Genomic DNA, 72,089 nt, shown 5'->3' on the forward strand with positions numbered 1-72,089 from the left:
CATGTAGGTTGGTCCTCAGAAAGCAAAGACAGAGTATTTTTGGACCACATCCATAATCCATCTACTATGATAAAAATCTGTGGGACAGTATACTGTGCTTTGGGAAAGAAGGGTGATTCTTAGATAAAATTGTGGAATGAGAACAGAACTTTGCTGAGTAAATGTTTTAAATCAGAATTTAAAGTATGCTACATTGACTTTTTGCAAATAGCCTGTCACCATTACTATATAATCTGAACAATTCATGGTCACATACTTCCATTCTATAATGCAAACATGAACCTTTTACTTTTCCTCCCCTACCTTTCCTATGCTATATGCAATTCCTGGAAAATTATGAACAGCAATCACATTTACAAGTTTAGTCGGTAGTGGGAGATGTGGTACATTCAGGTCTTTTGATTAAAATTCATAAGTGGTGCCAATATTAGAGCTCCGTATGAAGTTAGGAAGACCTAAGTTCAAATATAGCCTCAGATACTTACTAGCTGTATCCCTGGGCAAATCACTTAACCTTTGCCTCAGTTTCTTCAACTACAAAATTGGGATAAAAATAGCACCTACTTCCCAGAGTTTTTGTAAGGACCAAATGAGATAATAATTATAAAGTGCTTGTGGCAATGCTTGCCACACCGTAAGCACTTTATAAATGTTAACTATTGTTGTGATATTCATGTCATTTTCATTCCTTATTAATTGCTTTTTTTTTCTTTCTCCCTCAGATCTCCATTCAGAAACTATTTACCACGTTTTTACCATTTAGTTAGTGGATTTCCTTATAGGAATATATTTTCTTGACATAGAATACTATCTATTTACTCCTTGTAGCATTTTTTTCTTCTGCATAATCTTACTTTTTTTCTCTATCCTTAATACCAGCTTCTTGGTCAATTGTGACTCATTTATCTTTTATTTATATTTACCTAACCAAAAAAATTAAAAACATTACACATAATAGTCTGTCCTAACTCCTTTATCTCCTACAGCTTATTAATGACCTTTTGATATCCCCACGCTTGAATCCACCCCTCTATATACTATGAGCAACAGCCTCTTTTGCTATATCTCTATAATCAGTCAATAAATTATTTATCAAGTACCTATTATGTTTCAGACAGTAGGCTAAGGAAACATTATAGGTCACATTTCCCCTTCGCTCATCCAGATTGGAGTTACATCTGCAATCAGCGCTATATGGATAAATATATGTATGTATGTATGTATGCATGTATATGTATATATTTTTTTTGTTTTTCTTTCAACTAGATTTACTTTAGGTATAAGGCCTACTTTGATTTGTATCTAGATTCAGAATGGTAACATCCTTATTTTGCTGCCTAAGTCCTCAGCTTTTATCCCTCATTCTGTGATCTTTACACTTTGTCCCTTCTTTCATTGATTATATTTCCTTTTCAGTGTCATTCTTTACTTGTTTTTAAGTAAAAACAGAAAGAATTTGAAGATGGCACACCCAGACCTCCCAGTTGTTCTCATCGTCTGTTTTATTCCCACTGAGAGGCAGGAAAGTTAAACAGTGAAGCATTTCTACATTGATCAGACCTGGATGACCTCCCTTCGATGGCCAGTCACAGAGCTTGTGTTTTCACTCTGCTTTGTTCCATGGAACCATTACAAACAACCACCAAAATAAACGCAGAACGGCCTGCATCAGCATTGTTCTCCACCCTACTGGAAGAAACTAGACGTAACTTTCATCCTGGCAAAGAAAGCTCCAGAAACAGCTTACTAAGGCTGTGACTACATTCTCTAATGATGACTAGTTTCCCCACATGTGCATTTTATTTTATTTTTCTTCTGAATCTTTTATTTTCATGGTCCAATTATTTCTCTCTATACCCTCCCTAATTAGGACTTTATACTATTTCACCACCATGATGTCAAAAGCTATTCCTCATGTTTAATTTGTTTTTTTTCATTCTTTTATTTACTTTCCCTTCTTCTCTTCCTTTGGGTTTAGAGCCTGACTTGATCATGACTCTGCATTTATTTGTATCCCATGACCAAGTAACCTCTTAGTTCATCAACTTCAGGTTAACCTATTTCAGTTCTTTTAACTGTCTTCGCATCTCTTGGGTAATAATTTCATCTGAAAGCAAGAAGTGGGAACAAAAGCACAATCTAATTTTGTTCATTAAGAATTTATTTCTATAAGATATTCCCAAATTATTCTTTTAATTTCACAGGCCTCAGTATCTTAGAAAGAATTACTTCATGATCAGGTCATTAGTTCCTTTATAAAAATTGTTCTGATCTCTGTGTAACAATCAATTTTTAATCTGAGTATCATTTAAACTCTCATCTATGAATGACCCTGTGAAGTTTCAGAGGGAACTGGAATTTTATTTACTTCTTATTATTCACCTATGTGAATAAATTTTACTTTTTTTATTATTAATTTATTTGTTATGGGATTTTATTATTATATGGAATTTATTTTTTACCCAGTACCAAAATTGTCATGTTTGTTAATTGTGCAAACAGTATAAAGGATGTGGAGAGGCAGCACGGTATACAAAATAGGAAATCACCTTGAACTGGGGTTCAAGGTCTGTCTCAATATAAACCTGTGCCACCCTGAGTAATGCACTTAACCTCTCCATGACCCATTAAACTCCATAAGACTAAATGTTGAAGGCTGGTGTTAATGTGTCTTGGTAGAAGGAGTTTCCTTCTTAGGAGTTTCCCTTGTGGGATTTCATTATACCAGTGAAATCACAGATTCATTAACAAGGTAGAACAAATACCATTAGATGCAGGCAAAAAAGCAAAAAAAGGTGTGGTCTCGTCATGCACAAGAGCAAAGGATAGCCTGTGGTTATCCTCTAACATCTACCTGATGTCTTAAGACAAGAGATTGAGAAAGACCTCTAGTGCAGTAGTGAGAGTCTTGGGGGAAGGTTTTTGTGAGAAATGTACAAGAGTAACACAGAATCAGAAGGCATCCCGAAAAAGAACTATGGAGTCTGAAATAAGGTTGAAGTATACTATTTTCTCTCTTTTTCTTTTCTTTTTTTGTTGTTTTTTTTTTCTTTCTCATGGTTTTTCCCATTAGTTCTGATTCTTCTTTACAACATGACTAATGTGAAAATATGTTTAATATGAATTTATATGTATAACCTATATCAGTTTGCAGGTAGTCTTGGGAAGGGGGGAGGAAAGGAAGGGGAGAAAATTAAGAACTCAGAATTTTATGGAAATGAATGGTAAAAACTGAAATTAAATTAATTAATTAATTAATTTTTGAAAGGCACAAATGATGAATGTGTTGAAAGAAGCCATATTGGATAGAGTAATCATATTGAGATTACAGGACCATTAAATTTTTGAAATTAATAAATACAATAATACAGCAGCCTAAAATTTCATGTGAATATATATGCCTTATGCTAACACATGATAGACACTATCATATTATTAATAATAATATATCATTAATACAATACTTACTCTGTTCTAATTTAAGTATTTTACCCCATTTGTTCCCCCTAGACACCTTATGAGGTAGTCTACTATTATTATCTCCATTTTTTAGCATGGGAAACTAAGGCAGAAAGAATTTAAGAGATTTGATTAAAGTCACACAGCTAGTTAGTGTCTTAGACTGGATTTGAACTCATGTCTTTACTCCAGGTTCAGAGTTCTATCTACTGTGCCATCTAGCTGTTCAAGAAACATGTTATCAAATTATTCTGAAATCAACTTTACCCCCAAATCTGTATGGTATTGTGCTTAACCTTTACCTCATAGGAACTATATAGTAAAGTTAATAATATGATTCAACTTAATGTTTCCTGAGATCAAAAGAGATATGAGGAAGAATATATGAATTATAAAGAAATATGTCTTTCCCCATGCCCAAACAATTGTACCAGGGAATATGAATAAGTGCACACAAGCATGTATACATATATACATACACACATACAATGTCAATGACATGGAGTGATTAGATGAAAGTGTATGATTGGAGTCTGTGTTTCTGCCTCAGAAACAAGACAAAACAAATCACTATTTTTGTACTTTATAAGTAGGACCAACATCACAGTCTCATTAAATTTTGTGAACATGAATTCCTCATCTCTTGGCCTTGTTTCTATGTAGCTGACAAAAAGCTCCAGGAAACTCTCAGTTTCCATTTCCTTGTAGAACATGAAATTCCTTCTCTAATAGATGGTATGATATACAGTTAGTAATGAAGATATGTCACAGTATGAACATAGGAGGCCAATAGCCACAGTGATGGGACTCAAAGACCGACAGCTTTGAATAGGCAAGTCTGGTTTTCATAGAAACTTCCATTAACAACATTTGCATACTTATGTTTGGGCAGTGTGTTTAATGAAATAGATCAAGATGTAATTACCAAATTAAGACTCTTTCAAGATTTGTTATTGACACAGTCGATGAACCTGAGGCATATATTCATTACAAATCGATTCTACAAAGTAGATTTTAGTAAAGAGATTAGAGGACAGACTTTTGTTCCTCATGATAGTATTTTGAGGCTTCTAGGTAGCAAAGCACATAGAGTCCTGAGCCTAGGATCAGAAAGACTTGAATTCAAATCTCGTCATAGACACTCCTTGTTTGTATGATCCTGGGCAAATCACAACCTCTGTCTGACTCCTTTCCCTCAGCTGTTAAATTGGGATAATAATAACCCCTATCCTGCAAGGTAGTTGTGAATATCAGATAAAACACTTGTAAGGTTGTTGTGAATATCAGATAAAACACTTGTAAAGAACTTCGAAAAATTCCTCACTTGTGGTAGATGCTCTACAAATGTTTATCCCCCTCCCTTCAACCAACCCTTGTCATTTTCTATTGTACTATAATGAGGAAATTGGCATGTTGGTCTGGGATTCAAGGGCCTGAGAAATATGAAATATAGTTTGTTTGTTTTTAAATGAGAAAGTTTATAAGGATAAATAAGATGTCTAAACAAAAAATATGCAGTTACTATGACTTTATATGTCAGCACTATGAAAGGTAATCTTCAATACCTTGAGACAGTCTCATACTCCCCCTTAACATCTTAAAATGTTCACCAAATTTGTTCAGATTCCTTAAGACAAAGACAGTCTTCTGATCTTGTGTTAAATTTTCTTTATATTTGATTTTGCATCTAGCTTTTTTGAATTTTCCATTTTTCTTATACTATAGATCAAGATTGAACATAAATGATTATAAACCAAATGGTTTTGCCAATTGAAATAAATTATCTTTTAGCATGTTATATTAACAAAAATGATGCTTAACACTTGTTTCAAAGTTAATAATAGGTTTTTCCCATGACTCTGTAAGCAATGTAATCTGACCTTGTGATTTCCTTAATGAAGGGAATTCTCAGTTAGAAAACTTCTCCAAATGAAGAGGTGAAATCATTTTTTTCTGCTAAATCTCTATGGAATTGACAGAGACATGGGAGTTCAAATAACTTGCCCATTTTTCAATGGCTGCTACGTAGCAGACATTGCTATTCAATGCATGTTCATAATTTTGAGACCAGGTCTCTATTATAAGTGGTGTGAATATTTAATCAGTGTTTTGTAGAAAAGGAAAAGTGAGGTTGAATGATGTAAAATGACAGTCATAGAACTAGCAAGTACTAAAACTAAGACTTACCCTCAAGTGCCCTGAATGAAAATTCAGTGTTTTTTGACTATGATAATTTTTATTTCCCATACTGCATTTTTGCCTTTTTTATGTTTTTCTTGATTCCTCTGTCTATATTATAATATTTCTATTCAGCCAATTTTGTTATGTTTTGTTTTAATTCAGAATGTTTATTCCTCTCTTTCACTGTCTGCTTTTTGAACTGCTCATACAATCTTACATTCCAGTTTATCTGAGTAAGTTATTCTTGGTTGTAAGGATACATAATTTGACTCTTAGAACACTGTATTCATCCTTTCTGTTCTTTTAGTGTGGAAGCTACTAAATCTTGTGTGTCCCTAACTAGGCTTCTCAGTAACAGAACTCTTTTTGGCTGTTTAAAATATTTTCTCTTAAACTGACAAGCTCAGGATTTTGTTTATGGTTTTCATTTTGAGGTGTCTTTCAAAAGCAAACTTGGGGGTTATCTCCATTTCTATTTTGCTCTCAAATGGTCTAGGCGGTTATCTTTCATAATCTCTTGAAATATGATTTCATTCAAGAATTCATTGTAGATTTGTTATACTCTAACTCTAATAGGTGAGAGCAGTTTTATCTAATAATTTCTTGAATTATGATATCTAGGGGTTTTTTTGGTCAGATAGACCAATAATCTTTTATAATTATTTCATTATCTCTTTTCCAGGTCAGGTGTTTTTGATATGAGCTACCTTATAACCCCAAAAGCAATCTCAGAAAACTCACTCATGGTTAACTAGATATAGGCAGTGAATATTTCCACATGTTATGTAACAAAATCATATTACGTTCAAGATGTATAAAACATAGTACACTCTCCTAGGCAGTGAGTCAGATAAAAAAGTAATTTAGATGATATTCTCTGATTAATTCTATATTCCAATAGAGAAGATAGGGCACACACACACAATATAACTATTCAATAATTAATAATTATCTATAATTAAGAATAGAATCATCTTATATCTTTCTGTTTCAAATTTCTAGAAACAATGTAGAATAGATATAACTCTTTGACCTGTTTGGTGTTAACAGCTGTGTTGAAATTGCTGTGCCCCATTTTAGCCTCAGTAACTATGTGAGAACAAATTTTATTTAACTGATTTTAGGCTTTAACACAGGGGTTTAAACCCCTACTTTAGACTACATGAAAACAAGTCTTTGCAAGTCTTTTTATGATGTGAAAGGATATCAAATAGGAAGTTTATTCCAACTGAATGGAATTTTGTCACATCCTTTGGGTCCTAAATAAATGCATCAAGTTAATTAGAAATGAGGAAGTACTAGAAAGAGAAACAAGTACAATATTCTACCTAATATATCTGAGTAGACCGTGCCTGCATAGTAGAAAATACGAAGAAAAGACTTTGGGTCTCTTTTTATCTCCCTTAGGTCATAGGAGGACCTTCTGAATTTCACAATGTCTCAGGGTTTAATCTTTTCATCTTCTTGCCAGTATTTTACTCAAAGACAGAAGCTAGCAGCACTATTTGCCTTAGAAGTCACAGACAAACTAAGCACTGAGTCACCATGCTAATGGGGAACTACTTGAACATCTCTAAATGTAAGAAAAAGACCTCTAGCAACCCAGACCTATGAATTAACTCATCTGTTCTCTGTAAGCTTAAGCAAATTTTCCCCTTGATTCTGTATATACTTGTGAGGTAGTGAGTAACAGATTTGTAGGGGATATTTAATGCCACCATTTCTTACTGTAACCCCTCAGTAAATATCCCTTTGTAAAAGCTGCTTAAAGCTAGCTAAGTATATTGGTTTTCGTTGATAATCTTACAGGAAAGCATACCAATGAGGGTTCAAGCTGATAGCATTAGAGAATTAGCCCTGACTCCCCAGGGTCCTATTTCTAGAAGCCTTGTGAAAATGTAAGTTAGATTATTGGAGGTTATATGTGCTCTACAGATGTTTAATTCTCTCCACCCTTTGGCTTCCATTTGCCCTTTTTACCTCATTTCAGCTTTACCTTATTTCCATTTATAGACTATAAATTCTATCCAAATTATACCACTATTATAACTCCCTATCTCCAAATATATTTTCCCACCTTTATGCCTTTATTTTCCAATACGAGTTGGATTTAAGGTGTTTGCACCTTGACACCAATAGGGGTGTGATGATCCAATCAGAAAATAGGAAGATGCATGGTAGAGAGAATGCCATACTTTGAATCTCAAAGTCCTGGAATCAAGTCCCACCTCAGACACTTACTAGTTATATGACCCTGGGCAAGTTATTTATCCTTTCTGAGACTCAGTTTACTCAACTGTGAAAACAAGGAGGATTGACTTGATAGTCTCCAAGGTTCTTTCCACTTTTGAAACTATGATGCTCTAATCCTTTGATCCTAAGATAGTTTTCATCATATCCTTTATATAATAGTCAATCAAGGAGCTTATATCCAACACCAACACACTGACCTTTATCCCACTATTGTTTCCCATTCTATCTTTTACCATGCAAGTTTCTGACCTCTATCCTCACTTTTGAGACAGAAATCAGCTTCGTTGAAAAGTTACAATGTAACAGCTATCTGGTAAATTGCAGCAGCAAATGCACTGGTGCCTTTTGGGAAATTTACCTCCTGTCACTAATGTACTCAAACCTTGCTACTTAAATCACTTCCTGGAAGGAACAGGTGCTCCTGGAAGCATGCTGTATGTACTCTATGGCCATGATGGATATAGAAGGGCTTGGCAGCCCTAATCCTCTTTTTAACTTTGGTTAGGAGTTGAGTGAGTTGCACAATTTGAACAAGAATAGATGAGTTATAATCCCCATTTTATTTTTTTTTATTTTATTCTCTTAAAAACATTATTCTGACAAGGGGTGGATAGGATTCACCACACTGCCAAACAGTACATTCAAAAAAGGTTAAGACTCCATGATCGAAGGAGAAGTTTATATATATTCAAAGACAAAAAGTAAGTTTAAAAGATAAGGGTGAAGATCCTATTAATTAAAAAAGCGTTGTAAGTGAAAACAAAGAAAAAGACTATAGAGTTAATAAGGATAGAGGTGTAAGTCTTGTAAAGGGCAACCAGGTGGCACAGTGAATATGATGCTGGGCAGGATGTCAGGGAATCTCATCTTTCTGAGTTAAAATCTTCCCTCAGATTTTTATGATTCTGGGCAAATCACTTAACCCTTTTTGCCTCCATTTCATCATCTTTAAAATGAGTTGGAAAAGGACATGATGAACCACTCCATTGTTTCTGCCAACAAAACCACAAATAAGCTCGCAAAGAGTCATACATGACCGAAATAACCAAACAGCACTACGTCTTCTGCAGAATAAGTCAACACTGTTTGAATATACAACAAACTAAAACAAGTTAGAAGTTCAAAAATATTCTGAGGATCCTTGCTTGGGTAAGTCATAGTCATTTTTAAAATAAAATGAATAGGCTTGTTGTTTTTTTTTTATTCTAATATGATAAAAAAAATGTTATGAAAAATCGGGCATTAGTTATTATAGCTTCTCAGAGCTTATTCCCATCCTTCTTATTGGGACTTGACTATCCTGTTCCTGTAAATATAAACATGTGAATACTGACCCTCAGAAAAATCCATGATTGAAATATATTATACTGAAAATAAATTCTAGTTTTTCAAATTAAACTTGTTTACAAATCAAATTGCAATATTTTCTTCATTTATGGCTAACAGTTCTGCTGTAACCAATATTGTTCACTTAACAACTTAAACCTGATACTAAAACTTGTAAAGAATTCATTTTTTAGAAAAATAACAGAGTCAGAAAGAGGCGGAGTGAGTGATACCTAGAAATAATTATGTTGTTTAGAAGAACATCTAAATATTTCCAAGAACCAAACTATTTTGCAGAAATCAAAATCTGTTAAAAAATAGCCTTTTTTTGTTCTAATTGCAGACAAAGAGGTTTTTAAGCACGAGCCACTTTGAGCACAATTCTAACAACTGGAGGATTGATGATATATAATACCTGAGTACTAAGCTTTCCTTTCATTTTTCTTTCTTTCTGGGTGTGATTCAGTGTGTCGGTGATGACCTTTAAAGTTTTGAATGGTTTGAGACAGAATTACCTGAGTGATGGCTTCTTACTTTGTTCCCAAGCATAGCTTTTAGAGAATAGACTGTTTATGTGTTGGTGTGCCAGTCCTAGGAGACTGATCCTTCAAGACAGGCAGATGAATTTTTCAATAAGGAGTGAGACTTTTAGAAGTTTTTTTTTAAGTAACCGCAGAAGCCTCCAGGCCATATGACTTTTGTTTTATTTTTTTTTTTATTAAACTTTTAACATTTATTTTCACACAATTTTGGGTTACAAATTTTCTCCCCTTTTCCCCCCCACCCAGACCGAAGTTTTCTAATTGCCCCTGTGACCTATCTGCTCTCTCCTCTATCCTCCCTCCCTGCCCTTGTCTCCGTCTTCTCTTTTGTCCTGTAGGGCCAGATAGCTTTCTTGACCCCTTAACCTGTATTTCTTGTTACCCAGTGGTAAGAACATTCCATTTGGTCCTAACACTTTGAGTTCCAACTTCTTTAGCTCCCTCCCTCTTTACCCCTTCCCCTTGGAAGACAGGCAGTTCAATATAGGCCATATCTGTTTAGTTTTGCAAATGATTTCCATACTAGTTGTGTTGTATAAGACTAACTATATTTCCCTCCATCCTGTCCTGTCCCTCATTACTTCTATTTTCTTATGGTCCTTTCCCTCCCCATGAGTGTCAACCTCGTATTGCATTCTCCTCCCCATGCCCTCCCCTCTATCCTCTCCCCCATCCTGCTTGTGCCCCTGTCCCCCACTCTCCTGTATTATGAGATAGGTTTTCCTATCAGAATGAGTGTGCATTATATTCTTTCCTTTAGTGGAATGTGATGAGAGTAGATCTCATGTTTTTCTCTTGCCTCCCCTCTTTATCCCACCACTAATAAGTCTTTTGCTTGCCTCTTTTATGAGAGATAATTTGCCCCATATAACTTCTCCCTTTCTCCTCCCAATATTTCTCTCTCACTGCTTGATTTCATTTTTTTTTTAAGATATGATCCCATCCTCTTCAATTCACTCTATGCACTCTGTCTCTATGTATGTGTGCGTGTGTGCATGTGTGTGTGTGTGTACTCCCACCCAGTGCTCAGATACTGAAATGTTTCAAGAGTTAAAAATATTGTCTTTCCATGTAGGAATGTAAACAATTCAACTTTAGTAAGTCCCTTATGATTTCTCTTTGCTGTTCGCCTTTTCATGGTTCTCTTCATTCTTGTGTTAGAAAGTCAAATTTTCTTTCCAGCTCTGGTCTTTTCATGAGAAAAATGTGAAAGTCTTCTATTTCATTGAAAGACCATTTTTTCTCCTGAAGTATTATACTCAGTTTTGCTGGGTAGGTGATTCTTGGCTTCAGTCCTAGTTCCTTTGACTTCTGGAATATCCTATTCCATTCCCTTCTGTCCCTCAATGTAGAAGGTGCTAGATCTTGTACTATCCTGATTGTATTTCCACAATACTTGAATTGTTTCTTTCTAGCTGCTTGCAATATTTTCTCCTTCACCTGGGAATTCTGGAATTTGGCCACAATGCTCCTAGGAGTTTCTCTTTTTGGATCTCTTTCATGCAGTGTTCTGCGGATTCTTGAATATTTATTTTGCCTTCTGGTTCTAGAATCTCAGGGCAGTTTTCCTTGATAATTTCATGGAGGATGATGTCTAGGCTCTTCTTTTGATCATGGTTTTCAGGTAGACCCAGAATTTTTACATTGTCTCTCCTGATTCTATTTTCCAGGTCAGTTGTTTTTCCAATAAGATATTTCACATTATCTTCCATTTTTTGAATCTGCGCGGTATGTTCTGAGATATCTGTCTTTCTCGAAAAGTCCAAAGCTTCCATCTGTACCATTCCAGATTTGAGAGATCTATTTTCTTCAGTAAGCTTTTGAATCTCCTTTTCCATTTGGTTAATTCTGCTTTTGAAAACACTCTTCTCCTCATTGGCCCCTTGCACCTCCCTTGCCAGCTGAGTTAGGCTAGTTCTCAAGGTGCCAATTTCTTCAAGATTTTTTTGGTTCTCCTTTAGCAGGGAGCTGATCTGTTTTTCATGCTTCTCCCTTATCCCTCTCATTTCCCTTCCCAGTCTTTCCTCCATCTCTCTAACTTGATTTTCAAAATTCCTCTTGAGCTCTTCCGTGGCCCGAGCCCATTGGGTGGGCTGGGACACAGGATCCTCGATTTCTGTGTCATTGCCTGATGGCAAGCCTTGTTCCTCCCCATCAGAAAGGAAGGGAGGAAGTTTTTTTTTCTCCGATAAAGTACCCTTCAATAGTTTTATTTCTTTTCCCTTTTCTTGGCATTGTCTCCACCTAGTGGCCTGACCTCTGAATGTTCTCCTCACACCCACCATCGCCTCCTGGTCCTCCCAGCCAGTGTTTGGGGACTGAGATTCAAATGCTGCTTCCCGCCTTAGGATTTTTGGTGGGGGCAGGGCTGTTACTCAGTGTTAAATTAGGCTCAGGTGCTGAGGTCAGGGGCAAGGCTGCCTCTCTGGCTCAATTCCCTCAGGAGGTTTATGCACAGACCTTCCACAATGGATCCAGGCTTCCGTTCGTTTGGGGAGCCCCCGTCCGCAGCCGCCTCTCAGCCCCCACCTCCCGGGGGGGCCGAGTCGTGGGGGCACCTCACTCCCCTCTCAACCCGCCAAAGAGACTCTCTCACCTACCCCCGTCAGTCACCTGTTGGTGGGGGGCCCATGCAGCTGCTGAAGATTCCGCCTCCGGACCCCTCTCAGAACTGTGTCTCTCAGAGCCGCGGCCACGGTCGCCGCTGCAGGTTCGGGCTGGGCACCGTGTCTGCAGCGCGACGGACCTTTTGCGAGAGGTTTGCAGGTCCCTCTGTGGGTGGGGGGACCCGCGTGGCCGCTCCGTCCTGCAGCCCTCTCGGATCTCTTTCCCACGGTGTCGCTGCCGCGGCAGGGCTTCTCTCCTCTTCCCGCCCTGGCGCCCAGACCCCTGCGTGAAGGACCCCCCGCGAGAGGTTTGCAGGTCTCTCTGGAAGAGAAATCTCCCTCGCTCCAATATTCCGTGGTCTCTGGGTACAGAATTCGCCCTGGGTTAGTCCCCTCTGCTGTTCTGTGGTTTGTGAGTTCGGAGCTATGTGTATGTGCATCTTTCTACTTCGCCATCTTGGCTCCGCCCACCATATGACTTTTGAAGATTGCATAGTTGGTTTGATTAAATGACATGGTCAATGTGTGTGTGTATTTTTATATGTCTGTGTATCTGTATGCTTCTATATACTATTATATATTATATATACTCTATATTCTATATGCTATATACTACTTGCAATATGCACATTTTCTTCTACAGTTAAAAATCCAAATGCAGAATATATAGGTGTATTTTCAGGATGGGGAGGTATGTCATGGGGAAATTGGGATAGCGCATACTTGGTCCATTATTTTGCTGCTTTCTGCCTACAGGCCTTTTTCTCACACTCAGCTTTTAGGACAGAAAAGCTAACCATTGCCTAAATTAGCAACCACACTGCCAATCACTCCCTTACAAGCTTGTTCAAAATGGGTAAAGATGTTAGGCCAACATCTGCATTAAGAGGGATCATGAGTAAGCATTATCTTAATATTCTAAACACCTATAAATATACCTCCGGACATTTTTTTGCAGAGGAGAGAGTCCTGCTATGCTTGTGATCAACTAGGATATCTGCAGCAGGAGCTTCATTTCAATAAGAGACATATTCTTCTCCAAAAAAGGGAGGTGGAGAGACCTGATTGTGACAAAAAAAAAAACCCATAAAAACAACCAGATGTCTAGACTATCAAGAACCAAAAGAATCAGCTCATCGAATAGATTGTTTACGAGTTTTAATCATTACTACTTTAATATTTCACATATTGTATTATGGTGAGGTATAACAAAAGTTAAATTGAATTTAATTTTACTCCCTATGAATATTTTTTGTTAATATGCTGGCCTGTTATGACTTTAAAAAAAAATCAATCACTTTGTACTGTCTGAATGCATATCCCATTTCCAAATTTATTTCAATTGAATTCCATTCAACAAGCATTAGTTAAAGGTCAATTCATTCCCTGTGCTAGGTGCTAGGCAGACAAATGAAACAATTAAATAGACCCTACCTTCAAAGAGCTTATCAGAAGGATGAACTAGCTATACATAGGATATGAATGGCCTTCTCAAACAGACCATAAAAGCCAATGCACACTCCAGATGTTGTGTAACTCAAATCAATTGTCATTTAAAGCATCCTTTGAATTTATTTGAACAATTTTGCTCAGACTGTTGTTTAGTATTATGTACATAATCTCAAATTAACAATCTAGTTTTTGAATGGCATATAAACTTGTTAGGTACAGTTTTGAAGCATGAAGATATTAGATGGAAAAGTAAATTCAATCTTACTTGAGGAGGAAGAGGAGCAGTAAGGGAAGACAGGGTGATTAGAGAAAGCTTTTCAGTAGAGGTGGTCTTTAAGCTGAGCCTTCAAGAATTTTAAAGGGTAGGGAGGAGAAAGGGAGTGACTTCCAGGCATCGATGATGAGTTGTGCAAATGTACAAATTCAAGAGATGGAATGTGGACTTTAGGGAATGACTTATAGTCCTATTTGGCTGGAATATGGAGCATATAAAGGGAAAATCTCTAGATATATGACTAGAAAAAAATAAGTAGACATGAATTTGGAAAATTTTAGATGCCACGTTAATGAATTTTCATTTTCTCTTGGAAGCAATAGGAAGAAACTGATGACTTCTTGAACAGCAGAGTGACTGTATCAGATCAGGGCCTATGGAAAATGGTCTTGGAAACTATAGGGCAGACAATTTGAAGGGAGGAGTTGATGGAGGAAAGGAAGAGATTTAGGAGGTTATTACAATTGTCTCAACGAGAGCCTAAAATTGAGCAGCGGCTATAAAACTCCAAAGAAGGATTTGGTTGCCAGAGATACTATGGAGTTAATTTAATATTACCTCTGAACTCATGAACCCAAGTGAATTGGGAATAGTGGTTGAATAAAAAGAATTAGGGACATTTGGAGGAGTGAGTCTCATAGAATATCTCACTATTGTATAGTTTCAGCTTTGAAGTTGCTGAAACTGAGATGACATAGGGACATATGAAACATCAGGCAACTGCTTATTCCACCTAATATCTTCAATGTAAGACTGTATTTAAAATTCTAGGTTAAGACTAAATATATAGACATCGCCATGAACATCACTATTGAACCTATGTAAGTTAATTAGATCACCAAGAGAGAGAATATAAAGTGAAAAGAGAATATAAGACGGTCTATGATAAATCCCTGAGAAATAGCATTTAGGGATGAAGGATGGAAGATGATTTGTCTAAATGATCCATAGGTCTGAAGCAACATCAGATAGTAGGAAGAGCTGTGTCATTGATTCTAAGGCAAAAATAAGGATATAAGGAAAAAGGGAGATCAGAAAGGTCAAAAGAATGAAGATTAGAAAAGGCTATTGGTCTATCAGTTAAGTTATTATAAGTGTCCTTATAGAAAAGAAAGTTTCAAGTAAGTTTCAGAATATGAAAATGGGATGACTCACAGGTCATGTTCAACCTTTGAAGAAAGAGGAACTTGAGAGGAGAGATGCAACGATAAAAGTAAGTATATGAATGATTAAGCATCAATTTGGTAGAGGGTGAATTAACACCAATTTACATTTATATAGGATTGCAAACCTCTTTCCTCACCTCAATTTGATGGATAACAATGCAACTAGAAAATGAAAATGAGATATGACTACTGTGGTTGCATATTTGTACACCATTAGAAATTTCATCATGATTAAGTTATGGTTTTGGTTTCAGGATTTAAGTAATTTGGAAGAATGCAGAGCTATGGAAAGACTTGTGATGTTATATAAAGTAGAATGAAGAGAATGAGAATAGTATAGATATCAGCTAAAGGCTAGGGTTCTAGATCCATTGAACATTATCAAAATAATAGTTTTCAGAGAACACAGAATTCAGTTATCTAATCTGAATGAGCACTGGAGACTAATACAATCATATAGTTAAAACAAAAGCCATTAAAGAAAGATACAAAAGGGACAAAGACAAAATCCATCATTATTTTAATGGTAGATTTTTCATATTATTTTTATTTTAGACAACTTTTAATTAATTTGTATTTCAATATTTTATCAGTGGATGTTTTTCATTTTTGTCTCATGCATCTAATAATTTAGGAGGCTATTAAGTTTATGATAATAAAAAGACTAGACAAGCTCATCATTACGAGTAATGATTAATAAATGGGAATGATGCCCTGGAGGAATAAGCTTGAACTAGTTTAATAGAGAATCCCTGTGCAGCATCAAACATCAGGTGAATTCCCCAATAAGGTGAAACATTTTGGAGACATTAGTAGAAAACAGTGAGCACCTGAACCACTCTTAGTTTGCTGTACTTGTTTAATATTTTCACTATTAATTAACAAAGGATTTAATACAATTATTTTAAAGTAGAGGAAATTATTTCATTAAAATGAGGAAATGGTCATCACCAGTAAATTCTCTTAGTGGACCTGTTACAGGTTTAAAAAAGTGTGAGAATTTGTCACTGATATCTATTTGAACTGTGAATTCTTTGAAGTGCAAAGTTAATCCATGTATACCTTAAGGAGTGTAGCATAAGACAGACTTGTACTTCCTAACAAGTTTTTAAATGTGTGGACCTCCAGGGATGTGTATGCATACATGCTGGCCTAATTGTGCATGTTAGGTATGCACCCCACAAGTTAGTTAAAATTTATACAGTGTGTGCTCAGAATGGCATTTGTGAAGGGTAAGAACTGAAATTCAAAGTAATTTTAACTTGTAATATTCATCATTCTCAGCAAAAGATTACTTATGTATCACATTTGATGTTCATCTGTTCTTAATTATAGTTAAGAAACAAGAAACATTTTTAATAGTGGGAAAAGGATAATATTTTCCTTTCAATCTGTTTCTCCATCTGTATTCCAGTAGCCCCCTTCCATATGTATATACAGATTCTAGCAGAGAAATGAACGAACAACATAATTGCTTCTATCTCAGTTCACCTAAAACAAAATTGTAAGTCTAAGTCTTAGGTCTGCATTCTTTTTGAGGGTCAGTGCAGAGAGTGGGGAACAAAGGCATTTTGATGAGGCAGTAGAAAGAGTGACCTTGGGTTCAAATTCTGTCACTGTTGCTTATTACCTCTGTGATGTGAGTAAGGAATGAAAGTTCTCTGGGATTCAATTTTCTCATCGATAAAATCAAAGTGTTTTAGATTCCCTTCTAACTCTAAACCTATAATCATAGCACTTTCTTCAAAAGAGGCAAGTGATCTGGCATAAGATATCTGATTATAGGCCATAGAACTAAAACAAAATCTTTTTGTAGGTAAAACATATATTGGCATACGGGCTAGGTTTGTGTTTGCACTGATAAGAACTCCCGGATTATGGATACTTCTAACTTCCAATGGAGGTCAATGTCATCTGTGCAACTGTAAGATTTGCCTAAAGTATTGAGAAGTTAAATAACTTGCCTAGAGTCTTACAGCCACTTTGGATCAAATGTTGAATATGAACCTGATTCTTCATAGCTTTAAGGTTATTTCTCTAACCAAAACATCATAATGCCTATTTACTCCACGTTTATGTATGTACATATGCATGTACACACATGCTTCGAAAATGAGCATCTCATTATTTCATGTTCATTTTTATACATTTATTTATGTATTGTTCAAATATGTCTATACATGTGTTTGTATGTGTGTGTATCAGTAAGCACCACAACATACCTGGGTGAGGGAGTAGGGGGAGGAAGGCTGCTACCACAGTTCTTCGATCTACTTCTCTAAAAGAAAAGGCAGCCTTTGAGGGGTTAACAATCACTTTAATCAAGTACAGGTATCAGAGAAAATCAAAATCAAAATTTCAGACAAAATACAGAGAAATCAAAAGTCAACAGACATGATTCCAAAATGTCTAACCATTAACACAGATAAGTCTTTACCAATCTTTACCAGAGAGGGAGCATCTGGATTTCTCAAAGGGAGGAGTGGGGAAGCTCTTTAGAGGCTTCTTAGAGTCCTCCTCTTGCCAAACACTTCTAGTCAGTAAGCCTCAAAGTAAAACCTCACTCTGAGAGTATTTATATACTTTTCAGAGTCAGAGGGCATAACACTCTGACCTAGTGCCTCAAAAAAAAAAAAATGGTGCTTGGAACCCTCCTACAAAACAACTCCCTTAATCAATGTTCCCTCAATGGGCAGGCCAATCAGTGGGTGGGGAAGATCTTCTTTAACCACATTCAAATGGAGGCATTACACTTCTTGATTATAATAGAACAAAAGCAGTAAAAAATCCTAATTTGATTGCCATCCCAGTGTACACACACAAATGTATATATGAAAGAATTTCTTAGGAAAATATAAAGTCTTGCACTTACATAGAAAAAGATAACATTGATTTAACAAATACAAGGAGGATCATGGTAGTCAGAATGCCCAGGTCTCTATGCGCTACACAAGGCTGCTTCTCTATGCCTTCTCATCTTGTCTGATTCTGACCTAAAACTATTTATTAACCTCCCACAGAGAATCCACACATCACCCCGAAGGCTTTCTTCTGCCTCCTTTCGTGAATCTTACATACTAATATACCAATATACTACACAGACTATCAATCTGTTGTCTTTCATTCATCACTGACCCACTCTCCATTTCTTGTCCTACATGTTTTCAGTAATTTTTCTTTTTTTTTTCTTTTTTTTTAATTTATTTATTTGACATTCATTTTAACAAAATTTTGGGTTCCAAATTTTCTCCCCTTTTGTCCCCTCTCCCCCTAAACACCGAGAATTCTAATTGCCCCTCTCACCAATCTGCTCTCTCTTCTATCATCCCTCTCTGCCCTTGTCTCCATCTTCTCTTTTGTCCTGTAGGGCCAGATAAATTTCTATACTCCTTTACCTGTATTTCTTATTTCCTAGTGGCAAGAACATTACTCGACAGTTGTTCCTAAAACTTTGAGTTCCAACTTCTTTAGCTCCCTCCCTCCCCACCCCTTCCCTTTGGAAGGCAAGCAATTCAATACAGGCCAAATCTGTGTAGTTTTGCAAATGACTTCCATAATAGTTGTGTTGTATAAGACTGACTATTTTTCCCTCCATCCTATCCTGTCCCCCATTACTTCTATTCTCTTTTGATCCTGTCCCTCCCCATGAGTGTTGACCTCAAATTGCTCCCTACTCCCCATGCCCTCCCTTCCATCATCCCCCCCCACCCTGCATATCCCCTTATTCCCCACTTTCCTGTATTGTAAGATAGGTTTTCATACCAAAATGAGCATGCATTTTATTCCTTCCTTTAGTGGGATGGATGAGAGTAAGCTTCATGTTTTTCTCTCACCTCCCCTCTTTATCCCTCCACTAATAAGTCTTTTGCTTGCCTATTTTATGAGAGAGAATTTGCCCCATTCCATTTCTCCCTTTCTCCTCCCAATATATTTCTCTCTCACTACTTGATTTCATTTTTTTAAGATATGATCCCATCCTCTTCAATTCACTCTGTGCACTCTGTCTCTATGTGTGTGTGTGTGTGTGTGTGTGTGTGTGTGCGTGTGTGCGTGTGTAATCCCACCCAGTACCCAGATACTGAAAAGTTTCAAGAATTACAAATATTGTCTTTCCATGTAGGAATGTAAACAGTTCAACTTTAGTAAGTCCCTTATGACTTCTCTTTGCTGTTCACCTTTTTGTGCTTCTCTTCATTCTTGTGTTTGAAAGTCAAATTTTCTTTTCAGCTCTGGTCTTTTCATCAAGAATGCTTGAAAGTCCTCTATTTCATTGAAAGACCATTTTTTCCCCTGAAGTAGTATACTCAGTTTTGCTGGGTAGGTGATTCTTGGTTTTAGTCCTAGTTCCTTTGTCTTCTGGAATATCCTATTCCATGCCCTTCAATCCCTTAATGTAGAAGATGCTAGATCTTGTGTTATCCTGATTGTATTTCCATAATACTTGAATTGTTTCTTTCTAGCTGCTTGCAATATTTTCTCCTTGACCTGAGAACTCTGGAATTTGGCCATAATGTTCCTAGGAGTTTCTCTTTTTGGATCTCTTTCAAGCGGTCTTCTGTGGATTCCTTGAATATTTATTTTGCCCTCTGGTTCTAGAATCTCAGGGCAGTTTTCCTTGATAATTTCATGAAAGATGAAGTCTAGGCTCTTTTTTTGATCATGGCTTTCAGGTAGGCCCATAATTTTTAAATTGTCTCTCCTGGATCTATTTTCCAGGTCAATTGTTTTTCCAATGAGATATTTCACATTATCTTCCATTTTTTCATTTTTTTGGTTTTGTTTTGTGATTTCTTGGTTTCTCATAAAGTCATTAGCCTCCATCTGTTCCATTCTAATTTTGAAAGAACTATTTTCTTCAGTGAGCTTTTGAATCTCCTTTTCCATTTGGCTAATTCTGCTTTTGAAAGCATTCTTCTCCTCATTAGCGTTTTGAACCTCTTTTGCCAATTGAGTTAGCCTGTTTTTCAAGGTGTTATTTTCTTCAGCATTTTTTTAGGTCTCCTTTAGCAGGGTGCTGACCTGCTATTCATGCTTTGACTGCATGTCTCTCATTTCTCTTCCCAGCTTTTCCTCCACCTCTCTAAGTTGATTTTCAAAATCCTTTTGAGCTCTTCCATGGCCTGAGTCCACAGAATATTTAGTCTGGATGTTTGCGATACAGAGGCCTTGACTTCTATGTCTTTGCCTGATGGTAAGCATTGTTCTTCCTCATCAGAAGGGAAGGGAGGAGATGCCTGTTCACCAAGAAAGTAACCTTCTATAGCCTTATTTCTTTTCCCTTTTCTGGGCATTTTCCCAGCCAGTGACTTGACTTCTGAATATTCTCCTCACACCCACCTCGCCTCCTGATCCTCCCAACCAGAGCTTGGGGTCTGAGATTCTAATGCTGCTTCCCAGCCTCAGGGCTTCCGCAGGGGTGGGGCTGCTATTCAGTGTGAGTTCAGGTACTCAGGTCAGGGCAGGGCTGCCTCTGGGGCTCAGTTCCCTCAGGGGGTTTATGCAGAGACCTTCAACAATGGATCCAGGCTCCTTCCTGCTTGGGGAGCCCTGGTCTGCCACTGTGCCAGCTACTGCCTCCCGAGGGGGCCTGAGTTATGGGGGCACACCACTCCCCTCTTGACCTGCCAAGAAGACCCTCTCACTGCCCCCCCCATCACCTGTGGGTGGAGGGACCCGCACAGCCGCTGGAGATCCCGTCCCTGAAGCCTGCTTGGATCTGTTCCTCTCCGTGCCGCGGCCGCGGCAAGGCTGGGCTGGGCTCTGCATCTGCAGCGTGATGGACCTTTTGCGGGAGGTTTGCAGGTCCCTCTGGAACAGAAATCTCCTTTGCTCCACTGTGCTGTGGCCTCTACTACTCCAGAATTCACCGTGAGTTCCTTTTTACCGATGTTCTATGGGTTGTGGGTTCGGAGCTATGTATATATGCGTCTTTCTACCTCAGTAATTTTTCAATAGCATCCTTCATATTCAATTCATAAATGGTAAAATGATGCAGTTTACTTTCCCATCAAAGGGGGCTCTTTTCCCCCTTTGTATTGTAATCTCATTGCTTCTGAGATGATGGTGTTTCACTATTTGCCAGTTACAAAATATTACTGGGAGAATCTGGATGTCAAAGAGATAGGCTTTTACAGTAGCAGAACTTTAGGGTCATTTAAATTATAGCACAGTTTCCCAAGTGTGATCAAACCTTGACTGCCTTCCTTACTGCCCAGGCTTTGTCAACCTAATGAGGCTCTTTGATATACAAATATGGTTGGGTTATTTTGTGACGTGGAGTAGATAAATTTTCCATGTGCTTTGTTTTTTTTCCAGTGTGGACAGCTATATAGTCATTTTTTTTTCTTTTTCAAAAATATAGATTTCAGTTATTAGGCTTTGTAGTGTTCAGGGTCTCCATCCATTTAGTAGAGTGTCAAATGCAAATGGGAACATTTGGAGGAGTGATGGGATAAATCCACTCAAGCCAGGCTCTAAACCACTTTTCTTTTTTCCAACAAAGTTGTTTTGTTTTGTTTTGTTTTCCCCTATGACTATGAGGTTATGGCATTGCCAATGGATTTGGATCCAAGAGAGCTGGGTGTAGTTTCTTGCTAGCTATGTGGCCTTATACTAGTCACTTAATCTCTACTGAGTTACTGTTCCCTTTCATAAAGTGATATCAATGATGGTTGAAGTATAGAGCATCCAGGTTTGATGTGAGGAAAGTTCTTTGTAGACTTTAAGGCACTACAGCATAAGTATGTACTTGACAGATAGCGTCTCCCAAGAGTCTTATCCTAACAATATGTCATAGAGATAGAAAAAAAAATTAACCAAAAGTTAATAAATGCTCACATCATTCTAAATTGGGATTACAGCAGTAGAGGTATAAGGAACCTAATTAACTATGTGGTCCAGCCCTCATCATTTTTTTATAGATTTTAAAAGTATTGTTTAGAGAGAAAAAGTAATTTGCCCAGAGACACACAGCAAATGTCAAAAGCACGATTTGGACTCAGGTTCTCTATACCAGAGCCAGTACACTTTCCATTCTGTCACATGGTCTCCTCATATATTTGTCATTAAAGATACTACCTAAAATACAATTTTCTTTTCAGATTTCCTCTGCTTTACCTTTTACTTAGGTCAGAAAGGCTCTTAAAAATCTTAGACAATAATCGAATCCTCAGGCAGTACATTGTTATCTTGCTAATTTACACTAACGACCTATTTGGTAGTACTAGATTTTGTAAAAGAGCAATTGAGCAAATAAGCCATCCAGTTCCTCATGGATTGTCATGGGGCATCATATTAGAGTGGTTTTAATTATTTACAGTAATCAAAAAATGGTAACCTATACGCTGCATCTTTTGAAAATTCTGTTCAGGTAATAAAATGGTAATAAATATGGCTTCCCTGTACTCCATAGCTATTAAATCTTGGCCCCAGAACTGGGTGTGGGAATTATAAAGTAATAAATTAGTGAGGTTTAACCACAGTTTTCTTTGGCTTAGCTAGTTATTCCATTTTTCAAGTGTTTTGGATACATCATTTATTAACTAGTTAGATGTCTGAATACTCCCAAGATGTTTAAAATGGCCTAGACATCATGTACCATGGACAGTACTGTCAAGGAACCTAGTACCCTGGGAGAGACAGGCTAATACTATAAAATAGGATGGTGTGGAAAGTGTTGCTTCCCCAGGATAGCCACACACAATATCCCATTACCCGCCCTAATGTGTTAAACATCTATTGATTAAAATGTCACTTGGGTCTGAAAGTTGTATGCCCCATTCTTTACAATTCTTTCTTCTTACTTTTTCTGCCGCTGTAAAGAACTTCTCTTTCGCTTCTCTACTCCAGCTGTGAGTTCTGATTTATCTCTAGGTGTTAGTTCCTAAAGAATTAACCTTGGACCCTAGTTTTACAGAAAATGTATAAATCCTGAAAAATGCTAAGTATTATCCACTGTGCTGATGGTGCCTAAAACTGTGTCCAGACATCTATATCGTGTTCTTGAGTCCTCTTTAGGCTTTATATCTGAGTTTAAAAACTCATTCTTTTTTTTAATTCTTTTCAGAGAGCAGATATGAGGCACATCTTGAAATATAAGGAAAAGGACATATCCCTGGATCCTCCCACTTTGTACCAATCTCTGGTTCTAACCCTCTGCCTGGTGTATGCCTGTATCTACTCTCAATCTGGAGTAATCACTGGGTCTCTAAATATCATTTCTGGTTCCTGCACCTAATCATGTGTCAGTTTTCCTTCTCTGTCTGTATCATAGTCTATTCTTGCCTCCAATGTTATGTGGCCCATGGCTACAACTCTTCCTTTCTCTGACACACACTTTCTTCATCCTACATCCAGAGTAACAGAATAACTCCAAGTCAGTTCTCTAAGTTTTAAAAGATAACAACATATCATGAAATTCCATCCCTCTTTAATTAAGCTGTATCTTTGGGTAGGCATAAATCATTAGTTTTATAGTTTTAATTAATTAGTTTGAGTTAAAAAAAGTAGAGAGATCAATTCAAAATAATTATTCAAATTATTTTTTAAATAGTGCTTTATAAGATGTGTTTGACTGAATTGACCAGAATATTCAACATTCTTTAGGCAATTTTGTTTGTTAAATGGGAAGAGGGCTGATTATTAATAATAATAGTAATGTCAACAATAACAACAATAATTTTTAGGAAGAAGGGCCTAGCTCTAAATCTTAACTCTGAAATTTACTTTCAATGTAATGAGTAGGAATGAATCACACATTTATGCTTTATTTTGCTGAATTGGTGAGATTATAAGGATATCTAAGAGATTATAAGGATATCTAGATCATATCCTGAGGTGGGAGCAACCTCAAAGATTACCTGGTCTGACAACCTTATTTTACAGATAAGGAAACCGAGGCCCATGGAGGTGAAGTGATTTACATGATTTTACCAATAGTAAGCTCCAGAGGGAAGATTTGAATCCAGATCTCCTGATTCCAGACTTAGTGCTGTTCCTGCTATTTAACACCCCCACCCTACTTTTCATCATGGTTTCCTCATCCACAAAATTGAAGGAGACAATGTTTGTACCTTATTTCTGACATGATCACTTAGGAAAAAAATTGGGGGGTTGTTTAGGGAAAAAACTGTTCTATAAAACTTAAATAGCTATAGAAATGTGAATGATTACAAAGTAATATGATTCCTTATTTATCAACAAATAGCTTTTCTTAATGGAGTAGAAAGAGTGCTAAATTTAGAGTCAAAAGAAATGGGTTCATATCCCACTTCTGGCGTATATGGACTGCATGACCTGGGCAAGTCTCTTCCCATTCCTGAATCAGTTCCTTCATCTGTGAAATGAAAGGGGTATTTAGATAAACTCTGACATCCTTTTGAAACCTAAATTTATGACTTATCATCCTACTTATATAGCAATTGTCGTACTAATTCTTTCTCACCAAATTTCTTTTAGGATTTGATTTTAATATTTCTTTAGCAGGCTTTGAAAATATTTACACTAACTCCAAAAATTCCACAAGGCAAAAAATAAACACTTTTCATCCTACTGACAATATGTACGTGAAAATACAATAAATGAAAGTATTCGGTGTCCTTTAAATTTCACCTGTAAATTTTCTTAAGCAAAGATTTTTGTGTTTATTTTCTCCAATGATGAGATGATACATCTCTTGAATTAAAATGAACAGGGTCAGTATCAATAGCTTGTTACTTTAATAAAGAGAGATAGCAGAGGAATTTTGAGTTCTTTTGTCTGAAGCCTTTCTGAATTAACTGTCAACTAATATTTTATTCAAAAGTTGATGGTGGTTTGGTGAGCATAGCCAAGGACAATCAAGCTTATGATGGGAATAGTTATTCTCTTTATTATTCCTTATAGCCATTACTATACCCTTGATCTTTGCACAAGATGCCATTTGACATTGCTTTTTATTTGGTATGCATGGTTTGGGCATGATCCAAATTGGGGATTTTGTTTCATAATATTTAGTCTTCTGAATCTATCTCTACACAATAAAAAAGGGGCTTTGTATTCCATGGACACATATCCTAAATCCTCCTTGCCACTCTTTCAACCTCATTGCTTCTACAATATTGAGACTGCTGCTTTCCTCTACCCTTTATTCTTTATTCTTTTTCCTTCTTTGTTTCCTTACCTCATGCATGGCTTGCTCCCATGGCTTGCTCTAGATTACTTTTTTACTTCCTTTTTACTCTTATTATATGAATCTACACAATTTCAATTTTTATTACTCTGTTTACTTTTCACCCATATCTATCAAACTTTCCTTTTTGTTCTTTTTCTAGTCAGCAGTTTGTAAATGAGATGGCAAAGTCACTTTCTCCTCTTGTTTGGACCATGATTAGTCAGCGTGTAGATTTTATCTCTTGTTTTCTTTCTTTCTACTGTTTCTGAATCAGGGCAGAGTCATTTGTTCCATCTCTGCTATATTGCTTTCCCATGATGCTATCCTTCTAAATCACAAATTTATAAATCACATAAATTCAGTTTCTTTGATTCAATATGAAAATCTCTTTATATTTAACAGGTAATTTTTGATCACCTAATATGTGCTTAACATTCAGGTAAGACCTAAAAGAGATAAAGAGAAAATGACAAAATAGCCCTATTCAAAAATATTTAAAATATTTTTGTGGGAGGCAAGACTCACATGTGTCAAAGAGATCTTCTCAATATTCTTCAACCATATCTAGTGCTTTCTCACTTCTAAGTCTTTGCTCACTCCCTATGGATGGTGTACAATAATTGAAGTCAAGAGTTCTAGGTTCAATTCGCATCAGACACCCTATCCAAAGGATGTTTCTACATTTATGCAATGTAGAAGCATTTGGATTCTTTTGGCTCAGAGAAACCATGATTTCAACAAACAAACAAAAACATAACACATGACCTGCAAATAAAAGAATCCGGCAAGGACCTAAAAGTAGTACACAAGGAAGTTCCTTCCCTAATGATGTCAAAAGTTTCCTTGTCAAGCAACAGAGATCCTTTTATGTTTTGCTTCTTTTGTTCATTTGTTTGTTTGTTTTGTTTTTCTTAAGGATTGTCAATTCATTACAAGTCAATTCATTTGGTGGCAAATTAACTTAAACTGCCCCCAAGTTGGTTCCACAGTGTCCTGGGTCAAAATATATTTGATCTGTAATAGGAGGATAAGGGTTGACTCAACCTGGTCCCAATTCTCCTAGCTTCCTGCTCCACAATAGTTAGTCCCCTGACCTCTAACCACCCTTGCAAGTTTCAGCTTCTCAGCACAACTCTCATCTTCTTATGGCTAAAGAATATTTAAGAGGCCTTATCGAAAGAGCAGAAACAGATGAAGTTCTACCGTAGGACACCCTGTGTTGATTCCTACCCAGCTTTTTTCAAATCCTCTCTCTGACACTGTGTCCTTGGGCAAGTCACTATAGCATTGCAGGTAAATCAAGGAACAACTTGTATTGATAGAGGAAATTACTCACTGGTAGTTCCATATACAAATGAAATGTTTAGTACAAAAAATGGTTTTGAGTATTTTATTCTCTCCTGATGTCCTACAATTTTTGTTAAGGTACAATTGTCCTCCGTAAATGACATAGTGAGATATTTAATAAATACTGCTGAATTATATGAATAAAATAGAAAACATTGCAAATCATACTGTGTTAAGACAATGAGCATTATAGGAATCCATAAAAGGAGAGATCAATGATTGCCAAACTGTTAGATAGTTTAAACAACCAAAAAGAAAATCAAAGTAAAGAAAATAGCATATGACAAGAATATCATCAGTCTGATATATATATGCATATATGTGTATATATGCATGTATATATAAGCACATGCATATATATACACACATATATATTTATGCATGTATATATATACATATTCACACATATACATACACACATACATACACATATACATATATGTATATATATACATATTTCTTGAAAAATGAGATGGAAATAATCTTTCAAGTGTCTTTGGTTCTATAGAGTTTATTTAATTACCAATTTTCTATTTTTACATAATTTTCTCAGATTGAGTTTGTATTCCCAGAACAACTGAAACAATAAGGAAAGACAAAGGAACTCTGAAATACCTATCAGTGCCAAAGAGACAGGTGGAAGTTCTGCACGCACCTAGGGGATCTATTAATATCACAAGGGACACCAGTTGTAACATGTTTTTCCTCCTGTGCTCTCTGTGTGGGAATGTTGTCCAAAGCAGGCAATCACAATATGAGGTGGGCAAAACAACCTCAATCACTAACAGGTCAGAATCAGAGAGATCTAAATATGCATTGTTGCCAAGTATGAAAGGAAAAAGTCGATTTGGGAAAGACAGGGAAATTAATTGATCCAAAAATGTAATTAGTGCCCTTTCAAATGCAATAGGTTTATTTTCTAATTCTCTATATGAATCAGTCCTAAAATGTTAACCAATTTATTTATTCTTGTCATTTGCAAAATGGAACTGTCATCTAAGCATCCGGATCAATGGGCAAGAAAACAAAATTTTAAAATAATGTGGACAGATACCTGGTCAGTCAGAAAAGATCATATTAAACAAATAAATATCATATACCATGCTCTTATTGATAGATTTAAAAACTTATTTAGTATAGAAAGGAATTTAGCAGCTATAACTCAGACATCGAAAATTAATCTTTCTATGTATCAGTTTTTTCAGAGAATTACTTTAATCTCCAGAAAAACTATTTAGGCAAGGGAAGATTATGAATTCTTCACAAGTACCTATGTTGATACTAAGAAGCTACAGTTTCCACATCGTGGCTCTCTTATCAACTAGGAAGGAAATGATACTTGAAAGTTAGAACAATTCTCATCTTAATTAGACTACTGAGAATCTTAGAATATCAAGAATTTGTAATTTCACCATTGTAGGTACTATAGTCCACAACATTTCAGACCACGATTACTCGACATCCTGGTCTTCAAGCATTCCCATACATTAAAAATTCATCATCCTTTATACTATCTCCTGGTGAATCTTTTGAAGCTAAACACACAATACAGACATTGGGAATAATTCTGTGGCCACATTCACAGACTTTCTAGCTGAATAGGGACTTTTCAAACCTGTCTTCTGTTGGTTTGTTCTTCAACAACTCAAGGTTGCCTTCTTGCATCTCCTGTCTTAGATTAGGAATTTACACAGCAGAACATTCATCAGATACCCATGCATGTAGGCCACTTTATTCATTTCTCCAGGTAACTTTATTATAGCCATGGTTCGACTGGAATGACGGAAAGTTGCATCTGAGACCATTATGTTTTGATGTTAAATATATATGAGATTTTCTTTAATGATGTATTGAAATTCAGTCTATAATTGAAAATAGTAGACAATTAATAAATATGTGTTTGATAGAATTCAAGAAAAGAATACATGTTACTTTGACCCCCAAAGGCCATTAAAAGAAATTGGTTTTCTCAGAAAATGACTTGCAAGTCCATTTATTCATATAATCCTCAGGTAGAGTTTCAATAAGTCTACCATGAAGAGGGATGTTCATTATTCAGGAGATGAATGGAAGGTTATTAACTTTAATCGTAGGTAAATTATATATTGTAGATTACTGATGAGTTTCAGGGAAAACACTGAATTTGTGCTATCCAAATCTGTTTTTCAGATTATATTAACTACTTTCCAAATGAAAGTCCTTTTGCAGTGCCTCACTACAACTTGAAAGGAGGTAAATTCACTCAAGATTTTTGTATACCAGACTGGTGAAGGACAAACAGATATTAAAATGAACTTTGGGGAAAATGTCTTAATTGATCTAATTGATTCCACCCACTGTTATATATTATTAAGATGTTTTGGCATCCTCATACTATGAGTCAAATCCCGGGAGGTGAGGAAGCAAAAACCAAACCAAACCAAACCAAACTACTGATCTCTAATCTTGTATCCATAACTGCCTACTGTGTAGCTCAAACTTTGTGTTTTGTAAATATTCTAAACTCAACAAATTCAAAACATCTCATTATCCTCTTCCCAAAATTATTCCTATTTCCTATTTTTTTTGTACTAATCTTGAGGGTATCACCATCCTTCCAGTGTCCCGGGCTAACAATCTCCATATATTCTGTGGGACAGAGAGGCAGTACAGTGGATAGAATGCCAAGCCAGGAGTCAAGACTCATGTTTGTGAATTGAAATATGGTCTGAGAAACTTTGTAACGGTGTGACCATGGGAAAGTCACTTCGCCCTTTTTGTCTCACTTGCTCCATCTGTAACATGATCTGGAGAGAGAAAATAGCAAACCATGCCAGTATCTTCCAAAAAAAATGACCAGCTGGGGTCAGGAAGAGTCAGCCCAACTCCATCAATTAGTTTACAATTCAAATTCAAGCAGGTAAAATGGGAAAATGTTCTCTTACCAAAATATTCAGTAATAATAAGTTGTATTAACTTTACATTATCAAGTTTGTCCCTAACAAGGATACTTGAAAGGGGCACTTTCATTCTCTTGTAACCACTCTCAAAAAACCTTAACTGAAGTTTCCAAGTTCAGCCTATTGTGTTTTAGAGACTGTATTGGGAGTCCATACACTAGCAGTTTTAATGTCTTAGGCATCTAGAATGATAGGTTAAAGAATCAATAAGCATTTACTAATTTCCTACTACTCTTGAGGCATTGTTCTAGGCTTTGAAACATAACAAAATTTAACATGACAAAAATTAAACATGCCTAGTCTTCAAAAATCTTGTATGAGGGAGGTGGCATAACAAAGCATACCATATGTAGGAAGATACAAAGTATGAACAAGTTATATACAAAGTAATGGAGGGAGGGTGCATTAGCTAATTGGAAGGTCATGAAAAAATAAACAAATGATTTTATATTGAAGATTTCATGAGCAAAAATTAAAAAAATAAATCGGTGGTGATAAGATGAAGAAGTATAACAATGTTTATTCAACTATATTGATCTTTCTTTTCTTCCAAATTAGCAACCGTTGTTCTAACACTTTTTTCTCTATTCAATTTTCAGAATATACAGTCATCAGTTTCTCTTATCGAAAACTGTTTGCTGGCTAGATTTTTATTATCCAACTACTTCAATGATTATGAGGTGAGAATTTCTTCTCTTTTAGATTGTGGAATGCAAAATAATGAAACTGGAAAGAATCTCTATTAAAAAACAAGAGTTCACTTCATTTGAGGTAAATGTCCATAAGAAGACAAGGAGCATCGCTGACGCGATGAGGTACTTCATTGGCGTTAAAATCATCTACTTTTCCAAATGCTTTGTAGTTGTCTCCAATTGTTTTAATTATGACCACAAATGAAAAGATATTTTCCTTTGCTGTGGAAAATAGCTTCGTTTCACTCAAATCTTTGAAATCTTGCTTAACCAATTAATTAGAAGCTCCTCTCACTTCCATTTTGTTTCTTAACTTGTAACAAACTGCTTTAATTGCTGAAACAGACCCCCCCCCTTACCCCACCATTATACATTTACCCCTCTTTTGCCAGCTGGAGATCTCTCCATTTATCAAAGCTTTCTGCTTCTTTTTTTTTCCAGTTGCTGTGCTCTTTTCATCATCACTGCAGCAACAAAGACTTGTCAGGTCACTGTACTGCATACAAATAAGGGGCAGGCACAGCTCCTACTTAGTTTAAAGTTTAGGCTGACAATAACAACAACAAAGATTTATTTCACATCTATTGTATACAGAGCTTTCTGCTCCCTGAGGCTGAGAGACCACTTTTAGATAAGGCAAAGTCTGACTCTCAAGGATCTTGTAATTAAAGAGGAGAAGATAAGGGCTAGGATACTAGAACAGATAAAGGTAATATACAATAATGCAGGTTGAATAACGTTAAAGACTTACAAAAGGATCTGCTTTATATGAGGTCTGAGAAGTAAGCTACTTAGTAAAGGTGGGATAAGGACAAGTTTCCTGGAGTTGGTAGACAATGGAAATAGTAATTAGAGGTTAGACTATGGAACTGTTAGTAGAGCAAAGCTGGTACTAATTTTATGGCCCAAAAGTTTTTGTTTGGTTTTTGTCTGTTTATTTCAATGAATATCTGCAAAATTGTGCTAAACAATATGATTGATTTTTCTTTATTGCTATTTTTTCTTTGAAATTCAAACCCTCATCTCTTCTAATCAACCAACTAACAACCATTTATTGTTTACTTTTTATATGCTGGGCAGGACAATGAAAGTAAGTATTAATGTAGTACTGTGTAAAACAGGTTACTAACGCAGTTCTCCTAACAGGACCCCGTGTTTTCACCTTGCTTGACTTTGAGGAGGGTGGTTCTGCAGGAAAGGATAATCCACATGTATTCTAATCATGTCTCCTTAGTGATAACCCGATCTTTTCATAATAAGTATAGGGCACCAGCTGCCAAACATGCTTACTTACCCCACTGGGTAACTTAAACCTATCAAAATACTAAGGAAAGAGCTGAAGAGGCATTAATCCCCTCTGATCATGATTACATCATCTAATCAATTACCTTTGCCCATATATGGAAGCTGCTTAGTTTTTTCTATAAAAGCAGTGCTCAATCTGAATTTCAAGTAGGTCCAGTCAGCTGGTGGGCCAACACTTTTCTTCCTTATATTAACAAAATCCTCTTTAACTTTCTCTTCCTGAGTTTTACCTCGTTAATCAGGGTGAAGGCCAGAACATAGAATTTTCCTTTTAACAGTACCTACTATGTGTCAGGCACTGTTCTCAGAACCATAGAAATACTTTCTCTTTTTATTCTCACAACAATCTTTGAGTTAGATAGTCTTATTACCCTCTTTTTCGACTGAGGAAACTGAAGTAAACAGAGGTTAAGTTTACTGCCCAAGGTCATATAGCTAGTATGTATTTATCTCAGAACCAAGATGTTCCTGACTCCAAGTCCTGTCATCTACCCACAGTGGTACCTAAGTAAGCTGCCACTCCAAAGTTATGTTTGCAAGAAAACCTGAAACTATAGAATAGGTAAGGCAATTTCAGTGGGTGTCAGTGAGTCAAACATCTCTCTTGAGAATATCTATGAGCAAGAGCTCATTTTGCAATTCAAGGTCTGCCAAACGCTTTACATATGATGAACTTATTTGTTCTTCATTTGAGTGGTTAAGTCCTTTCCCGTTAATGTTTGCTATTAAGTTTTTGAAACAGGATTCAGATTCAAGTTTTCTTGACTCTTAAGTCCTGTGTTCTGCCTTTTGCCTGGATCTAGGTTGGCTATAGGTTCTGCAATTGCTCTTTTATTTATTCAGTCCCTATCACACCTCACTCCATCTCTTGTTCTGTGGTTTTTAGTCATGTGTAACGCTGTGTGACCTCATTTGAGGTTTTCTTGGCAAAGATACTGGAATGGTTTGCCATTTCCTTCTCCAGGTCATTTTACAGATGAAAAAGTAAGACAAATAGTGTTAAACGGCTTGTCCAAGATAATACAGCTACTAAGTATCTGAGGCCAGAGTTGAACTCCAAATATGAGTCTTCCTAATTCCAGGGCCAACACTTTCTCTGCTTCATCACCTCACCTCTCCATTCCATCTCTTAGTTTTCATAAGTAATACCTTGGTTCCCTTTACATACAGACATATATATGTATATGTGTGTATGTATAAACACACAAACATATATAATACGTATATATAATATATTATGTGTGTACACATATACATGATACATGTATACTGTTCATATATATAAATGCACATGGATGTGTGTATGTATATATAAAATATATTCATTCTCCTTAGCAATTTCAAAGAGTTTCATCAGAACACACGGACTACTTTATCATTCTATCTCTCAATAGAAATATTTGTCTATTTTTTAATGTTCCATTGTGTTTAATTTCAATTTCAAAGTACATAGCAAAGAGGAAATATATGTTTAAAGATTATATTTGAACAGTCCTAATATTATAAAATTAGAAAAAATATAATGTTGGGGGGATAGCATAGCATACTGGACAGTAATGAAATTGGAGTTAGGAAAATCTTGTTTTCAATCTCAGTTGTGAAATTAGCAGTGTGATTCCAAGTTGCCTGCCAGCCTTTTCAGTTCTCATCCTTTAACCCTTATCAGCTGAATTATAAATGGATGGGATCCACCTTGCACTTGATCAAGTACCTGCATAAAGAATTATATCTTCTTCACCTATTTAAGTAAGCATAAAATGTTTAATGTTTATGCTGTCTCTGAGTTCTGGAAATGTAATCCATTATTATCATATGTAGCTAGCTGATGAAACATAGCCATGTTATATTTAATCTGGAAGGTAAGTTAGAATATTCTTCACTTATGCTTTGATTTTCCTAAATAATGCTTGTATGGAAATGGAAGATTAAGAGCTAAAATAAGGTCAAATCCTGATACAGTTTTAATTAGAAATACCAATAAATTTGACTTACATATGCAGTTACAAAATAGACATTTCCAATTTTGACCTCCTATTTCCTCTTCTCACAATTTATGCATTAAGTACTTAGAAATTTTCAGACAAAGTCACTTATCTAGGGAAGTATTTTTATTATAGTTTTGTGTTTATTATTTTAAGGCATTTCCAACCATTACTAATTGACTTCATTTCAAATATAGAAGACTCACGACCTTGTATATTAGCTAATTGCCTCATATGAGAATTCTTTCCACATTAATCCAGGAATTTACAGAAAAAATCTTCACTCACCTTGTTCTCAGTATATCATTTTATTATCTTGATTGTTATTAATATTAGCACCATTAATTGACTTAGAATACAGTTTAATACCACTTATTAAAATTTTTCAACTACTTATTTGTAATTGGTTTTATCTCTGAAGATAAAAAATCCAACTGTGATTTACCATAACATTCCTTCTACCACTTTTATTATAACTATGAATTAATATTGTTTGATTGCCATGCTCATAAATGTCATTTAGATATAAGAACATGTTCCTCTCCTGTGTATGCTTTTTATTTTGTTGCTTAGACTTGGGTAGCTTATAAATTCAAATCCATAAACAATCTTGGTTAAAGGAACCTAGCTCTATGTGTTATTGTTTATTTGAAAGATAAAATCCTATGAATTTCAACATTTTCTTTCTAAAAGAAGGGTCTATCTATATGGTAAGTCCATTGGATTACCAGTGATTATTATCACTTTTATTAATATGAAAATATTGAGACTAAACTTTGCCATCATATAGTGAACAGGGAGTTCACTTCAAATGCATGAAGACCTTGATTCAAGTTTTCACTCTTGACAAATAACTGCCTGTGATGACAATATCCAGCTTCTCAGTGATCTAGGCCCATCTCTAATATTATGTTACTTAGAAGTTTCAGACCTCCTGAGTTTCCTAGATTAAGCAAGTCCAGAATACAGTCCCTATCCTCACCCCATCTGATTTAAACCACTTTCCATTATTAAACATATAATTTAACATTGAGACATATAATTCCAGTCCAGTTGGGTTGTATATATCTCTACTCCTTAAGTCACTTAAACTCTAAATTTCCATTGGAGTTTTTGAGAAGAGGTCTTTCACATTGGTATAGTTAAAATTAAAAAATAAAATCTAGAAATATGACCAGATGTTCTCATTAAACATTTAGTAAGTAAGCATGGACATTTATCATTCCTTTTTTATACATAATATGTCCTACAATTTTCCATGTATTTAAGTATGGATTTTCTTTTTTACTTAGTTCAGTCTTTAGATAGATGCACTGGCTGACATCATCTTCTTGGTAGTCTCTTTATGCTAATTTAACTTTTTTCAAAAGCAACATTTTTCAGTGAAACTGGTTCTAGAGAACATATCAGGCCTACAGTTCTAGGGAAAGAAATATATATTTTATTTTTAAAGCATGTATATCAGGAAAGCCTCATGAGATGGATTTAATGAGATGTATTTAAAGTCTCATGAAATTTATATTTAATATAACTAAAGCCAAAAAAAATGTTCCTGTCTGTGTTCACTACACTTCCCCCCCTCCTTTTTTTTTTCTTTTTAATTGCAAGAGAAGAATTTGGTCATGGCTTAACATTCAAGGAAATATTATTTAGTAGAAATAATGGAGTTGAGACCAGGGTGTAAATTCTTATCTCAAAATCTATGTAGCCTTAGTCAAGTTATTCAAACTTTCTAGGTTATAGTTTCCTTATCTTTAAAATGAAGGCATTGGGTTCCATGGCCTCTAAGGTCTTTTATGGTTCTAAATCTATGACAATTTTATGTAAAAAAAATAGACAAAATTTACTGAATGTTATCCGATTATAGCTTGATCATGTAGAATTTGGAAAATCACAGGTTAATATATCACTTATGGGTGAGTCTATTTACAGCTTACCTGTCCTGTTCATTAGGGGTCTAAGCAACAGTGCTTAATTTACATCCTTTTGCTGTTCAACCTAGAATTTGACAGTTAGGTCCAGAGCATCTATTTGACTAGTGTTTGGGGTTTCACATTTCATTTCTTCTCTTTGCAAATTAAAATATGAAAGCCTCTAAAAAGAAATATTTCCTACTATCAGATTACTAACAAGAATTGCCTAAGAGTATTTGAAATTCCTCTCCCAACTGTATAAAGAAAAACTCACTTCATTTTTCCTTGTATTTGCCCATCATTGAGATATATACTTGAATGATAAGTGATTCTTTAAAAACACAGGACAATATTTGTTATTTTTTTAGTTCCTTCATCTACATGAAATTTGGATTTTCATCTTTTTAGGGCTATTAGTCAGTTTTGAAATTCAGGCTGCAAAGGTGACAGTTTTGAATAAAAAGAAATAGTTTAATGTTTTTCTCAAGCAGTAATGACAATGTCATAGCACAGGGAATGAAACCTGCTAGAACTCCATTCAATTTCTCTTCTGTTTTGAGATTTAGCTCTCTAAAAGTCTTCTTTGTCATTACCTAAGGCGATGCTGAACCTTAACAAGCCTGTTAAGTAGTCCTGCTCATTGTATAAAAATTAAGTTTAACCTCAGATGGGAGGGTTCCAGAGTAGCCAGAAGGAGGGAAAAACATGAAATACAGAAAAGATGCCTCTGACTATGGGAATATACATACAGGATTTATAACACTTCCTCTGCTCCCAGAAGACTAGGAGAGGCTCAGGTCCTAGTTGTGTCTTGGAAGATTAGGGACCAAGAATTCAAACAAATGATGAAAATGAACTCTAGAGAAAGTAAAAGACAAACCAGGTATTTTTGCCACAAGGAAAGAGCAGAAAAGCCAGGGCTGGTCAGTAGTATCTTTCTAAGAGAATCATGGATGCTCCTAAAGTTCTGGGGGTGAATTAAGGCTAAAGAGTCAACGGTAATAGAAACATACATTTCTTTTTATATAAACTTTAAAAATAGTAGGCTATGAAATGAGAACAATTAAAAAGTGATCATGAAAGATGTGCGTGTATGCAAGTGTGGATGTGTGTATTTCTCTGTATGTATGTGTGTAATCTCAGAGGATTTCTATTTTAGTTGTCCTAAGGAAGTGACATATTCACAGTTTAAGTTCATATTTTTAGTTTTGTTTTATATGTATTTCTGATTTCATTACCTCGAGGAGCTCCTGGTGAGAACACTACTATCAAGGTAAATCAGAGCATTCTTTACAGCTTACCAAGTCACCCAGATTTATAGAATTTCCAAACCAACAAAGCATCTCAGTAGACAATATGCATGACCCATACATGTAAGGAATCTCTACTATGATATACCTAGCAAAGAGGCATCCAATCTTAACTTAAAGACAGCCAAAGAGTAGAAACCCATCACATTTTAAGGCAGTTCATTGTATTTGTGAACAGTTCAAAATTTTGGAATTTTTCCTGATGCTAAAAACTCTTAGAGTATTGAGTTTGAATGACTTGCCGGGTATCATGCAGCGAGTATGTACCCAGAGATGGACATACTGTCAGGCCATCCTGTCAATTCAAAGGGTTATTCACATACTAATCATTAAAACATGCCTTCCAGTAAAATGATATATTTTATATGAAATGAGGTTTAGATAATATATGTAATTGCAAAAACAGTGGAAGCCACTTAAATATGCTATAATAAATAAATAAATTGTGATGCACTAATGTAGTGGTAAGTAATGATGTAATTAAGTTGGACACATTTGAAAAGCTTAAATAAATATAGGGACAATATTAAATAATGGAAATAATTTAAATAGTAAAATACATGTTGCCTCCTTCCTCATCTTGGGAAATCATATATTTTTGTTGCTCCTCCTCCTTCTTATTCTCTTTTTTCTTCTTTGTTCTTTCCCTCTCCTCTTAGAAAAATAATTGGATACATATTAAGTATCACATGATGAGAAGCAAATAAAAATAAATGGACAAAAAATCCTAATAGGGATATATGGGAAGATATGATAATACATCACTGTGAATCAGAGAAGACGACCCAATCTCAGAAAAAAAAAAATACTGAATTACATGGTGGATTAAAGTAGGCTGTGTCATATTTAAAACAATGACTTGTGAAGTAAAAATTACATAAAAAGAATTATCAAAGAGATGTATGCTCAGAAGTTATTTACTATGCCTGTAATAATACACATATGGACAACCCATGTGACATAATGATACAATGACATTAGCAAAATTTTAAATGAATAAGTGAATATAAAGTCTTCAGAATATTGAATTGTTACTGTAGGGAAAATTTACAGTATTAATGAAATAAGAAATATGCAGAAGAAAAGCTGATGAAGTTTTGAAATTTGCATAGGTAATTAAAAAATGAAATTACTGATCAACTAAAATATAAATCAAGGAACAACTTGGCTCTTGTCATGTATATATCTGATTTCCATTAATTGAATCTAAGGTCCACTTGTACCTTATTGTTTCCACCGCATCACTTAATAAAATGATTTTTAAAAAAATAAAGACTTGGTAACTGTTGTAATTAATGAATGAGTATATTCTACCCTTCCATTGAATTTATTAATTACAGTCCTGAATTTATGATTTTGCAGGGCATATCTCTGTTTCTCTTGTCAATTTTTGATTTTCTCTCTAATTTTTAAAAGGTAAATTCAAAAATTCCAAAGAAGACCCACCTATTGTTGCATGTTTTCTACCTACTCCTGTATGTTCTATATCCCAGTTTACTGGGACAATAAATGAGATATTTGTAAAGCACTTAGCCAAGTGCCTGGCATATAGTAGATACTTAAAAAGTACTTGTTTCTTTCTCCTTGCTATTTTAATGAGCACATAATCTAGTTAAATATATGATCCACTCTTGAAAATATTCTATTACATGCTCTAATTTCACATATGAAGAAAGTTGGGTCAAGGATAGCTAGTGTCAAAAGTCACATTGTTAAATAGTGGAAAAGACAGGACTGGATTCTTTGCCTTCCATAACAGTTTATTGAACTGTGCTGGTGAAAACTTGATGTAGCACAACATCCAGAACCAAGGCCTGCAGAGCATTACTTATTTCAGTTGAACCTAACACTGAGACGCTGATAAAAATGCCTTATAGGTGCTCCACAGAGGATGGTGCCCTACCTTTCAGAAAACAAATAGCATAAGGTTAAAAGTAATGCCATAATCTACAACCTTTTTCCCCCTTTACCTCTTTGAAAACTGCTATTTGCCCTGGATTTGTTGCAGCTTAAACTTTATACATACCTTATATGTAATTTTATTTAAAGTTATAACAAAATTTGCAAAAATCATTTCCTTTTATGCTCACCAGAGGTCTAAAATTCACTAATTGCTTGCCCTATCAATAAATAATTTCAATAAAATTAGAAAATCCAGCTACTTCAAGTGTAAAATAAGTGTCAGAGAAAGAGGGGGGGAAGTGACCACATTTAAGAGCTCTTGAAGCCTTCTAACGACAAATGACAAACACAAAGCAAATTGGAGCCTATTGTGAGTCAGTAATGAAAACCAATTCTAGCTATAAAACTCTTTAAACAGAAGCTACAGTACATATAATTGAATACCAAAGCTCCCTCTAAATTTATTTTTCTTTTAAATGTAATGTCTTTTACTACGAAACTATCCCCGCATCATGATGGGCTCAAAATGAAAGTACTATGTTATAGTGATATGTGCCTATAATAATATGCAATATAAAATGTGGAAGATATAGTGGGCCATGATTAGCTTGTATAATGGTAAACATTCTCTTACTAGCAATAAAAGGTAGGTCTATGGTGAACCATTCTAGTTATTTGCCTTCCTGATTTACAGGTATAAGAAAGCATTCCTTTCCCCAAGACTTCTTGCTGCTATTAAAAAGAGAAATTTCTTTCTTCAGGAAAGAGGCTGTCTTGTATTTCCCTATTACATGCTTCTGTGTAATAATATATCCATCAGGCAGATTGTTTGATTAGCAAAAGTATCTCAGTAAAAGACTTAACTAAACCAAACACTGGCAAATAGACTGCAAAGAATAATTTTCTGAATTGCAGTGAATGGACTAGATGTGCAAATGCATCATTTTTTCACTTCATACTATTTTCATTCTCAACCAGTAACCTATAGCTAGTGAGAAGGAGGTTATAGCAGCTGCTAGGATTTCTTTGCTTCTATTTTCTTGTGGAATTCAATTTAGTTTTTAGGAAACCATGTACCTAAAATCACTAGTTTGAACCAGATACCAGGCAGTCATTATGTGAACTCTATCTAATACCTTTTTTAATTTACAATTCTCCTGAAATGACAAATCTTGGGGCTTTGTTAAGAAGAATCCATTTCTCATGCCAGATTGTATTATTTTGTGAGAAGATTGAGTACAGCAGTAAAGGGGTATGTTTAAAGGGTACTTAGGAACAAATCAGAATGTTCTAAAGCCTTTTATTCAATGTGAGTCTCCCTCAAAATTAATATATACATACAGAAGCAAAAAAAAAATCTTAAAGGTATTTTGAGTCTGTAGCAGAATAGCATTAAAATGAATCCATCTATTACATGTGTAATAGTTAGAAATGACACCATCTATGAGATGTTCCAAAGTAATAATAATATCATCATGTATTGAAAAGAAAGGTGGTGCAATCAGGGATATATTGTGAAAATACATTTCTTGTGCTTTATGAACATTGTAATTTTGACAAAGTTAAATATCCATAATTTTGGTATATAACATATTTGATCTGAGCAGAAACTAAACTGAGTAAATCAATCAAATCTCACTGATCCCACAGATTCAGGAATTCTGTAAAGGAATTTTAAATGTCATTTTGAAATTGGTAAGTTCTGGAAAGTTAATCTGATGTTGTGTTCAAAAGTGCCATCGACCAGCTCTAAGGTGCATTATGGGAAAAATGATGGAAATTTGGATTATCAGGAGAAAAGAAGATTTCCCTTGATGGCACTCACAAAATAACACACAATCAGGATGGATGGCAGGAGCAATAAGAACTATAAATCAGTTAGGAAAAGGATGAGTTATAGAAGAGTTTTAAATAGGAAAAAAATGTGCATAGACTGCTGCTTGCTGCCAAGGTCAAGTATCCATTCAACCCATGAACTTCAAAAAGCTCTAGCATTGTCATGGATTTTGAAAAGACAAGTTAATGTTTTAGAAAGTTCTGACTTTAGTAAATAAAAGCAATGGAACACCTGAAAATTTAATATCTAAATACACTAGAGTCTTGATATAACATGACCTATTGTAAGAAAGAATTTTTTATAAGACAATTCTATCTCAGTCTCCCTATGAAGTTTTTGTTTTGTTTAGTACCTAAAGAGCCTTATTCTAACTTTATTTAACCTACAAAACAATGCTGAGATTATTTTGGTTGGGAAATTCTAAGACCTGGAAAAAAAAAGTTGTAAAATAGCACAGTCATAACAGAATCATCATCATCATCTTCATCATCATCATTGTCATTACCATGTCATCAATATCATCAGAATCTCATATTTTTCAGTGATGTAAATGTGCATGACATTTTATAATTTTATTAAAGCCATTATATTAAAGTGACTTTTCTCAGAAAAGGGGATCAGAGTAAAACTCACATAGAGTCTAGATTAATCCTAGAACATATAACCTGGACTCATATAGTAAAGGTAGTCTTTTTTATTTTTTTTTGATTTCTGATTCCTCATGGCTTAAAGTGAATTATAGGGTCACTTTTAGAAAAGGTATTAATGTGTAAAATAGACATTATGATATGACAGATGTTTATAACCTCCAACAAAAAATGGTTAAATACATGAAAACATGAATTCATATATAAAATATAAAACAAAAATCTATAACCCCTATTACACAGTTTTCTCCCAGGAGATAAAGCCCATTGGGAGGGGGAGGAGGTATCTGCTAAACATGTGTTTTACATTTGCCTCATATAGGTAAATAAAAACCATCAGGCCAAGTCATAAGTTCAAAAATTCTGGCCAGTCCTTTCAGATTTACTATGTTCTTGCCAGTGGTCAGTTTTTCCTCTGAGAAGTGGTAGACTTTTTAGAAGCACTTTTTACTGGGTAACAAGAACCAACTCAGAAGCCTAGGGAATCTTAAACTTATGAAATGGCTCCCAATACTGGAAATGTCCATTTTTTCCATATTTCTGATTGGTATTCATAATTATGCACTCAAGAAAGATTATAGGGAGCAAAAGTAGCAAGGGATTTGAAGTCCAGTCTTAGTCTCACCTCAGCAACCATTTACATCATGTCTACCATTAGCATAGAGAGTAAGGCAGATGAAATCTGCCCATATATATACACCCTAATTCATTTTGCTGCAAGTCCAAGAAAGTGCTGTCAGGGTTGCAAGAGAAAACTTTCCAAAAAAGAATAGAATCTTTTTACAACTCTTATATTTCATTAAAAAGAGTGGCTACTCCTGACTCTGTGACCAGCAGTTCCAGATGAAACCCCTACTCTTGGGAACCAAGAGTCGCTGCATCATTTCAAGGAGCAGCATCTTTTAGCAAGTGGCCAGAGCACCTGTCTTATTAAAATGGAATAAGCATGTACCAAGTTCCATAGAAATTGTATCAATCCACCTCAGCTATAAATACTTACGGAAATATAGTTATGTTCTTCAAATCTAAATATAGAGAATATGAACAAATCTGTCTTCAAAGAACAAATGAAATAAAGAATAAAGGACATTATACATACTATCTGTACAATTTACCTAATTCTCTAAATATTTCATTTTACCTATGTGAAATTGATCAAGGCCTATATGTAAGATTGATATTTCCAATATCATCCTCAGAAACCATTGCTCACTCAAAACACTAAGAGTTACAAATATTTTTTCTCCAAGGAGATGAATGAGAACTTCAATACAATGTTAGACAATGTTTTAAATGTAACCTGTGAAATACCTATTTATGCCCATAATGCTTATAACTGAAAATACAGCCTAAGGATAGATGAAAGACAGCAAACAAACTGAACTCTCCCAACATTCCCCTGCAAAAACTTTAAAATTAATGCCTCAGATCAAATTTTGAAGTGGTAGAATGAACAAAAGGTCAGGGAGAGAAACATTTTTTTCCATCTTGAAACACCTTAAGAGGTCAGTAGGAAAGGTCTGTGACACCAGGGTGGGAACCATCCCAGAATACATGTGACAGCAGCCGTGGAGAAGGCCATGAAAGTGTCAGGAAGATCAGCTTTGGGAGCTCTCAGCTCAGAAATGTTCTGGGTCATCATTCCAAGGCAGAGAAGAGCACATGTGGTTAGTCACAAGGGAACAGGGCTCTTGTGGTTTCAAGTCAGAGTGGAGCACTAGATTTCTGCTGCAAGAGAATAAGGGGCTTGATCACAGTTCCAGAGAGGAGAGGACCACAAGCATTTGTGACTGCCCCAGAGCAGAGATCCTTCTTTACTGGGGACCAGGGCTCATACCAGGAGAGTAGTGACCATTTCTTTCCCTGGATCATACCAATTTGAGGAAATACCAAACCCTTGTGAGACACTAGAACTAGTTTTAAAAACAGCAGCATGAAATAGCCTTAAACTGGGACAGTACCTCTCCAGCTTTAACAAAAAGTTCAAAGTCTAGAAAAAGCTATGAAAATGAGCAAATAATGACAACAAAAAAACTTGACAAAAATAAAACTATTACACTTTCAGGATGAAGCAATATATAAACCAAAAAGAAGAAAATAGAGAACAGCTACAAGCAAAGCCTCAAAAAGAAAAACAAATGATAACTGGACACAAATCCAACAATATTCCTGGGAGAGTGATAATGAGATAACAGAAGTAGAGGGAAAAATGGAAAAAGAAATTACAGGTATGCAAGAAAATTATGAAAAAGATATTTAACAGCTTGGTAAAAAAAAGAAAAAGAACAAATACTCTTGAAGAAAATACTTTAAAAAACAGAACTGGTCAAATGGAAAAAAGAGGTACAAAGATTCATTGAAAAAAGGAACTCTTAAAAAATAGAATAAGGAAAATACAAAAAAGGTGGGTGGAGCTCCTGAGGAAAGTTATTCCTTAAAAATTAGAATTAGACAAATAAGAACCAATGACATCAAAGACACCAAGACATCAAGAAATAATAAAGCATAGTCAAAAGAATGGGAAAAAAAGAAAATGTGAAATGTCCTATCAGAGAAACAACTGACCTGGAAAAATAGAAAAGAAGGGATAATTTAGGAATTCTTTTGCTTTCTCAAAGTCACGATAATAAAGCCTAGATATCATGTTTCAATAAGCTGTCAGGAAACATAGGCCTGATATCTTAGAAGAGGATAAAAGAGAAATTGAAAGAATTCGTCAATCAGCTCCTGAGAGATATACCAAAATGAACAATCTCAGGAATATAGATAAATGCCAAAGATCCCAGGTCAAATAGAAGTTATTGCAAGCAACCAGAAAGAAACAATTCAAATAATGTGAATCCCCAGTTAGAATCAAACAATATTTAGTAAGTTCCATGTTAAAGAAGTGAAGGACTTAGAATGTGATATTTCAAGAACAAAGGAGACTAGAATTACAACCAAGGATAATTTACCAAGGAAAATGGAGTAAAATTATTCACAGAATAATATTTAATAAAATAGAGGAGTTTTAAACATTTCTGATGAAAAAAAAAAACACCAGAGCTGAATACAAAATTTGACATTCAAATACAAGACTCAAGAGAAGAGAAAAAAAAAATATGTAACAGAAAGCATACAGAATTCAATAAAGTTAAATTGTTTTTATTGCCCTATGAGATGATAAATGTAACTCAAAAGGATTATCATTACTGAGACAGTTTAGAAAGAGTTTACATGGAAAAAGGGCACTGGTGTGAGTCTATGATGTTGAAAGAATCTCAAAAACAAAAAAAATTAAGAAATGAGAAAAGAGGTATGGAGAAGGAGGGGAAAAGAGAGTAACAGTATGGAGAATTTTTCTTCCATAAAACAGGCACTCAAGGGAGAACTTTTACAGTGGATAAGGAAATGGGAAGAGTGGTCAATGCTCATAACTCATTTATCAGAATTTATCCCAAGAGGGAAAATATATACAAACATTGAGGTATAAAAATATATGTTACTCAACAAAGAAATAGGAGGGAAATGAAAATCAGAGAAAGAGGAGGGAATAACTTGGGGCATAGCCAAGATGTTGTACATGACCTCTCCCCAGTTTCCCTTAGGAAAAAAAAAATTAAATCAAGCCTCTAAGTGGAGCCTGAAGAAAGATGAAGTGAAACTATTTTCTAGCTTAAGATACCTTAAAATTCTAGCTTAAGATAACTTACAAGGACTTTAGGGAAGGTCTGTCTCACTTAGGAAAAAGGAGAGTATATTTCCACACAGATGATGCCTAAACAAACCAATGGGATGCTTTTATCCATAGCACAAATCAGCTACTGGGACTCCCCAGTACAGGATCAGCAGGCTTATAGTACAGTGAACCAACTGTGGGGCCTCCAGCCCCAGTGCAGAATTCAAAATCCCAAACTGGGAACCCCAGGCATAACAAGCATAACATAGACAGGGTCACCCCAGTATAGTGGGCAAGCCATCAGCACCTGAGGCCCTGGTGCAGAAAGCCAGTGAGCAGAGCCCTAGTCCCCAACACAAGAAGCTTAGGACAATACCCCATGAGTCAAAGCAGATCTCAACTTTAATTAAATAGATTAAAATAAGTATAAAACAAAAATGGGCTAAAATGAGTATAAAACAGAAAGTAATCTGACCATAGAAAGCTCCTGTGGTGACAAGGGAAAAGAAAACACAAAATCAAAGAAGACAATAGTGTCAAAATGACTACAAGCAAAACCTCAAAGAGGAAGAAGAATTAGTCAGAAGAGCAAAAAAAGAAAGAAACCTTCTTGGAAGAAGTGAAAAAGCATTTTCAAAATCAAATGAGAGATAGAAGATAAACTGGGACAAGAAATGAGAGGTATGCAAGGCAGAGACAACAACCTGAAAATGAAAGGACAAAGCTGAAGAAAACAATTTGTTAAAAAAAAAAAAAAACATAATTGCCCACATTGGGGGAAAAAAATCTCCTTTAAAAAGTAGAATTAACCAAATTGAAAAGGAGGCACCAAAACTAACTGAAGAAAATAATTCCTTAAAAATTAGAATTGAGCAGGTGGAAGCTAATGACTCTATGAGACATCAAGAATCAGTATAATAAAATCAAAAGAGTGAAAAAAATGGAAGAAAATGTAAAATTCCTAACTAAATAAACAAGCAATGTGGAAAATAGATCCAGGAGAGATCATTTTAGAATTATTATTGGACTACCTGAAAACTATGTTCAAAAAAGCCTGCACACCGTCTTTCCAGAAATTAGCAAGGAAAGGTGCCCTGATATCCTAGAACCAGAAGGTAAAACAGTCATTGAAAGAATCCACCAATCACCTCCTGAAAGAGGTCCCAAATTAAAACTCCAAGGAATACCAAAGAACCAAAAAAAGCTATTCAATTAAAAAGGAACCACAGTCATGATTACACAGGATTCAGCACTTTCAATATTAAAATGTCAGAAAACTTGGAATATGATATTGTGGAAGGCAAAGGATCTTGAATTACAACCAATTCTCAACTACCCAGCAAAATCAAACATAATCTTTCAGGGGAAAAGACAGCTATTCAATGAAATAGGTATTTTCAAAGTTTCCTGATGAAAGGACCAGAGTTGAACAGAAAATTTGACTTTTTAGTATCAGACTTAAGAGAAGCACAGAAAGGTAAACAGGGGGAAAATAGCACACATGTGATTCAACAAAGTTAAACTGCTTAAATCTCTACATGGGAAGATGATAATTTTAACTCTTGAGAACTGGATGTCATTTAGGGCAATTAGCAGGAGAATACATAGACAGAGGGTATGGGCATAAGTCAACTTTGATGTGATGATATAAAAACATTAAGTGGTAAAAAAAAAAAAGATTGTGCTGTGAAAAGAGGAATGAGAGAGGCAGATTAGGGTAAATTTCATCATAGGAAGAGGTGCAAAAGACATGTTACAATGGGGGAGAAAGAAGGGAGTGGGTGAGCGTTGTTTAAACCTTGCTCACATCAAATTTGACTCAAAGAGAGAATATCTTAGTTGGGTGTATGAATTGATCTTATCCTATAGAGAAGTAGAAGGGGAAGGGGAAAAGAGTGTGAGCTGATATAAGTGAGAGAAGGGAGGGTGGAAGTAGGGTGGAAAGGGTAAAGAAAAAGGTGGGCCCGGCAGAAGGGAGGGCAGATTGATGGAGATGGTGTTCAGAAGAAAACACAGTTGAGAAGGACAGGGTGAAAAGAGAGAAAAGTATGAAAGGGGAGGGGGATAGGATGGAGGAAAATATACAGTTGGTCATCATAGATATGAATGGGATGGATTCTCCCATAAAATGGAAGCAGATAGCAGCATGGATTGAAAACCAGAATGTTGTTCACAAGAAACACATCTGAAGCAAAGAATGAACTTTCCCATAAATTGATAGTGGATAGCCATCAAATGGATTAGAAACTAGAATTTAACAATATGTTGCTTACAAGAGACACTTTTGAAACAAAAACAGAATCGAAATAAAGGATTAAAACAGAATGTTATACTTAAGTTTAAGTTTAAAAGACAGAGATAGCTGCAAAAATAGATCTAATTAAAAGAGATAATAAGGTAAAGTATATTTTGTCATAATACCCTAAACAATAAAAAAATCAAATATCAAAAGAATTACAATTTTCTCTGAAAAAGTTGTCTTTTCTCAAATATATGAAATGAAGTGAGTCAAATTTGTAAATAATAAAATCCATTCCACAATCAATAAATGGTCAAAAGATATGAACAGGAAGTTTTTAGAAGAAGAAATCACATCTATCTATAGCCAAATGAAAAATTGCTCTAAATCACTGGATATATGCAAATTAATGCAACTCTAAGGTATCAATTATCAGAAACGACAAATGTTGGGGGGGAAGAAGAAAAAGCATATTAACGCATGCTTGGTGAAGTCATGAACTTGTCCAACCATTCTGGAGAACAATTTAAACTATGACCATACTCATAAAATTGTGCATACCCTTTGACTCAGTAATAGTGCTACTAGATCCGTGCACCAAAAAGGTCAAAGGAAAAGGATATATATATATATATATATATATATATATATATATATATATATATATATATATATATATATATATATATATGTATGTATACACAAAAATGTTTAGAGGAGTTTTTTGTGGTGACATAGAATTGGAAACTGAATGGATGCTCATCATTTGAGAGATGGTTGAATAAGTACTGACATTTGATTGTGATGTGTACTACTTTGCTATACTATTACACTATTGTACTGATGGTTTTAGAAAATCATGGAAATACCTATAGGAAATAATGCAAAGGGAAGTGAACAGAGCAAGGAGATTGTACACAGTAACAACAATACTGTAATGATAATCAACTGTGAAAGAATTATTTGCTCTGATTATTACAATGATCCAAGGGAAATCCAAAAGACTAATGAAGAAAAAATACTATCCATCTAGAAAGAGAATTGACGATCTCTGAGTACAAATTGAAATATAATTTTCTCACTTTTTCACTATTTTGTTGTGATATGGCTACTATGGAAATGTTTTGCATGATTTTACATGTATAATTAATATAACAATGCTTACCTTCTTAGTGGCTAGATGAGAGTTTGGTGGAAGGGAGAGAATTCAGAATTCATTTTAAAGGTGTTAAAATAAATAATAAATTCTGAACAAATAAAAATTGTATATACTCACTAATCTCCCTACCTTTACTTTTACTTATTCCCCTGGCTTTTGACCTCATCATTTCCCTTTATAAAGCTACCAACGATTTTTTAATTGCTCAATATAATTTTATTTTTTCTGGCATAATCCCTTTTATATAAACCACCAAATTTAACTCTGATAATTGCTCTCTCCTCATGGATTCTCTTCCTTCTCTGGATTTTTGTGACACTACTGTTTCCTGTTTTACTTCCTCCCAAACTGACTGCTCCCTCTTAGTCTTCTTTACTGAAACATTATCCACATCACTCCCCCTCATTGTGGGAGGCTTCTGTTCTGAGCCCTCTGCTCCTCTATATTCTCTTTCATTAACATCATCAGCTCACTGAAGCCCTAGTCCCCTCTCTGACCTTATATCCTGTACCACAAGTGGCTGATTTCAAACTTTGGAAATCATCATAAATTCAACCTGTCTGAATTAATTTTCTTTCTCCCTAAATCATCCTCTCTTGGAAACTGCCCTATCTCTGCAGTAGTCACCGGTCTCTTTCCAATATCTTGTGCTCATAGGCTCAGCATTATGCTCAACTCCTTCAATTCACCAAACAAATCTTACTTTTTCTTCTCTCAGACCATCTTTCACATCAGACTCAACTCTTCCATGAATATAGCAACCATTTTATTTCCTGCCCCCATCTCTTCTCACTTAGATGATTGAAACAGACTCTTAGTTTATTCGACTTGTCTCTTACCACTCCCATACATTCGAAGTACCACTACCAAAGTAAATTTCCTAAAGTGTAGATATCATCCTGTGACTCCTCTATTCAAACAATGTATTGACTTCTTATTGTCTCTAGAAAAAAAATGTTTTTTTTTTTAAATGTAGCTTTTAAACCCCTATATTATTTGACCTTAATCTGATTTTCCAGCCTCCCTGGATATGATTGCCCCTGCCACATGGCATGATCCAGGAAAAAATACCCTTTACTCTGCCCTTCACTCTATCTTTCATCTCAGTGACTTTGCCCTGACCATTCCTCAGGTCTTTCCTTAAAAGTATCTTATAGAGTGCATTTATATACACAAATATATATGTATTTAATAATTATATGTATATATACATATATATACACACATATATATGTATATATATATATATATTTACTTGTATGTATAGTATTAACTTGTCATCCATTGGAATGTAAGCTCATTGCTCGTCATAATTGTTTCATTCTTTGCATTTGAATACCTAACTCCTAGTACACTGCTTGGCACATAGCAGCCACTTAATAAATGTTTATTCTATATATATATACATACACACAAACACATTACTAAGAAAAAGGCTTCAGAGAACAGGATCAAACTTTGTGATTTTGTCTTAAGATAGAGAAATAATTGGTTCTTGGTCAGAGCTAGAATATATCTAATGAATATTAGGAAGAATATATTTTTGAACTTCACTATACTTTTGCCTATTTTATTCAGAAGATTTTAATCTGAAAATGGAGGGAAAGAGAACACACACTTGCCAAATCAGATATTTTAGAAGGCAGCAGATGTAGATAAATACGTCTCAATTTAGGGATACCAATATAGTGATATAACTTACAGAATTCTCAAGAGAGAATGACCGCAAAGAGAAAAAGAAATAAATCTTTCATTGTATAGATTATAGATAATAAAGTGCATGAAAGATCTTAATGCAAGAGGGTAAATATGACATTATATCCTTTCTTGACATAGTGGTATCTATAGCAGTAGTCTTCCATTCACAACTAGAACATAATAGTAGAAGTATTTATTTCTGAAAAATAGTTACGATAAAATGAGTTATAGGATAGCAATGTACATTAAAACTTCATAGCCATCTCCTCATTATACTACCTGGACTCTGGATATCCTTTTTAACCACAGTCACCCCTACTCCAAATACACACACACACACACACACACACACACACACACACACACACCCCTAAACCTTGGACTATACCTCCAGGAAACTAGGCTCTGAGAATTGCAATTTCTTTGTGATTTACCCTAGCTTTGTTTAACACGTACTGAATAAAAACAAAGACAGTAGATGATAGAAGCAATTAAAGGTTGTGGTTTGGAAAGGTATGACGGGACAGGGGGTGAAGGGATTCAATTACAAAAGGCAGTGGGTCAGTTCACCAAAGCAGTAAGCAAGAGAAAGAAGGAGAATATAGCCAATGTAAGGGTGATGTTCTGGGAAAGAACTGAATGTCACAGAGTTAGAGAAAGAACTAGTTTAGACAATTAGGTATGAGAGGTGGGTCAACAAAAGTTTGTAATTAGAGAAAGGATTTTTGTCAGTCCACTTAGGGGAATTGGATAGAGAAAGGAACTCAGAAGTTTTTCCAGTACCATAGGATGGCCTCCTTCCTTGTCACCATGTAACATGCAACTCTCCTGTCTTCAATGAAAAGGGAGAGATGTTATTCCATTCCAAAGGATAGTATCCTCAGGTGGCCTTTCCATGCCTTCAGAGGTGAGTAGAAAAAAAAATCTAGTCCATCTTTCACCTAGGTAAAGTGGAAAAAAGTTAATTTTATTAAATCATTTGTCTCTTGCCAAGGAGATGAAAGGGAAGAAAGACATTTCTGGGTCTGAGCTACCAAATACCTGTGAACTCTGTCCTGAAGCCACCTGGAATCTTTTCACAATGATGATAAAATCCCACCCTGACATACCTGCCCCACCTCAATGATTCAGAAACCCCAACTGTTATTAACCAAACCTGATTCTCTCCCCCCTTCATTGAACTCTCTTTCATTTCCATCCCCTTCAATCCATCTTTTCCTCAATATACCACTTTAAGCTTACCTATCCATTTAACTATTCTCTCTGTAATATCTGCTGCACAGGTAGCAAGCTTGATTTCATCTTAAATATCTTTCTTTTCCACTCTTCATCTTCTAGATCTCAATGAAATCTGGCATCTCCCTGATGACACAACCTCCCTGATCACCCTTTCCAGTCCTTTCACTCATTCCCCTCAACTTACTGATTGGGGCTTCATCATTTAGTTCCACTCTACTCCCCATTGCCACTTGCAGATTATTTTCCTCTGCCTCTATCATTTAGTAATCTTTACTCTTTTGAGGTTCACTTAATACAAATCTACCATCCACTAAAAATCTGATAGTTGTTATCTCCACATTTCCAGGGTGTTTCCTTTCTTTTCTCAATGTGGTAAGTTCCTGACTGACCATCTTGCCTCCCTAGAACCTGCCTTTATACTAGGGGACTTCAACATGCATATTAACACTCCTATTAATACCCCCCCATATCCCAATTCTTCAATTTACTCATTTCAAATAATTTACCCTCTATACCACCTCCACTTGTGTTGGTCCTTCGTTGCTGAAGAAGTCCATGCCATCAGAGAAATGATGACATGACTTGCACTTGACTTTATTTTGAGTGAGGGAGGGCTGTGCAGGTCACCAGCCTCACTTCTCCTCCAGAGTCATCTGAATCCAGAGACCTGATATTCCTCAGGATGACTGGAGATGACCCAGGATACACTGGGAGACTTTGGGCCCTTTAGGCCAATATCTTTGCAGGCACTCACTTAGGGTGATGCTACACCCATTCATTGAATAGGCCTGTTTAAGAAGAAGCCAGGATATGGCCCCTTTAATGAGGTCAAGAAAAAGAAAGACATCAGTCTGGGTGGGAAACAGCAACAGTTACTATTGATAATCACTCTCAAGCTGGGAGGGTCCAGAGGAGCCCTCAGGCAGGGCCCCAGTGGAGTCCCAGTTTCAGAGTACAGTAGGTTTAAGGTTTTGGGAGGGGACAGGACAGGGGACAGGACAGGAAAGAGGAGAGGAGAAGAGAGGAGAGCAGAGGAGAGAAGAAGAGAGAAGAGGAGAGAGAAATAGGAAAGGACCTAGTAAAACCCAAGTCAACTGGGCATCTTTTGGCCATCCAAGTTTACCTTCCTTTGGAAAGGAGAAGGAAGGGGACTTCCTTCCACTACTTCCACTACTCACCATGACAAGATGTCCTGATGTCTCTATCACCTACAAATACATATTCATGAATTCTGAAATTCCTTTATATGATTACAGTTTGTCATTATCTTCATCTTTATCATGTCCTACAATCCCTCAAATGTTCATCCTTCATCATTCCTGCCCTTGATATACTCTCCTTTCTTCCTCATCCAAATCTCTTGGTGAACTCATTCATCTTTATGTTGTGCTCTACACTGAAGTCACTTGCCTCCTTATACTATAGCAAAAAATGCTCTGTCAAACTTCAGCCTTGGATTACACCCACAGTCTTCTGTCTAGATGCAGGTAAGCGTTGAAGTAGATACAATGCTGGGTCTTTTAGTGTCCTAGCTAAAATAGTCATGTACAAACAAGACATAGAGATACACATGTGTATATACATATGTATAAATGTGTATATATCATATATATGGATATACATGTACATGTACATGTTCTAGTCATATAGTAGGATTACTTATTGACTTGTTGACTGGCATGTTGACTAGCATGCGAGTTATTATTAGAGTGGTAAGAAAGAATGTAATCTAGGTACTGAACTCATAAGAAAGCAAGTAGTGTCTTCAGTTGGATAACAACTATTAAAATCTTAAAGGGATATGTCAAATCTAGATTAAATGAACCTCACAGAAGAATGAATATGCCCATGTCAGAAATAGGGAAGCTTGTAAGATGTGTTGTTTTGGAGGAATGCCTTTGGATCTGTGGTGTTTCAGAGGTCTATGGGATATCTAGAAAATAAACTTTGGAGTTTGTGCAGCATTGTTGAGACTTGGCTAGAAAACAGTTCATATACGTGAAACATAGGGATTTTAGTACAATGTAAGTTCAATCCAAAGTGCATGTGAAATTTCGATGTGAAATAAGACAAGTCCAGTCAACAATGTTCAGATCACATTTTGCATATTTTATAGAGTTCTGAGCACCATGTATTCAAAATGGTATCAACATACTGCAATGTGATTGTCCGTAATGACAAGAGCACTCAAAAGCCTTTTTCTGTGAGAGTTTATAAAATTCACTGATGCTTTACCCTCATGAAAAGAAAGCTTATTTGAATCTTAACATTCAAACATTTGAAGTGTTCACGGAATTATAGCATCTCAAAATTGAAATGTACTTAAAAGGTTCCTTATCCTTAACCTTGCTTGTGTGTGTGCATGATAAAACACTACCTTTTTGCAGTCTAGTAAAAACTTTCTCAGAATAATTTTTAATATTTAAAAACAAAGCTTATTAGTTATAGGATTACGCATTTATGTCAAAATACAATTATTAAAATATTTCTTAAAAGTTTATAGACTTCAGGTTAAGAACAAATCTCTGATCTAGTCAAACCAATAATTGATCAATAACTACTAAAAATATTAGCATCAGTAGTCACGTTGAATGAGGAGAATTTCCATAATTCACAAGACACTCTATGAGAGACAACCTGTAAGCTCCTGGATGGCAGATACAGGCTTTTGCCTTTCTCTTTATCTAATATATTTAAAACAATGTCTGACATATACATAATCAAAATATGCTTTTCTGCCATTTTATGTTCCAAGGTAAAAATAGTGAAATAGTAAAACATAGTAAAATAGACTAATTGCGCTTGGCCTTTGAGAGCACAATTGGTAGAATTATTGGAAATTTCAAGGAAACAGGGTTGTTTCTTTTTTTTGCAATGGACTGGACCTCCCCAAATTCAGTAGTATAGTGAGCTCTTGCTGAAGGAACTCCCTCTATCACCACAGACAGACACTTTGCAACTTATGGTCTTTCAGTGTGGAAAGTCAAAGGTTGGGATGAGAAGGAAAGTCGATATTGACTGACGTTGCCACTCAACATCACCAAGGGAATTTCTAAGACTATGGCAATGAAATTAGGAAATTGGAGGTCTGGTAAAATAGCAGTTATGAGTCAGAGACAGAATGAAATCCACTTCTTAATTCTGATCTAATGGCCAGCTCTTTATTCACTCCATTGTGGCTATGTCTTTCACCTTTATTTACTACAAGGAAAAAAATCCTAAAAATTCTAGATATCCAAAAATAGGATGCAATACTTTTAGAGCTAATAAGTTCCTTAAGACTCAAGATCATTAAGTAAAAGCTACATTACCATTTGTCAGTGATATTATAGATGGGATTCATTTTTTGGCTGGTGATTGCAGATGACTTCTGACTTCTCTTTTGACCTGTGGATTCTACAATTATATACTGCCCAAATGCCAGATTATTTGAATATTGGACACCCAATCAAAAATTCACTATATCAGCTACTTTGTGTGTACTTTCTAATAAAGGCAGAAATCAGTCTTCCAGCCCTTGTTCTCGAAGTTTTTTCTTTTGCAAAAAAAAAAGAAAGAAAGAAAGAAAAGAAAAAAATCAATAATACCATGTTATCTGGCTTCATCTTTTGTTTAAGAGATTTCAAGGCTACATGACTGGAAAAGTGCTCTCTCTCTGTGTGTGTGTGTGTGTGTGTGTGTGTGTGTGTGTGTGTGTGTATGTGTGTGTGTGTGTGTGTGTGTGTGTGTGTGTGTGGCTAGCCCTGCATGTACAGAAGGAAACCCATAGCTTGCTGGTTGTCTTTATAAATTTCATACCTAAGACAATAACAGATGGTGCTTCGTTTGTCTCAGGTTAATCATTATATGAGAGACCTGGGCTCAGAGCCAGACCCACCTCACCATTGACTTAGAGAGAGAGAGAGGGAGAAGAAACAAGTAATGATGAATCATCCATAAGACTCACAAGTATAGCTGTTGCATTTTAAATATGCATCTATTATGAGATCTCATTTCTCTCTCATATAATATATATGCATATGATACAGAGTTTACATATGTGTGTACATATATATGTGTGTGTGTGTACATATATATATCACCAAATGCAAAGCAGAATAACAGAATTATAGATGTCATTTTTCCCCTGAAGTCATCACCCACTAATTTTCCCAAAGTTCAGCTGTTCTTGACTGGGACTCGTGCTCTTTCCTCAGAAACTCCTCAGCTTAATAAAGTTATCAACTAGAACTCAGTGTCTGGTGAAAGCAACATTATCAGATTTTATGCTCCTGTTTTGGTTTCTTTTGCTTTTTTTCTTGTGATAACAAGCCTTCTGAGATTGCTTTTTGTTTCATAAAGAACATTACAAATGTTTGTTTTTCAATATGTAAGAGAGGAAAGAAAAAAAAAACCCTTGTTTTGTATCCCAATAAATGAGTTTCGGCAATACCTACAAAAGCTTTTCTGTGAGTCTTTTTTTTAAATCTTATTTATGTTCACTTTGGTGGTTGCAGTTGCCAACTGAGTGATAAAGCCATAGAAGTCTGCTAGGATTTGCCCATCTAGCCACATGATCCTTCCCTTTTTCTCTTCTCTCCCGTCTCCCCTCTGCTCCCGTTTCGCTCTTTCTTTCCCCTGGCCCTCAGTGGAGGGTTTGACCAGCATTAGTAATGTAGGAGAAGATTGCTGTTGTTTTAGGGAACAGCAATTGCTTGACAGGTTTTATTGCTCACAGAAGACATTTAACAATGCTGAAAGCTTCACATGAGAATCCGAGGCACATTTTGGAGGTTAGTTCATTATAGGGAGTTTCTTTATTTAGCCAAATGTTGCATAAATGGTTTGATTAACCCTGTCATTCTTTAGCTTCCAGAGTACATAGAATTTGTAATTACTCTTTTAAGTTCATTTTTATAACTAGAGCCTGCCTGAAAAATTCATTATTGAAGTTTTACAGAGGGTAAATAGTCATGGACTACTAAATACTAAGGACTTATTATGTACATGGTGATATAAGTAAAATATAATGAGGCAATTAATCTGTTCATAACCACATCTTTCTTAATGATTGCCAGTTTACACTAGATAGAAAGAAAAATGTAAGAGCAAATGATCCAGGCGTGTTTTGGAGGAACCTGGCTATCATTAAGATCTGATTCTGGGAGGTTAAGTCAATAGTGTAGTTATAAGGCTTTTCTGCTGGTCACTTCATCTTCTAGACTATTTGATTGGGGAAGACAGAGCATATGCAGTCTGTAAGATACAAAAGATTTTACACAGAAAGATAAGAGTATGCTATCATCTATCTTGACTTCTAAAGAAATAAAAAAAAACTGCCTACAGAAATATAATCTATTAAATTGAAGGCTGATAGCTGTATATACCAAAGCTATGGTTATTCTCTATAATTAATAGTATGGATCTACATGAATCAAAGTTGAGATACTGAGACAAAATACAATTATTGCCAAATGGATACCCATTTGCATTTGGTGAACTAATGCAGAATGGTAAACAGATCGTTTATTAGCCATAGACTTATACCTATGCATACACAAACATCTGTATGTAAGCATGTGCAGACAGACAGACAGACAGACAGACAGATAGATAGATAGACAGACAGATAGGAGAGAGAGATGAATACTAGTAGTCTGGGTCATAACCCACAAAATGAAATATGAATCAATTGAAAAATGTCATTTTAGCTTATTCAAATGGAGGGTTTCACCAGAAAGTCCTATTATGAGATTCAAGGCTTTTTCAGTTCCTTAGTGGTATTGGAGAAGAAGAAACTCTCTATAATGAATCAAATTCATTTCTGTGTATGAAGAATAGAATCAACTACTTAACCAATAAATATTTATTAAGAGTTTATTGTATGCCTTATATTATGCTAAAGATAAGAAAATAAAAAGGAAGGCTAAGAGACTTTTTTTCCTCTTAAGGAACTCACACACTCTGATGAGGGAGACAACAGGTAAAAATAAATACATACGTACATGATATATACATATTATATAGATGCATTTTAATTATGGGGAGGTATTTACTGAGTCCAAAACCCTCTAAAATAGTCAGATTTCCTTTCAATACTCAAAAAAAAAAATACCTTAAAGAGAAACCTTGTATGCTAGAAGGTAGAAGACAGGATCAACATGTCAAGGTCAGATGATTGGAGATGGGGGATGGGATTAGAATAGGTTGAAAGCAGAAAAGCAAGATTACAGAAAACATTCAAAAATGTCAGGGAGTTTTCAGTAGAGTTTCAAGTAGAAAAAAATCACCTCCTATTGCAAGCATGGAGGTTTTATCTTACTTTAATGTTAACTGATTTCAAAATATATATCATCAGGAGACATTATTTAAAATTATGCAAATAGAGGACTTAAAAATATTTGACTATTCTGTTCTATAAGACCAGGGGCTGGCAAACTATAGAATTTATTACAATAACAGCCTGTCACCTGCATTTTATGATGTGCTAAGGAAATTGTAAAACACATTTTTCCAAATTTGGCCATCAAGTTGTTGGCTGATCTCTGTATTAGACTAAAAACTCCTTAAGGAGAAGGATAATTTATAATCTTTGCCTGCTACCCCAGTTGCTTAGGATATAGACCATGGGTGGGAAGCTTGCCTCCTTGAGGCCTCACTTGGGTCCCTTGACTGAAGCCAAACTTCACAGAACACTTTGGCTTCAGTCAAAGATCTGCACTTAAGGACGTAGAGGAACACGTGTCCTCAAGGCAGCAGGTTGCCCACCCCAGAATAGATTTTTGGGCAATCGATTTCTATGTTTTGATTAGCTGAATCTTTGTGATCTTTGTGAAGACTCAAAGCACGGAATTTGTACTCTGTGTCTTATTTACTACCACAGGAAACCATTCTATTCAGAAGGAGTAGAATGACTAATTTCCACATTATACATATTAGAGCTTTAATTAGTTCCCTAGAAGTGCCTGGAACATGCCCATAGCTTATGCAGTGGCTTTCAGTATTAACAATCAAAAAACCAAATGAATTTCAAGTTGCCTGTTGATAAAAAGGAAAATCTCCATTTTACCACTGATCTTAAAAGCTTGACAGGTCGTTTACTACTGACAAATATGGTCTCCTTTGTGGAGTTTTATAATGGAATTGATTATCATTCTCAAGTTTCTGCCATAGATTCTTCCTCAAGAGCAAAATCTGAAGAATGAAAAAAAAAATCTGAAAGGTGTTTTTGATTTGTTCTAGGCTTCAAGTTGAGGAAAAATAAAATTAAATACAGACAACAATACAATCAAAGATTTGTTGTATTTCATCAGATTTTTTAAGTTTTTCAAAGTTTTCTAGTTTTACAAAGGGTAGAACTCTTCAAGGCAACTTGTTCTCTTTATTTTTCCTTTTGTCCCTCTGTAGGTGGCTCTCGGGATTATTTGCAAAATTAGGGTCAAATTTAGAGAACAGAGCTTTGACTTCCTCACTCAGCCTTATTTCCTGTTCCTACTCAGTTTCTAATACTGATCTCTATTTATCCCTGTACTTTTCCTTCCAGATTGATACTTTTGACCTCCAAGCAGCTTCCTATGTCATATATCCTGAGGCACTTGCTTCCAAAGAAGCACCAGGTCTCCCACTTTCCCTACTTGTCTCTATAGACTTCTGATGGTGATAATCATTACAGTCATCACTTCAGACTAGCCAAAGTTTCATATTGCTGCTTTGTGATCCCTGAATATAATCAGACTTATACAAAGATATACTGTATCATTGTCTCATTTCCTCAATTTCTTTGTAAATTTTTTTTTGGTCCTGAAACAGGTACTCCCAGTATAGTTACTTCTTAGGAATCACTTAGGAATTAAATTCCATGAGGAAATGTCTGCTTTGTATCTTATTTTTTAAAATCTTTTATGCTTTGTTGTTTCTATATATTTGAAATGTTCATAAAGATAAAGAGTATTTATTTCCCTTAAAAGATCTGTCAGCAAAAGGTTACAAGCTGGGAAAAAATGCTAAAACAGCAGCACTGAGGAAATAAGACCTAGTTTATGCTGATTTGTCTTTTAGGGAGGAAGTAGAAATTCAGAAGTCACACAAACAGTCCCTGAGAGAAAATATATGGAGTCTGTTCAGACACTGGCTCATGTCAAAATGACATGGGGATATTAGTGGTTTGTAAGCTTAATAGACATTAATCGTGTGGCATGGCAGACAAAGAAAACAAAGCAAAGCTGAACTGATTTTAACAATGAGAGTGATAATATCCTAGATAAAGGAGATGGCAGTATCGTTATTCCTTCCATATCATGAGGGCAAGGGGCAGAGTGCTCCTGTGATCCAGAAAATCCATGTAAACAATTTTGATCCTCCCTTCATACCAGAAAATGTCTGATTTTTTTGTTTTTCTTTTATGGGTTGTTTACAATACCTTATCATAAAAATTGAGTATATTTATGGTAGTAAAAGATCAAATACATGGATATTATAGAATACTATATATATATATATATATTTGTGTATTTCTGAGTTAATAAACCTTTTCTCTGCCATCTGCTGGCTTTTGAGCATCATCTGCAGCTTCCACAAAACTCCCAAATAATTACCATTTAATTTCTTAAGCCAACCTGCAGTATATCAAAACTGTGATGAGGAAGTCGTCAGGTATTGTTTCTACTTTGCTTTCTTCTACCACAGCTATGTAGCCCCAGATGTGAGGGAGGAAAAGGCATGAGTGGAAGGAAAAAACATTTAAGTGCTTACTCTATGCCAGGCAATGGCTAACCACTCTATAAGTATTATAACATTTTATCCTCACAACAACCCTGGGAGGTAGGTACTATTGTTATCCCCCATTTTACAATGTGTGAAACTGAGACAGAAAATGGTTAAATGTCTAAGAAACATGAGAACACAATCAGGCTGGCCCAAAAGGTATAAAAGCCTCTTCTTTATAGATACCCCACAAATTGAAACTCTGATAAATGTACTTCTGGTTCATCTTAATCTCACTGGGCCTCTTTTTGTACTGCGCTCCATCTCTCCAGTTGCTGATTCATCTTGATTCTTCCTATCCACTTTACTCTTTGCCACCATGACACCATCACCCAAAAAGTACGGTTCCCAGTGCTCTTTGCGTTTTTCTCTCTAAAGAATCACCTTACACCAATGGAGTCTACCAGATGCATAGGAATGTCATGTTAAGATCTGATCCCATGTTTGAGAAAGGATATTAACAAATCTAAAAAAGTCTAGAGTAGAGAATACAGGATGTAAAGATGAGCTCAGGATTGAACAAAGGACAATATTCCAGTGCCCAAAATTTAAAGAGAAATAGTTTATAAGTTATAGATAGACCAATGAACTTGAGTTATCTGCTTTGTAAACTTACATAGCATTATTAAAGATACAGTTAGCAAACATGCAGGAAAAGGAAGCAATGATACATGGTTTCATCAAGAACGGTTTGTTCTAGCTCTTTTGGTCATGACAAAGAATTGGAAGTTAAAGGGATTCCCATCAATTGATAAATGACTGAAAAAATTATGTGGTATAATACTGTTATAAGAAATGGTGAGCCGGATGGTTTCAGAAAAACCTAGGAACTTATAAGAACTGACGCAAAGTGAAATGAGTAGAACCGCAACATTGTAAACAGCAACAGCAGTACTGTAACAATGATCACTTGTGAAAGACTTAGCTACTGTTGTCAAGACAATAATCCAAAATCTCTCCAAAGGACCCATGAAGAAAAATGCTTTCCACTTTCAGAGATGGACTCTAAATACAGATTAAATCACTTTTTAAATTTTATTTTTCTTTGTGTGTATCTTTAACAACATGAGTGATATGGAGATATGTTTTGCATGACTACACATGTATAACTGTAACATTACTTGCCTTCTCAAGGGGTGGGGAGGAGTAAGAGTGAGGGAGAGAATTTGGAACTCAAAATTACTTTAAAAAATGAATGTCAAAATGTTTAGATGTAATTGTAAAATATTTATAAATTAAATAAAATATATTTTGAAAAGATTAGTTTGTTATAGACTAGCTTTGCCTTCTTTTTAAAAGTGTTATTGAGTGGAAAGTATAGAAATGATTATAATTTGAGATTACTTTATTTTCAGAAGGAGTGGGGAGTATATATTCATCTTCCTCCCAGTTTATCAATCCAAGGGAAATGGTGAAGGAATGGATGGTAGACATTCCCATCAAGCCAGTTTCTAAAGAAGAGGAAGAGGGGAAATTATAGTCTAATGTTGGGCAACTAACTTTACTTATGCCATTTCCCTTTGAAAAGAATCTGATATCATCTATTACCTTTCTATGGAGAGACCCAATAAACTTTTTTTTTTTATTCAGTGAAAGTCCCATCATATAAATCTTAAGAGAGGTTTAAAAAAAAAAAACTTAAGTGAGACAGGTGAGAGCAGTATATTTTGGGAAAATAAAATTAAACCTAGATGAATCACTACTTAGCCCATTACAACAGCTTTCGAGATACATACTGGGTGTTCAATGGGAACGTATATGGACCCATGTAGCCCTATTATTTGTGAGCAAATTGTCTTTATTCAATTACTATAAGAAAGCAGAAGAGGAACTGAAAAGTTTAACTTGTCTCTCATCGTTGGATGGTGAACAAAAGGGATAAAGATAGATTTCAGGCAAGAAATGTTTTCTGCCTTTGGGAGCCACTGAGATGAAAAAGAAACTTGCTAGTCAGAAATGACTTTGGGAGAGACTGTCTAGGGATCAAGTGGAATATACAGTATTTCTTAGATACAAATAATTCCTTGACTTTTGTTACCTTTCCTTTCATCTAATTCAATTAAACACTTTATTATCTTAGGAATTTGGTAGAGGTGAATCAATGAGACAGACATTCAAGGAGAGGGACACATAGGAGTGACTTCCTAACTTTCCCATCTTGTTAAACTTTACTCCCCTCTACATACTCTACAATCCAGTGACACAGATTTTGCTCTTCCTCACATTTAACTATAAATCTCCTGACACTTTGTCTTTTCACTGGCTGTTTCCGTGACAAGAATACATGTCCTCCTAATGTGCTTCCTGGTTTCCTTTAAAATGCAGCTCAATTTCACTTTCTGTAGGGAGCCTTCCCCAAACTCTCACCCCATACTCCCCCTCCACCCTAATAATTCACTTATGAAATAGTCTTACCTTCCATTTTCACTGTTTATATTGGCTATTTGTTTCTTCCCTAAAAGAATGGGAGCTCCTTGAGAACTAGGGAGCATATTTTTACCTTTTCTTTATCCTCATTGCTTAACATAGGGTCTGACATACAGTAAATGCTTTATAAATGCATATTGACTGACATACTGGCTAAACAAATAAGACAAACAAATCAAAAATTGAATTAGTGGGAAAACAAATACAGAAGCCTAGATTTGACAATAGTTATCTTTTGTGATCAAAAAGGACTAAAATGGTATCACTACATCAGGGTCAAAGTACTGTCCAATTATGGCTGATCAGAACAATACAAGCTAGAAAGTCTCTGCCACGAGTCAGACAAATTTGTCCACATGAACATTTGGAGTAGAGATCTATCTAAATTTGTACATCTCACATTTATTTGGAGTTGGTACAACTCTCCTTTGCTCATAGGACACAGCACCTGTTTTGTGGGTCTGCCATGGTGGGCTGTTTTATGCCAGTGTCTCCCATGTCTCACAATCTGTTCCAAAGTTCTTCATAGAGTCCTTGAAAGTGTCCTTGTATTGCTTCTTCTGACCTCTGAGTGAGTGCTTGCCTTGTACAAGTCATCTGCAAAATAGTCTTTTTGGCAAATGTACATTTGGCATTAGAATAATATGATCAGCCAAATTGGAGTTACATTCTTTACAGTAGAGTTTGAATGCTTGGCAGTTCAGCTCAAGAGTGGATCTCAGTGTCTGATAGCTTTTCTTGCCAGATAAATCTTCTAAAGGCAATTCAAATGAAGTAATTCATTTTCTGGCATGGTGCAGGTATAATGTCCAGGTTACACAGACATATAAAAATGAAGTTAGCACAAAAGCTCTGTAGACATTCAGTTTGTGAGGCAATCTACTATCTCTTTTCTCCAACATTTTCCTTCAGAACCTACCAAACACTGAGCTAGCACCGACATTGCATTGACCAGCTTCCTCATTTGCATGAACTTCCCTGAAAAAGTAATCAATGGTTTCAGGTATGAATGATTAAGTGCTTGCTAGTGGAGAAGTTCTGTTTTCTTGGTGTTAATTGTCAAGCCAAAATTAACACATGGCAGAGAATAAATGCATACTTTGATACATCTCATCCTCTGAAGCTGCACTGAGTACACAATCATCTACAAACAAAAAATCATGCACCAGCTCTTCCTCCACTTTAATCTTTGCTTGTGGCCTTTTCAAGTAAAATAATTTACCATCAGCATGGTAGCTGATATTTTCATTCTCGTTGAGCAAGCCAACAAGTCAATGAAAATATGATACCAAAAAGCATGGGAGCAAGCACACAACCCTGCGTCATTCCACTGGTACCTGGGACAGCACAAGAACACCTTCTATTAACCAGAATCCATGCAAGCATGCTATCATGAAACTGACATACAATAGTGATGAACTTCTCTGAGCAACAAAATTTTGCCATGATTTTCCACAAGCCCTCATGACTGATAGGCTTGATTGACTGAACAGATCAATTAATGTTGTGTAGAGACATTTGTTCTGACACTGGCATTTCTTCTGGAGTTGTCAGGCAGAAATACCATGTCAACTATATTTTAGCCCTTTCTGAAGCCACACTGGCTCTTGGAAAGATGACTGTCTTCTAGGTGAAGGAACAGCCTGTTCAGTAGGACTCTGGCAAGAATCTTGCCAACAATGTCTGAGAGAGAGAGAGAGAGAGAGAGAGAGAGAGAGAGGGAGACAGAGAGAGAGAGAGAGAGAGAGACAGAGAGAGAGAGAGAGAGAGAGAGAGAGAGAGAGAGAGAGAGAGACAGAGACAAAGAGACAGAGAGAGACAGAGACAGAGAGACAGAGAGAGACAGAGACAGAGAGAGAGAGACAGAGAGAGAGAGGCCATTATGATGGTCACAGGGACAACCTATTTCCTTTTCCAATATAATATAGTATATATGGCAGCATTGCTGTTTGGAGGTGAGAAGGATAAGGGAGGGTTTACTAAGGAAGAACTTGCATATCAGATTTGTAGATAATTGACAACTGAATTCAGCTGGATTAATAGACTAGATTCAAGGTGTTGAAACATAGTGGAGTCCATCCCATCAAAGAAAAAATAAATTACAACACTCCTGATATGTGCACATTTTAATTATATATGCCCTATAATACCAATATTTTACTTAGATGATAAAGTATATAAAATAATTTTAAAGGGTGAGTTAAAGTTTATTTTATTTCATAATAGTACAAGATATTTGTCCTCACTAAATATTATTACTTGTTATTTTAATAAGAACAATATGAATAAAAATATTTTGGACAAATTTGGTTTAAAACTTTGTGATACAATGATTTAAATTTCATATTCTAAAATATGGTTCTAAATTAAATTTATTTTTATATCTAATTTAATAGCTCTCATAGTGAAAAAATGATAATAGACTAGCCACAAAATAAAAGTACATTATTTCCTACACTTACTAAATAAGAATTATTTTACAATTGAACTTAAATTTCTGGTCATGCCTCATACTTCTCACAAAGTCTTGCACGTTTTTGGATCATTGAACTTCTTTGGACTTATAAAATTAAAATAAACATGTCTACCCTACCTTCATTACAAAGTTTTTTGTGAGGATCAAATAAGTTAATGTATATGATAATCCTTTATAAATGCCATCAAATATAAGGCATTGCCATTTTTTGGAAGATTTATGGTTCCATGATCTCAGTAACATGTGTATTATGCTCACCACAAATGAAGATTTAAATGTAGCCCAACCTTATTTCCTATAATTCTTCTTGTCCATTTTTCCTTGAGAAATTCTCCACAGAGGATTTACTCAACAAAATGGAGGCCTCTCTGTATTTCCTATTGTTTTCTGTTGATACCAGCAATACATTTATACTGTGTACCCATCATCTTTCAATATATCTATGTGATAGGTATACCTCTTTTTCTAATCATACATATTTTTGATGATAGCTCATTTACATTATAGTTGTCTAACTCACAGCTTATAGATTGACTCTCAGTATAGATTAAACCGGATTAAAATATTATTGAGAAATGCTTAACAAAATAAATAAAAATATAATACAATGAATAAAGATAAAGTTGAACATTTATAGATCGTTTCATCTATCATACAAGCACTTCACTGAAAATTAGTGTTTTTGTTTCTTTTTGAAAGTAAAAAAAAATTCAGTCAAGTTGTTCTCTTATTATTATATGGAAATGTTGATGGAGGAAAATTAATGAGTGGTTCATCACTGGATTACAGCCAGGATGAAGAAGTAATAGATTCTGTTACTCCATTAACATGCTCTTTTTCGCAGGTAAGATCAGGAAGATGAGCTGCCTTAAAACTTCATGGTAATGATAATAGAAGAATGGGCAAACACAACTCTTATGACAGATACCAGAAATAAAAGTGCCACTTGGGAAACTTTTTAGTGAATATCATTGAACATAAGTGATCCTAAAAGTACGTTGTTTATCTAAAAGCCACATCATAAAAATCCAACAAGATCTCCATCATCCATATTTTCAGATTATCTTCATATTGTTAAGTTGATATAAGTGGTAGAAGGCACAACAATAAGATTTTTAGGATGACACTGTTTATATTAATTCAATAAATATGCCTTGTTTTCTCTGTTCACGAGCTGTGCTTTGTTCAAAGAAAGATAAATTGTTTTTACTTGTACTTGGCAATGAAAGGTTTTATGTGAAATGAAAAAAGATAAAACCAAAATGCAGTCCTCAAGGAATGTAAGCAAAAAGATAAGAAGCCTATGCAATTCATGTTTTAATTCAGTTCCAAATTACTCTTCTTTATTTTTCTTCTTCAGCCTGACATTTGAAAAAGACCGAATATTCCAGGATTAAACATTTATTTTAGATTACTCAGAATGTACATAGCACTTTACAGAACAAAGGACAAATGATAAATTCTGGCTGTTTTCAAAGAAACTCACATAGGACCAGTCCTTTGTAGCACTCAACTTAATTTATACAGTTGACTGAAAGATATGGGTGAGAACATCAAGTTATGAGGCATAAATGGAAGATCTGTTTATGAAGATAGATGCATAGTAGAGAACACTTGAACAATAATAATGAATGAGACTAGAAATTGGAAGAGTGCTGTACAGAATTTCCATCTATTAGAATATATGGATGATGTTTTGCTAATGAAGACTGAGCAATGGCAAGAAGTAATATATAGATATGGTAAGTAAGAGGCTGGGTGTAGGATGCTAACTGAGAATATTGAGTATATATATATATATATATATATATATATATATATATATATATATATATATATATATATATATATATATATATTTCTATAGAATGTAAAATATTTAGGAGGTAAACTGAAAGAACAAAAGGACTTCACCTACAGTTGAATAGAGAGTTATAACTAATGGAGATTTAAAAATGGGAACAAGATTCATGGTTCCTCCCAGAATTAAGATCTCCAAAAAGAATTCTCTCTGATGTGGTGATATGGACAATCTAAGAAACATTCAACAAGGGATCATTCTATATGTTTTATTGATTAAAACACATTAAGTATGTGATGAAGAACTGAAATGGGATGACAGCTGTATAAGTAGAGAGATGGAGATAAATACAAGAAATGTAGATGTAGTCAATATAACTTAGAAAGTACTTGAATATCTGAAGTGAGGAACAATAAGGAGTTAAGAATAATTCTGAGGTGGCAAACCTGGGTAAATGGAATGATAGTGGTGTCCACAACAGAAATGAGTGAATTGGGAAGATGGATGGGTATAGAAGCGAAAGATAATAGAATCTATTTTGGATATGTCAAGTTTGAAATGATTCCATAGATATCACATTTAAAAATCCAATAGTTCATATATATATATATATATATATATATATATATATATATATATATATATATATATATATATATATATATATATATATATATATATACACACACATATATATATAATGTGTGTATATATACATACATACATACATATATATATATATATATATACACTGATAATATTTAATAGAAATTTTGGATTTTAATAAGGGCCAAAACTTGAATTAAGAAGAATCTGGACCGAAGAGTCTCCTTTGTTACCTTAAGTAAACTCAGGAAATGTCTTTTGGTGTCAGTGAAGCAAATGAGGCTGACTTAATAATTTGCTTACCAGACCCTTCTCCTGGTATCTTAGTGATAAGGAATAACACAGACGTCCTGGGTTGCAATTTCAACTTTGTCAACTCTGTTAAGATACCCTTTCTTACGTGTGTAACTTCAAGGGCCTGTTTATGACAGGATGCTTGCCATCAGAGTGTTGGGATTATCTCCTTATTGTATGTCATGGAGACATATGCCACAGAAAGGAAATTCACACAGCTTGGGATTATAAAACCCAATTGACACTACTTTGTTAATTGTCTTACTAAATTCGCAATTTGTTCAACTAAGAGAGTTCCTTTCTCATGGTAAAATGTATTTAAGCCAATAGATTTCTGTACTGAGTCAGTGAGATAATCTCTGGCTCCATAATATTACATTACTGTTTCTTTAAAGGGAATTGTTTGGTTAATTAAATCATCAAATGTTTGTATTTAGCCTGTTGCCTTTTCTTTAACAAAACTTTCAGGTCAACAATACATACACACACACTCACACACACACATATCTTAAATATATATATATATGTATATATACATATATATGACTTAGGAAAGAGATTATGGAGACATATAGGAATCATCTGCATAAAGATCATATTTAAATAATTTGATGAGGTTGCCAGGACAGTGTAGCGAAAGAGGGAAAAAGACAAAGCCTTGAGGTATATAAACAGTTAAAGTACATATCATGAATATGAATTAATAAAGGAAACTAAGCATTTGACAAGTATGGGGATAGTAAAGATAATGTCTTGAAATGTTGTGATGGAAAAAATATCCGGGAACATACGTATGATTTACAATTTCAAGTGCTTCATGGAAATCAAAGAGGAGGAGAAGAGGTCATTATTTTGGGCAGTTAAAAGACCATGGAGATTATGGAGAAAACTGTTAAAATGATCAAGTGAGGTTAGAATCTAGGTTACAGTGAATTGTAAAGACAATAAGAAGAAAGGACAAGCAGAAGAGGAGAGAAAGAGAAAACAGTAAGAACAGTCAGCATTTTGGAGGATTTGAGTTGTGAATAAGAGGAGAGATCTCAAGACCTCATTTATTGTCTCTACCTCCAAAGAGGACTGGGCTTTCCCCACTTGGTTCAGGTGATTGCCTATTTTAATTTTCAGTGCCCATTAGCAATGTGTTTTTCATGTATTAGAGTTAGGAAACCCCTGAACCTCCATGGATCACAATCCTGGAGAAAAATACCTTTGCTAGCTTTGATTTTTGCACCAAAATTTTGGTCCAGCTCTATTTAAACATACTAGTTTCCAATTTTATTTGTTTTTTCCTGGGCTACTTTAAATAGCACTTCCCTCCTTCCCCTCCCTGGTTAGATTTGTCTTTCTTGGATAGCTTTCTTTTTACTTGTGTTTAAGGCAAGCAACTGACAGTTCTGGGCTTTCTCAGAGCAACTATTGTCTGTTTTTCTCCCACACAAATACTTCCCCAGATGTTTCACTGACCTTTTGGATTTTCTCTCTTCACCTTTGCTGTCTCTTTGTTGCAAGGCAGGCTCTCTACCCCCAACAATCCATAAGTAAATACATTTATAATAACAGGGAAAACACCGTCAGCATCAAAACAATGTGCTATAATTCAGACCCTTGCCACCATAAGATTCTCTCGGATAATCTCCAGTCTCACTAGAACCAGACTCTAAATAAACACACACACATAAAATAAATGCCAAGCCGACAAGCTGTCCAGAAAAATAGCAATGTTTTTGAGAAAAAAAAAACTTGCAAAGCCATATTTTGGCACATTGAATAAAGCTTATCCCTTATTTTGACAATGCTGGAGGAGAGCATGTGGATTTTTGTGTTATGAAAGACAAAGCCACTGGAAGAAGAAGAAGAAGAAGAAGAAGAAGAAGAAGAAGAAGAAGAAGAAGAAGAAGAAGAAGAAGAAGAAGAAGGAGGAGGAGGAGGAGGAGGAGGAGGAGGAGGAGGAGGAGGAGGAGGAGGAGGAGGAGGAGGAGGAGGAGGAAAAAAAGAAAAAACAACAATAACAAAAACTCTTTGCCCATTCTCTCTTCCCTTTCAGGATTTGAACTGTTACCATGTCTTTTAATATTTTTATAAACACATCTGATGATTGGTGCTCTCTAAGATAATCATACAGTTTTGGAATATTAGGGGAATTTAAGTTAGTTTACTAAATTAGTCTACCATAGCTCATCACAAATTATTCTGTAAATATTAACTGTTTCCTTTGGGAAAGAATGAGACAGAATGGTACAAAATACACAGGCTGGCAATGGAGATGAGAAATACGATTCCAAGAGACAAGCAAGTTAATATAAATCCATATGGACCCTCCCTTTAGGACATAAATCTCACCCTTAAAGAGGTCTGGATTCTAGTAAGTAAGAAGTTGTATAGTACTGGAAAATTGAACCTATCAGTCTATTTTGTTGAAGCTAGACGAAATCAGATTCATTAATAAGGGTTGATAAATGATTTGCAAAATAATAGAATTTGAAAACTGGTAGGTTGTCTAAAGATATTATGAAAGTTCATCTAGGAGTAGGTGCAAAAAGTAATTCCTTCTCAAAATGCTACTGGATTTGTTCACTCACAGTAAGTAATGATGCAAAAAACCCAGTATTTTAACTGTTGATTAGAGATAATATGGTTTAGACTATTTCAACTTCTTTCAAATCATACTGTTAATTCTACGCAAGATTTCATCTGAAGTTGAAATTGTGTGAAAATGTTTAGGCTGAGGCAAGGGACCTGTTAGTACTGATCAGGATTGTCTGGAAGATCCTCTTCATTTATTCAGCACCCTGTTTCAGTAAAGAGTAGAAAAAATAGTGTCTGTTGAATGAAATGACCAAGTTAGTCAACAGACTCAATAGTATATAGTACAAGGCTCGCATGAAGATATTGAAGATTATTACACTGAAGAGAGGACAAATGATTTGGAGTAGATGAAATATTTTTCTTCAAGTTTCAGATGGAAGATCAATTGATAAATATTTATTGCACACAATACAGTACAGGGACTGAGATTATAAACATAAAGAATGAAATAATCATTGTTGAAAAGGAGCTTACATTCAAATGGGAAAGACTACATGTACATAAATATATGTAAAATAAACAAAAGAGAATAAATAGAAATAAATGAGAAGAATTTAAATATAAGGCTTTTTCCCCTTGCTCCTGAAAACCAGAACTAGAAGAAATGGGTGGAAGTTGCAGAGAGGCAGATTTATATCTCATGTAAAGAAAACATCCTATTAATGACATTTACGCAAAAGTAGATTGCATTGTAGTATTTGATGGAGGACTTTGAGAAGATGCTGAATGGCTATTCTTTGGAATAGAAAATTGGAGGTCATGGATGGGTTGGCCCAGATGACCTCTGAGATAACTTTCAGGTCTTTAAACTTCCATAAAGCTAAGAACTTAAGCATGCAATTAACATCTCGGTTTTTTTATATTTATTTTCTTCAAAGGCTCTATGACCTCATCAATATAAGTTAACCTTCCACTGATGAAGAAGACAATCCATCCATGGCTGCCCTATCCTGTGCCACTCTCGTCCATGTGCTCTCTTCAAGTTTCTCACCTCTGGCATATTCGGTCTGTTGGTAGGATTGCTCAAGTCCTATGGATGTTGTGAAGATGCTCATGAAATACCTGGACTGTCCATACTTTATACACGTTTTTATCCTTTAACTAGCCTCTCTCCTCTCGGTTAATGCATTTCTGTGATGACATCTTTTAGAGTATTTTGTTTTTATACTTACTCAATTGACACGTGTTTATCTACTAATCAAGTTGTTTTCCATAATAAGTTCTAATGAACTGTGACTGATAAGCAACTAATCGTTGGCTGCTAGTTCTTTGAACTGTCTGGTGTTGTTTCTTTTAGCAAATACAAACAAATATACACACCATTTATTCTCTTAATATGCCAAGTCTATACTGTCATTATAGGATATTGTTTAATGTCAGACTGAGGGGACACTTTAAATGGATGTATGGTAAGCATTGACTTACTATAACTTCACTGTAATTCTCACATTTCTCTATTTTTTGCTTGTTTGGTCCATCACAGAAATAAAATGTCAAGTGATTTGAAGACCCCCTGGAGTTACTTTAGCTTCAATCCCTTGAGAGGCCCCAAAGGTTAAGTATTGTCTCCCACTGCTGCTCATATGACTGCTTCACACCACAGTGAGTTCCTTGTTAATCTTTCTGCCCCCTATAAAATCCACAATATACCAGTCCTGTAGAAAGACATTCTATGAACATTTTATTTCAGAATGGAGCTTTTTCCTTTAAGGACTCATGGGATAATAGCATACTAAAACTAAACTTTAAATATTTAAAAATCTGTTAAAAGGAAACTAAATTAAAAAAAATTCCCACTAAGCACATTATACAGCAATAACCTACACTGTACAAAAGGAGAAAATAGCTTTAAATAATAGGGGAAAAAATGAGTAAAGAGGA

The sequence above is a fragment of the Notamacropus eugenii genome, chromosome 6 (genome assembly GCF_028372415.1).
Source record: "Notamacropus eugenii isolate mMacEug1 chromosome 6, mMacEug1.pri_v2, whole genome shotgun sequence".
NCBI lineage: Eukaryota > Metazoa > Chordata > Mammalia > Diprotodontia > Macropodidae > Notamacropus > Notamacropus eugenii.